The following is a 72,089-nucleotide window of genomic DNA, read 5'->3' as shown; positions in this document are numbered from 1 at the left end:
ACCAATTAGGTAATAGTCAGGATATCTTTAATGTAGGCCCATGTGTAAAATTTGTATTTCTGGCCAATAAAATTTGCCACTCTGGGATGGTTTCATAGCATATAATAATTTGTGTATTGGTATAAAAGGTGTATATATTGTCAGGTCTTATCCATGATAATTGTACTACTCCCTTAATGGCCTTTAATAAAATTTTAATCACAAGCACTGGGTAAGGAGTAAGGCTTTGTTCTGGGAGGTTCACTCACTCTATCACACTGTCTCCTTAATGAAGGACTGCTGTGGATATCTCTTTTGTAGCAAAAACTGATATTTCCAAGGGTTTTTGAGAACTTTTTCAACCACATTGAAAAAAGCCATTGCAACCTCTCTCTAAGCCTCTTGAACTTCTTTTGTCATTTGGCATGGTGAGTTTAAAGCATTGTTTCCCCTTAAAATCCATAAAAAGGTTATAATTGATAAGTAGTTAAGTCTAAAACTGGACACATCCATTGGATATCTCCTATCAATTTTTGAAAGTCATTTAAGGGTTCAACTTCTCTGTTCTTAAAGAAAGCTTTTATACTGTAAACACCTTAGAATATATTTCATATCCTAAATATTAAAATGGAGCATTTCTTTGAATTTTTTGTGGAGCTATATGCAATTTGTAGTTCTTTAGTGTTTCTTTCGTCTTTTTAAAACATGCTTCTAACATTTACTCCTCCGGTGCACACCCCAAGATATTATCCATGCAATGTAACAACATAACTTTTGGAAATGCTTTTCTTACTTGAGTAAGAAGTAGAGGCTAGAAATGTACACTTGAGTAAGAGCAGTAGCCACATATATTTGACAAATAGGGCTATGTTTCATTCACAGTGGCAAAATTGTCCATTAATATCTTCAGCTCAATTAAGGCTGGGTAATGAAAAGGCAAATAATTTCATATCCTCCTTATCTAGAAGAATAGAATAGAAATAATCTTTAATGCATATAACTCAAAGAGGACATTCTCTAGGCAATTGATTAGGAGATGGAATTCCAGACTGAAAAGTTCCCATAGTTTCCATCTGTTCATTTACCTTTCTTAAATCAGTCAGCATCCTCCATTTTCAGATTTCTTTCTTACAACAAATACTGGGGAAATCCAAGAAGTTAGAAAAAGTTGAAAGTGTCCTTGGTCAAGTTTCTTATGTACTATATCTAATAAGGCCTGAATTTTATCACTTGCTAAGGGCCACTGTTCTACCCACACTGGTCTATCAGTTTTCCTTTGAATGGGAACAGGTGAAAGTGCAGGCAGGCCTTCAACAGCAACCCTAACTAAAAGCCACAGTACTCAAAGTACTCAACAAATCCTTAGTGTTGTAAGATGTCTCTTCCCCACAGATTGATGGGAATTTTTTTTATTACAAAGGAGTAAAACTTTTTAACTTCAAATATCCAATATCCATCTCAAAGGGATACCACTAATTTCAGCTGCTATTGATCTTCCTATGCCAGATATATACACCAGTTGGCACCTCTAATGACTTTATGATTTGCACCTGTGTCTACCAACTCTTCCAATGGTATGACATTTATACAGATAGTGAGTATGAGATGCTCAGCTGTATCAGCTTTGCTTTAGAATATTCCTGGATTCTCTTGGTGGGAGTCAAAATCTGGACAAATATCACCAAATTGCCTATGAGGAGTGTATATCAGCAAATTTGATGGTACTATTTCTCCTGATTGATAAGTCACACGTTGTCCACCTATATTATATTATAAAATTAAAAAAAATTCCTCTTCATTGGTGGAAAGATCTCCCTTTTCATTTTTAAGACTAACAATTTGATTGTCTATTTACCCTTAACTTCTTGTTGAATGTAGTTTTTATTGCATTGTGATCTGAGAAGAGAGCATTTACTATTTCTGCCTTCCTGCATTTAATTTTAAGTTCTTTATGTCATAATATATGATCAATTTTTGTATGGGCTCCATGTACTGCTGAGAAGAAAGTATACTCCTTTCTATCACCATTCAGTTTTCTCCAAAGATCTATCATACCTAATTTTTCTAATGTTCTATTTACCTCCTTAATTTCTTTCTTATTTGTTTTGTGGTTTGATTTATATAGTTTTCAGAGTGCAAGGTTGAGATCTCCCACTATTATAGTTTTGCTGTCTATTTCTTCTTGCAACTCTCTTAACTTCTCCTTTACAAAGTTAGATGCTATACCACTTGGTGCATATATGTTTAATATTGATATGGCTTCATTGTCTATGCTACCCTTTAGCAAGATATAGTTTCCTTCCTTTCCTGCTTTTGCTTCATTTGAGATAAGGATGGCCACCCCTGCTTTTTTGACTTCTCTTGAAGCATAATAGATTCTGCTCCAGCCTTTTACCTTTACTCTCAGTATCACCCTGCTTTAAATGTGTTTCCTGTAAGCAACATATTGTAGGGTTCTGACTTTTGATCCAGTCTGCTATCTGCCTCCACTTAATAGGAGAGTTCATCCCATTCACATTTACAGTTAAAATCACTAATTCTGTATTTCCTGCCATCATATTATCCCCAGATTATGTGTTTTCCCCCCTTGTCTCCCCTGAACCCCTTCCCCAGTATTAAACTTATGGGCCCCACTTGTGTCACGCAGCCCTCCCTTTTTAGTATCCCTCCCCCTTCCTTTTAAATCCCTTCCCATTTCTTGTACCCTTCCCTTCTTACTCTTTTCCTTTTCCCTTTTCCTCTCCCCCATTTTAATGAGGTGAGAGAGGATTTTCTGAAAAACAAGTATGTCAATTATTAACTCTTTTAGCTTACTCTGATGAGAGTAAGATTTACACAATGTTCCTCCCTCTCTCTAAATTCCCTCAGATGTGGTAAATTTTTTTGCCTCTTCCTGGGATGTATTTTCCCTCTTTTTATCTCCCCTTTACCTGTTTTCTGATATTATCCCCTTTCCCTTTCTACTTCCCCTTTTTATGTTATATTATTAAAATCAAATTATACATGTGGACTTTCTGTATATCCACAACAGAAATACTGTTCTCCAGAGTTCCTTTTGCCTTTTTCTGCTTCTCTTGAGCCATGTGGATAGAGATCAAATTTTTTGTTTAAGTCTGGTTTTTTTCTTAGAAACAAATGAAATTCCTCTGTTTCATTAAATGTCCATCTTATTCCATGGAAGAAAATGCTAAACTTAGCTGGGTAGTTTTTTCTTGGCTGCATTCCAAATTCTTTTGCCTTTCGGAATATCTGATTCCAGACCCTTCGTTCCTTTAATGTGGATGCTTCCAGGTCTTGAGTGATCCTTATTGTGGCACCTCGATATTTGAATTGTTTTTTCCTAGCTGCTTGCAACATTTTTTCTTTAGTTTCATAGTTCTGCAGCTTAGCCAAAATATTCCATGGAGTTTTTGTTTTTAGGGTCTTTTTCAAAAGATGTTCGATGAATTCTTTCAATGCCTGTTTTCCATTCTGTTTCTATTATTTCTGGACAGTTGTCTTTGATGATTTCCTGTAAAATAGAATCTAGGCTCTCTTTTTCATCATAATTTTTGGAAAGTCCAGTGATCCTCAGATTATCTCTCCTAGATCTATTTTCCAGGTCTATAGATTTTCCCAATAAATATTTTATGTCATTCTCCAGCTTTTCATTTTTTTGATTTTGTTTGACTGATTCTTGGTGTCTCAATGAATCAATCTATTCATTTCTATTTGTTCAGTCCTGATTTTTTAATGAGTTATTTTATTCATTCACATTTTCTATTTTATGTTTTTTTTTTTGTATATGTCCAATTGAGTTTTTAAATGAATTATTTTTCTCTGTGGAATTTTTTTTTCCATTTCACTAATTATTTTTTTTAGTGAGTTATTTTCTTTTTCTAATTTTCAAATCCTACTTCTTGAGAATTCTTTATCTTTTCCAATTCAGAAATCCTACTTTCCTGTGATTTTTTTAACCTTTTCCAAATCACAAATTTTTTTTCCCTGCATTTCCTGTGAATTTTTTATCTTTTCCAATTCAAATTTTAGGACATTGTTACTCTCTAGCATAGCTTCTCTTTCCTTTTCCCATTTATCTTCTAACTCTCTTTTTAGGTCTTTAATAGTCTCTTCTAGGAGAGAGTTATGTGATGGGGGCCAGGTAACATTCCCCTTTAGAGCATTATCTGGAGACTGTCTGCTGTTAGCCTTCTCAGGGTTAGAGATCCACTCTTTTTTTATACAGAAGCTGTTACTCATTCTCTTCAATTTCTTACTCATTTTTTATAGCTTGTGGGGTCTGCTTTCTGATTAAGGGGTTCCCAGCTTCCACTACAGAACAGAGATATGAAAGGAAGCTATCTTGTGAACAGGGTGGAAAAGGTATGAAAGTGCTCTGGGAGAGAGTTTCCTTCTCAGGAAGTGGTTCAGAGCTGGGCTCCGGGTGTGCCCAGTGAAGGACCCCTGCTTTGTAGCCTAGCGACTGCCCTAAGTCAAGAAGCTGAACAGTGAAAGCATCACAACCCCAGGCCAAAGCCTCCCTGTGGGGCCATGGATATTAGGAGTTGACTGGCAAATAGCCCCAATGCACAGACTGGCAGTATCTCTTCCCCTGGGAAGCACAGTCACTATTGCAGGAGCTTCACTGCCTCAGGCTGAGCCCCCAACTGTGGGATTAGTGGCTGCCCTGGGCTGTGTCTCCCCCATTGCCTTGTAGGTTCTTAATTGCCCCAAAGTAAAGCCCCAGACAGCAGAAGGCGTGCCCTGATTTGTGCTCTCACTTCCGGTTTGGGATAGCTATTGGCAATTTCTAGCAGCTTTTTTTTTCTTTTTCTTTTTTTTTTTAAGTGACTTGACTTCTCTGCTGGTCTGCTCTTTTGCAAGCAGAGTAGAGCTATCAGCCTATGCCAGAATGCTCTGTCTCGGTAGGTTTTCCCCAGGTACCTCTGCACCCTGATTCGGCACAGTAAGCTAGCCTTTAGTCTCTCTCTCTCTCTCTCTCTCTCTCTCTCTCTCTCTCTCTAGTCTCTCTGCTGGTCCTTTCCCCCCTCCCTTCATTACAGACCTTTTTGGACGAAGGTCCAGATTCTCTTCAGATGGTAAATTGTGTTTCTAATCTTCATGATTTTTACCAGTCCAGCATTATTTTTGAGGCTGAATTATATAATTGGTATTGAAGGTAAGGGAGAACTTAGATAATTGTGTGCCTCTTCTCTGCCATCTAGTTTTCCCAGTTTCTTTAGCAAGTTGTCTTATAATTTCTGTTGCTACATTTTCATCAATAGTTCATGACAGCTGATGCAGACAGCTAAGAATTCATTTGGATCTTGTGCTATTTTTGTGAAGACTTTCCTTCTATCTTTTCTTCCTGGAGGATGTTCCATGCCTTGATAGCAGAAGCAGCAATTTGCTCATATGCTGCTATAAGTTAATTAATGTGTCCTGAAGTGTAAGAATAAATACCTAAACCTTCTAGTTGATCAAAGATGACTGGTATATTAACTACAGGTTGCCTATTTTGTTAAGCTTATAGTCTATAGAGTTCATTATACTCAGAAAGCCACAAGTTTTATCCAGGTTCTAATCATGTCCTTGCTGTAGATTTCCAATGATTAAGGGTTAAAACTTCAAAAGGAAATTCTCTAATATCATCTTTTTAAAAATTTTTATATTCATTTTATAATTATAACTTTTTTTGACAGTACATATGCATGGGTAATTTTTTACAATATTATCCTTTGCACTCACTTTTGTTCTGATTTTTCCCTTCCTTCCCTCTACCCCTTCCCCTTGATGGCAGACAATCTTATACATGTTAAATATGTTATAGTATATCTTAGATTCAATATATGTGTGCAGAACCAAATTTTTTGTTGCACAGGAAGAATTGGATTCAGAAGGTAAAAATAACCTGGGAAGAAAAACAAAAATGCAAACAGTTTACACTTATTTCCCAGTGTTCCTTCACTGGGTATAGCTGATTCTGTTCATCATTGGTAAATTGGAACTGAATTCGATCTACTCTTTGTCAAAGATATCCACTTCCATCAGAATACATCCTCATACAGTATTGTTATTGAAGTATATGATGATCTCCTGGTTCTGTTCATTTCACTCAGCATCTGTTCATGTAAGTCTCTCCAAAGCCTCTCTGTATTCATCCTGCTGGTCATTTAAGGCTGCATGATGCAAGTGGGGCTCATAAGTTTAATACAAAGGAAGGTGTTCAGGAGGGGCAAGGGTAAAAGCACAATCTGGGGATAATATGTAGGCAAGAAATGCAGAATTAGTAATTTTAAGTTTAAATGTGACTGGGATGAACTCTCCCATTAAAGTTAGCAGACAGGATCAAAAGTCACAACCCTACAATATGTTGTTTATAGAAAACACATTTAAAGCAGGGAGATATATACAGAATAAAGGTAAAAGGCTGGAGTAGAATCTATTATGCTTCAAGTGAAGTCAAAAAACAGGGGTAGCCATCATTATCTCAGATCAAGAAAAAGCAAAAATTGATCTAATCAAAAGAGATAAGGAAGGAAATTATATCATGCTAAAAGGTAGCATAGACGATGAAGCACTTTCAATACTAAACATATATGCACCAAGTGGTATAACATCTAACTTCCTAAAGGAGAAGTTAAGAGAGTTGCAAGAAGAAATAGACAGCAAAACTATAATAGTTGGAGATCTCAACCTTGCATTCTCAGAATTAGATGAATCAAACCATAAAACAAATGAGAAAGAAAATTACAGAGGTAAATAGAATATTAGGAAAATTAGGTATGATAGATCTTTGGAGAAAACTTAATGGTGACAGAAAGGAGTATATTTTCTTCTCAGCAGTTCATGGAACCTATACAAAAACTGACCATATATTAGGATGTAAAGACCTCAAAATTAAATGCAGGAAGGCAGAAATAGTAAATGCGTTCTTTTGAGATCATGATGCAATAAAACTACATTCAACAAAAAATTAGGGGTAAATAGAAGAAAAAAATAATTGGAAACTAAGTAATCTCATCTTAAAGAATGTTTGGGTGAAACAGCAAGTTATACACACAATTAATAATTTCATTCAAGATAATGACAATGATAAGACATCATACCAAAATTTGTGAGATGCACTCAAAGTGGTAATAAGGGGAAATTTTATATCTTTAGAGACTTACTTGAATAAAATATAAAAGAGAAGATCAATGAATTGGGCTCGCAACTTCAGAAACTACAAAAAGACCAAATTAAAAACCTCCAATCAAATACTAAACTTGAAGTTCTAAACTTAAAAGTTGAAATTAATGATATTGAAAGTAAAAATACTATTAAAAGGGGCAACTAAGTGGTGCAGTGGATAGAGCACCAGCCTTGAATTCAGGAGGACTTGAGTTCAAATCTGGTCTCAGACACTTAATACTTCCTAGCTGTGTGACCCTGGGCAAGTCACTTAATCCCAGTCTTAGAGGGGGGAAAATACTATTGAACTAATAAATAAAACTAAGAGTTCATTTTATGAGAAAACCAATAAAATAGAAAACCTTTTAGCAAATCTTATGAGAAAAAGGAGAGAGGAAAATCAAATTGTTAGTCTTAAAAAGGAAAAGGGGAAACTTTCCACCAATGACGATGGAATTAGAAAAATAATAAGGAGATATTTTGCCCAATTTTATGCCAATTTCCTAAGTGAAATGGAAAACTACCTTCAAAAATAAAGGCTTTCCAGATTAACAGAGGAGGAAGTAGATTGCTTAAATTATCCCATTTCAGAAAAAGAAATAGAACAAGCTATTAATCAACTGCCTAAGAAAAAATCTCCAGGACCAGGTGAATTTACGTTTGAATTCTATCAAACATTTAAAGAACAATTAGCTACAATGTTATATAAACTATTTGAAAAAAAAATAGGGAATGAAGGAGTCCTACCAAATTCCTTATATGACACAGACATGACACTGATACCAAAACCAGGTAGGTTGAAAATGGAGAAAGAAAACTATAGACCAATCTCCCTAATGAATATTGATGCTAAAATCTTAAATAAGATATTATCAAAAAGCCTACAGAAAATTATCTCTACGATAATACATCATGATCAAGTAGGATTTATACCAGGAATGCAGGGCTGGTTCAATATTAGGAAAACTGTCAGTATAATTGTCCATATTAATAATCAAATTAATAAAAATCATATGATCATCTCAATAGATGCAGAAAAAGCATTTGATAAAATCCAACATCCATTTCTATTAAAAATACTTGAGAGTATAGGAACAAATTGACTTTTCCTTAAAATAATCAGTAGCATCTATTTAAAACAATCAGTAAGCATCATATGTAATGAGGAAAGACTGCAACCATTCCCATTAAGATCAGGGGTGAAACAAAGTTGTCCACTATCACCATCACTATTCAACATTGTATTAGAAATGCTAGATTTGGCAATAAGAGTAGAGAAAGGGATTAAAGCAAGTAGAGTAGGTAATGAGGAAATCAAATTATGGTATACTTATAGATCCCCAAAGATTCTACTAAAAAGCTATTAGAAGTAATCCACACCTTTAGCAAAGTTGCAGGATACAAAATAAACCCACATAAATCATCAGCATTCTTATATGTCATTATCAAAATCCAGCAGTTAGAGTTTCAAAGAAAAATTTCACTTAAAGTAACTACTGATAAGATAAAATATTTAGGAATCTAAATTCTAAGGGAAAATATGAAATGATATGAGCAAAATTACAAAACACTTTAAATACAAATTAAGTCTAATCTAACTAATTGGAAAAATATTAAATGCTCCTAGATAGAGTGAGCAAATATAATAAAGATGACAATACTGCCTAAACTAATCTATTTATTTAGAGCTATACTAATGAGACTCACAAAAACTATTTTAATGACCTAGAAAAAATAACAACAAAGTTCATATGGAAAAACAAAAGGTCAAGAATTTTAAGGAAATTAATGAAAAAAAAATCAAATGAAGGTGCCCTAGCTGTACAAGATCTAACATTATAATATAAAGCAGCAGTTACCAAAACCATTTGGTATTGGCTAAAAAATAGACTAGTTGATCAGTGAAATAGATTAGGTCCAAATGACAAAATAATCAATTACTCTAATAACCTAGTGTTTGACAAACCCAAGTACTCTAGCCTTTGGGATATGAACTCAATTTTTGACAAAAATTGCTGGGAAAATTGGAAATTAATATGGCATAAACTAGGTATTGACCCCCACTTAACACCATACACCAAGATCAGGTTAAAAATGGGTTCTTGATCTAGGAATAAAGAATGAGATTATAAATAAATTAGAGGAACATAGGATAGTTTACTTCTCAGATTGTGGAAGAGGAATGAATTTATGTTCAAAGAACAATTAGAGATTATTATTAATCACAAAGTAGAAAACTTTGATTATATCAAATTGAAAAAAATTTTGTACGAACAAAGTTAATGCAGATTATATTAGAAGGGAAACAATAAACTGGGAAAACATTTTTACAGTCAAAGGTTCTGATAAAGGCCTCATTTCCGAAATATATAATTGACTCTACTTTATAAGAAATCAAGCCAATCTCCAATTGATAAATGGTCAAAGGATATGAACAGACAATTCTCAGATGAAGAAATTGAAACTATTTCTAGTCATATGAAAAGGTCTACAAGTCATTATTAATCAGAGAAATGCAAATTAAGAGAACTCTGAGATACCATTACATGCCTGTCAGATTGGCTAGTATAACAGGGAAAGAAAAGTTGAGAGGGGATTTGGGAAAACAGGGACACTGATATATTGTTGGTGGAATTGTGAATACATCCAGCCATTCTGGAGAATGATTTGGACGTATGCTCAAAAAGTTATCAAACTGTGCATATTCTTTGATCCATCAGTGTTACTACTGGGTTTATATCCCAAAGAGATCTTAAAGAAGGGAAAGGAACCTGTATGTGCAAGAATATTTGTGGTAGTGCTCTTTGTGTTGGCCAGAAACTGGAAACTACATGGATGCCCATCTGGAGAATGGCTGAATAAATTGTGGTATATGAATATTATGGAATATTATTGTTCTGTAAGAAATGACCAACAGGATGTTTTCAGAAAGCCCTGGAGAGACTTACATGAACTGATGCTGAGTGAAATGAACAGAACCAGGAAATCCTTGTATACTTCAACAATACTATATGATGATCAGTTTTGTGGATGTGGCCATTTTCAACAATGAGATGAACCAAATCAGTTCCCATCGAGCAGTAATAAACTGAATCAGCTATACCCAGCAAAAGAACTCTGGGAGATGACTATAAACAACTATATAGATTTCCCAATACCTCTAATTTTGTCAGCCTGCATTTTGGATTTCCTTCACAGGCTAATTGTACACTGTTTCAAAGTCCAATTCTTTTTTTTTACAGCAAAACAATTGTTTGGACATGTATGTTTATATATATATATATTAAATTATATATATATATATATAGTATATATATATAAAATTTAATTTGTACTTTAACATATTTTACATATATTGGTCAACCTACCATGGTGGGGGGGGAAGGAAGTAGGGGAAAAATTGGAACAAAAGGTTTGGCAGTTGTCAATGTTGTAAAATTACCTATGCATACATCTGGAAAATAAAAACTATTAACATAAAAAAGAATGAAAGAAATAAAATTTAATCTTTTTCAATATGTCATATATTTGATTTTAAGCCTCAGAAATGAAGGTAGCTGCAAACATTATTTTAGCCTCTTAGTCAAATTATAATTTGACTTTAGGTTGGAATAAAATGAATCATTTGGGGAAATATTTCTACTAAATACCACCAAGTAAATGAACTAGGACAGTAAATAATAGTTTTGTCATTGATACTTGAGAATCTTAGCATATGGACTCAGACCCTTAAGATTAAAATTTGCTTCAATTTAAGGAAGGACATATAATTTGAGAACTTGACTGTAAGATTTTTTTGAAAGACACTATAATTAATTCAGTTATATAAATTACACATAGAACCCGAACCCTATTCCAAATTGTTATCAAAGTCACAAATGGCTCATTGTGTAAGGAAGAGAGTTTCCCCCTCACCTTCAAATATTGGTTCAAAATAAAATATAACAGGAAGATTAGTACCATTTTCAAAGACCAAAGAAAGAAGGTAACACTTAAATGAATCTTACTTTGCTAGTTTTATATTATTATTCCTATGGGTAGTTTAAGTGCTAAAGAAAATTAAATTAATTAAGATAAAATAATGAATGAAGTGCATAGTGTTGAATTTGAAGTTGGAAAGACCTTAGTTTAAGGATAACCTCAGATGCTTGGAAATTCTTTTCCCTCTGGACAAGTTATTAAACTTGTTAGTTCATCAATCAACAAATATTTATTAATTAACTACTATGTGCCAGTTATTTTGATATATGTTGAGAAAATGTGTGCAAAGAATGAATACACTGCTTTTGCCTGATCATTATCAAGAGTGATGCAGATTTCTCAATGCTGAAGATATCATAGATTTTCTAGTACAAATGAATGATTTACTGTAGATTTCGCTTACTTTTTGAATTCCCTGACCTCAGTAAAAATATTTGTATGGTCACTTTATCATCTTGAGGTAAAATAGGTCATTAAAAAATCCTAACCTCTTCCTCATTCTTAGAAATTTTTTCTCTGCCTTTAGCTGGATCTGTACTAGTGATCCCCATAGAGCTGAGACATCACTTAAGGAAGAATATATTAGTTAAGAAAGATTTCTAGGTCATTGACATTTCTATATCACTTTCACACTTCTCAGAAACTTTCCCCACTATATTCTGCTCTCTAATTTCAAGGGCACTTTGCAGGATGGACACATCTCTATATTTACAGTTGTGTGAAAGCTTGAAATTAGAATTAAGTAGAGCAAGTGCAGCCCATTTTCCTTGTTACAATCCTTCAAATTTGAAGACAATTATGAACATTTCTTTATTCTTGGAGATTCTTTTACCTCCAATTATTATTTCTTCCTTATCTTATTCTCTACTACTCATTTTCTTACATGTGGGTTATGACCTCACATGGGGCCTTGTAACTGATTATGGGGCTGTGAAATTATGATTTATGTTCAATAAATGTTTTATTTGAGTACCAACTTTATAGATACTTGGGTCACTTAAAAATTTCTTGGGTGAAAAAGGGGTTTGAGTAGAAAAAAGTTTAAGAAGCCCTGCTCTATTATATAACCACTCAAAGTTTAAACCCCCCCTCTCTCTCTCTCTCTTTCTCTCTCTCTCTCTCTCACACACACACACACACAGATACACACACACACACACACACACACACACACATACATATATATATATATATATATATATATATGTAGAGAGAGAGACATAATGAAACTATAAATATATTTGTATCTATTTCTCTCTGTATATAATGAGGTAGAAAGAAAAATAATGTAAATAACACTCCCTTTCCAATCCAACCAATATTTAATATAATAAATCCCATGAGTATTTATTAAGCTGCTGCTATATGCAACACACTGTTCTTGGCATTTAGTATATAATGATAAAATGGTAAATGCTTTCTGTCCTTGAGAAACTTATTATTGGGGAAAATGAAATTGCCTATCCCTTTTTCATTTTTTTTTGTTTGTCCTCAAACTTCAGATTCATCTAATAGGTTTTTCTTTCAGCTACAGGTCATTTTGAGACAGAATATTTTTCCATTTTTAATGGTTGTGTTCACTTAAATGAAATAATACTCTAGCTTATTTCCTATTAAAAATAGGAATATTGTGACTATCATTGTCCTACCATGTGAGCTGAGTACAATCTCAGTAAGATAAAATGTTCAGCTGTTTCCAGGCATGAAGAATAAACTAGTAACACTCTTAGTATTCAGAGTACATTTAAAATGACACTGTATAAGCAAGTATCAATTTTTTTTGACTAAGGAAAAAAATTTGCATAATTAACAAAATTACATGTGTCATTGAAGCCAGTCAATAACAAAATCTTTTTTAGGACTCAGATACTGATTTCCTGACATCAGTTCTCTCTTGGAAAAAAACAAAACAAACAAAACAAACAAAAAAAAAACTTTTCATAAATAAGAAAATCTTTTAGATGGAAGTGTAGTTCAATCTCTGTTTTCTTTCATAAAGTCAATTGTAACTATTGAACAGCTTAACAGCATGTTTGCCATTTGGATCTTTAGCTGACTGTGTAAATTAAATTTCTATTAGAAGAATTTAATTTCACATGTAATTGATTTTTAACTATCTTTAGAGAAATATGCTGCTTTAAGGAGTAAACATGTTTTTCTCCCCTATTTACTTGACTTATTTGTATTATATTAAGCACTTAAAAAAAAGAATCTACTTTGTGTATGCTAGGTGTTAAGGATGCAAAAAGTAAGGGGATAGACGGAATTTATGATCTAGTAGAAGTGATCAAACAGGTACGTAACTGAGATATAAGATAGAGTAGAAAGAGTATAGTATTTGAATTCCCAAGGTCTGGTTTGGGGCTTGGTTATGTCATAACAAAATAACAAATTTACCCTCCTCCATTATATGCAAAAACAATTTTTAATATTGAGTTTTTTAAAATTTTTAATTCCAAATTCTCTTCTTTCCTTCTCCCCTTTCTTGATATGTAAGCAATTTAATGTGTTATAGATATTCAATATTATTTTCATATTTTTCATTTTATAGAAAAAAAACACAAATAAAAAATAAAGAATAAAAGGAAAAATAGTTTGCTTTGATCTTCATTTAGACTTCATCATTTCTGGAGGCGAATAGCATTTTTCATCATGAAACTTTGGGATTATCATTGTATCACTAATAAGCGTTAAATCATTCACAGTTGTTTACTGTACAATATTGCTGTTGCTATATTTAAAGTTCTACTGGTTCTGTTCACTTCACTCTGCATCAGTTCACGTACATTTTTACAGATTTTTCTGAAATTGTTCTCCTCTTCATTTCTTATAGCACTATAATATTCCATAATAATTATATGCTACTAATGTTCAGCCTTCCCCAACTGATGAACATTTCCTCAACTTCTAATTCTTTGCCACCACAAAAAGCTACTATAAATTATGTAAAAATAGTTTCTTTCTCCCTTTATCTCTTTGGAATATTATGTGGCATGTATTATGTTTGGATATTTGGGATATATTGTGGTATAGATGAAACAAATAGTAAACACAGGATTATAGCCATTTGAACATTGCTCCAAAATGCTCTCCAGAATAATTGAATGAGTTCACAGATCCATGCCCAGTAGATTAGTATTATAATTTCCCCACATTTCCTCAAATATTTATAATTTTCCTTTTCAGATATAATAGCCAATTTGACAGATATGAGGTAATGTCTTACAATTGTTTCAATTTCCATTTCTATAATTAGTAATGATTTAGATAATTTAATATATACCTATTTGTAGCTTTGATTTCTTCATTTGAAAATCATCTATTCATATCCTTTATCATTTATAATTTAGGGAATGACTCTTATTTTTAAAAATTTGATTCATTTCTCTATATATTTGATATAAGGTCTTTATCATACTGTAAATAAATTCCCTAGTTTTCTGCCAAGCAAATCTCTTGATTTCTGAGTCTCAGTTTCCATATTTGTAAAATGAGGGGATTGGAATAGACCTATGTCTTCTGAAATGCTGATATCTGAGGACAATATAACTTAGGACATTATAAGTGTACAGGACAAGTTACTTAGAGATGTTAGGAAGAAGAGACAGGGATTAGAAGTACATTTGTGTACAAGGATAGATAGCTGGACTTGGAATCATAACCTGGGAACAAGTCCTTCCTCAGAGACATACTAGCTATGCTAGGTAACACATGGAGAGTCTCTTAATTTCTTAGGTACTAAGTTTATTTCCTGAAACTATAATCTGCATGGTATAATGAACTCCTCACTCTAAATTCCCTTTTCCAGTGAATTCACAGGTCCAACTTTTTTCTTAGGGTTCCCCTAAGGGATACAATATAAGGTTTATATAACTCCTACTATAATTGTCCCACATTCTATCTAACAGAAATGTAACTCTTGTGTTAGAAATGGTTTTATGGAAGTTGTCTATAATATAGGGTATTTTTATAACTCTGTCTGTTCTCTTGTTCTCAGTCGACTATAGAAAAAATGGTATTTTTCCCTCACCATATACTGACCCCCCAATTTCAAGTAAATACTATATGAAACCAAGATAAAATTCACCTTAGAAATTTTTCAAAGGCAAATCCTTCATCGAATAGTTCTATATTGAAGAAATAGGGGCCAAAATCATAACTAAATATAGTCATACAAGCAATGTACTGTCATAATGAACTTTATATATCTTGAGAACCAGGTGGTCTCAGAAATCATTCCCCACAATATCTTCTCCCAAAGTTCATTTTCCTAGGAGGCAATGTTAGATTTTGTTGTTAGACATAATGACTTCCAACTGCAGTGTGGAATATTCCAAGGTCTTCCTATTCTGAAAAAAGACCCAGTTCTTCCTGCATTATATCTCTATTTTTGTAAAATCAGTGAAGGGAAATCTGCTCCAAGAGACTATTTATCCTTGCTATAAAATTGCTGATCCTGACCTCATAAAGTCTTCTCTGAAGAATAGGAACATTGCCACTTTTCACTCCAAGAAAATTCTTGGTTTCAATCTCTGGTTAACATATGACAAGTGCAGAATTCAATGTCCTTTTCCCTTCAGGCACATGGAGGTAATGCTATCCTTTGTCTAAGGGAGTACTTCCTACTTTTCAAAGGTGACAAAGCACTACAGTGTTTCTCTTAAATCTCTCTTAAATGCCAAATAATTTTTTTTAGGGAAATGGAGTGGGGTTATTCAAATCATCTTCATCTGTTATGCAGTGAACTTACAGAACAGGTAAGAAAAAAGTAACAGTCATTCTAGAAGATAGTCAAGTTGTATGCCTATTAACTTCCTGAATTTTAAAAAAGTCAAAATGCAAAATAGGATCTTTCCATTTAAGTGAATCTTGTGCTAAATCATATAGAAAATGGATAATCATCCTAATTCATCCTTTTTTTGGGTGTTTCAATATTCTTACAGCGGGTGTTCTTAAGTTTTTCTCATCTATGCATTTTTCAGGAGAAAATCCATATGAGTTGAGGGACTTAATGAATAATGAAACATAAAACAACTCTAAGGGAAAAAAAGTTGAAAAAAAAGGCAATTCTGTAATATAATTCAGAAGGCAATCAAAAGTCACATGGTGGATCTGAAGACTGAATCATATAGCAAATAAGGGACTATGCAGTAACACAGGAATAAAAGATGTCATCAAAGAAATGTACAATTCAAACAAAAAATGAACTGATCAAATGTTGAGAGTGAAGAGTAACTGATGAAAATCTCCAATGCTATTAAGTGATGAGAAAGTGAGGAAAGTTCATAGCATTTTGGATAGATCCCTTGTGGGCAATTTACAGAATGACAGAGATTAGAATTGCATAGCATGGCAGACATGGATGGGAGGTGATATGTACTGTGAGATGGAACAAATATGTTAGTGATATCAATTTCCTCCAATCCTACCATAATGCTTTCTTTTGAAAAAGAAACCTAACTCTTCACTTTTCTACTTAGAAGATGAGATGGAAGAAGTATTTCCCACTGTATATATCTGATTAGAAAGACTTTTACTGACTTTGTGACCTTGGACAAGTCACTTTTGTATCTTTTTTTTTCTTTTTCTTTCTTTTTCTTTTTCTTTTCTTTTTCTTTTTTTTTCTATTTTCTTTTTTTTATTATTATTATTATATATATATATTTTTTATAATATTATCCCTTGTATTCATTTTCCCAAATTATCCCCCCCTCCCTCTATTCCCTTCCCCCGATGACAGGCAATCCCATACATTTTACATGTGTTACAATATAGTCTAGGTACAATACATGTGTGTGAATATCATTTTCTTGTTGCACAATAAACATTAGATTCCGAAGGTACATGCAACCTGGGCAGATAGATATTAGTGCTAACAATTTACATTCACTTCCCAGTGTTTCTTCTCTGGGTGTAGCTACCTCTGTCCATCATTGATCAACTGGAAGTGAGTTGGTTTTTCTTTATGTTGAAGATTTCCACTTCCATCAGAATACATCCTCATACAGTATTGTTGTTGAAGTGTTCAGTGATCTTCTGGTTCTGCTCATTTCACTCAGCATCAGTTGATTTAAGTCTCTCCAGGCCTCTCTGTATTCCTCCTGCTGGTCATTTCTTACAGAGCAATAATATTCCATAACCTTCATATACCACAATTTACCCAACCATTCTCCAACTGATGGACATCCATTCATCTTCCAGTTTCTAGCTACTACAAAAAGAGCTGCCACAAACATTTTGGCACATATATGTCTCTTTCCACTCTTTAGTATTTCTTTGGGATATAAGCCCAGTAGTAGCGCTGCTGGGTCAAAGGGTATGCACAGTTTGATAACTTTTTGGGCATAATTCCAGATTGCTCTCCAGAATGGCTGGATTCTTTCACAACTCCACCAGCAATGTATTAGTGTCCCAGTTTCCCCACATCCCCTCCAACATTCATCATTATTTGTTCCTGTCATCTTAGCCAATCTGACAGGTGTGTAGTGGTATCTCAGAGTTGTCTTAATTTGCATTTCTCTGATCAATAGTGATTTGGAACACTCTTTCATGTGAGTGGATATAGTTTCAATTTCTTCCTCTGAGAATTGTCTGTTCATATCCTTTGACCATTTATCAATTGGAGAATGGTTTGGTTTCTTATAAATTAGGGTCAGTTCTCTATATATTTTGGAAATGAGACCTTTGTCAGAACCTTTGTTTTTAAAAATATTTTCCCAATTTGTTACTTCCCTTCTAATCTTGTTTGCATTAGTATTATTTGTACAGAAACTTTTTAGTTTGATGTACTCAAAATCTTCTATTTTGTGATCAATAATGATCTCTAGTTCTCCTCTGGTCATAAATTCCTTCCTCCTCCACAAGTCTGAGAGGTAGATTATCCTCTGTTCCTCTAATCTATTTATTATCTCCCTCTTTATGCCTAAATCATGGACCCATTTTGATCTTATCTTGGTATATGGTGTTAAGTGTGGATCCATATCTGATTTCTGCCATATTAATTTCCAGTTTTCCCAACAGTTTTTTCCGAATAATGAATTTTTATCCCTAATGTTGGTATCTTTGGGTTTGTCAAAGATTAGGTTGCTATATATGTACCCTTTTTTGTCCTTTGTATCTAATCTGTTCCACTGATCTACTGGTCTATTTCTTAGCCAATACCAAATGGTTTTGGTGACTTCTGCTATATAATATAGCTTTAGATCAGGTACACTTAGACCACCTTCCTCTGAGTTTTTTTTCATTAGTTCCCTTGCAATTCTCGACCTTTTATTCTTCCATATGAATTTTGTTGTTATTTTTTCTAGGTCATTGAAATAGTTTCTTGGGAGTCTGATTGGTATAGCACTAAATAAATAGATTAGTTTGGGGAGTATTGTCATCTTTATTATATTCGCTCAGCCTATCCAAGAGCACTGAATGTCTTTCCAATTATTTAAATCTGATTTTATTTTTGTGGCAAGTGTTTTGTAATTTTTCTCATATAATTCCTGACTTTTCTTTGGTAGATGGATTCCCAAATACTTTATACTCTCAACATTTGTTTGGAATGGAATTTCTCTTTGTATCTCTTGCTGTTGCATTTTGTTAGTGATATATAAAAATGCCGAGGATTTATGTGGATTTATTTTGTATCCTGCCACTTTGCTGAAATTTTGAATTATTTCTAGTAGCTTTTTAGCAGAGTCTTTGGGGTTCTCTAAGTATACCATCATGTCATCTGAAAAAGTGATAGTTTAATTTCCTCATTTCCTACTCTAATTCCTTGAATCTCTTTCACGGCTCTTATTGCCAAGGCTAGCGTTTCTAGTACTATATTGAATAGTAATGGTGATCTTACTGGGAAAGGTTGCAGTTTGTTTCTACTGCATATTATGTTTATTGACAGTCTTAAATATATGCTCCTGATTATTCTAAGGAATAATCCATTTATTCCTATACTCTCAAGAGATTTTAGTAGGAATGGATGTTGGATTTTGTCAAATGCTTTTTCTGCATCTATTGAGATGATCATATGGTTCTTATTAATTTGATTATGAATATGGTCAATTATACTAATAGTTTTCCTAATATTAAACCAGCCCTGCATTCCTGGTATGAATCCTACTTGATCATAATGTATGTATACATTATGATCCTGGGGATGATTTTCTGAAGTCTTTTTGCTAATATCCTATTTAAGATTTTAGCATCAATATTCATTAAAGAAATTGGTCTATAATTTTCTTTATCAGTTTTTGATCGACCTGGTTTAGGTATCAGTACCATGTCTGTGTCATAAAAGGAGTTTGGTAGGACTCCTTCATCCCCTATTTTTTCAAATAGTTTATATAGCATTGGGGCTAATTGTTCTTTAAATGTTTGGTAGAATTCACATGTAAATCCATCTGGTCCTGGGGATTTTTTCCTGGGGAGTTGATTAATACCTTGTTCTATTTCTTTTTCTGAAATGGGACTATTTAAGCAATTTATTTCCTCCTCTGTTAATCTAGGAAGCCTACATTTTTGGAGGAAGTCATCCATTTCACTTAAGTTATCAAATTTATTGGCATAAAGTTGGGCAAAGTAACTCCTTATTATTTCTCTAATTTCCTCTTCATTGGTGGAAAGATGCCCCTTTTCATTTGTAAGACTAACAATTTGATTTTCCTCTTTCTTTTTTCTGATCAGATTTACCAAATGTTTATCTATTTTATTGGCTTTTTCATAAAACCAACTCTTGGTTTTATTTATTAATTCAATAGTTTTTTTACTTTCAATATTATTGATTTCTCCTTTTAATTTTTGTATTTCAAGTTTAATTTTTGGTTGGGGGTTTATAATTTGGTCTTTTTCTAGCCTTTTAAGTTGTAAGCCCAATTCGTTAATCTTCTCTTTCTCTATTTTCTTCAAATAAGCCTCTAAAGATATAAAATTTCCCCTTATTACTGCTTTAGCTGCATCCCAAAGATTTTGGTATGATGTCTCATCATTGTCATTATCTTGGGTGAAATTGTTAATTGTTTCTATAATTTGCTCTTTCACCCAGTCATTCTTTAAGATGAGATTATTCAGTTTCCAATTACTTTTTGGTCTATTTACCCCTAACTTTTTACTGAATGTAGCTTTTATTGCATTGTGATCTGAGAAGAAGGCATTTATAATTTCTGCCTTCCTACATTTAATTTTGAGATCTTTATGTCCTAATATATGGTCTATTTTTGTATAGGATCCATGAACTGCTGAGAAGAAAGTATATTCCTTCCTATTGCCATTCAGTTTTCTCCAAAGGTCTATCATACCTAGTTTTTCTAATGTTCTATTTACTTTTTTAATTTCTTTCTTGTTTGTTTTGTGGTTTGATTTGTCTAAATCTGAGAGTGCAAGGTTGAGATCTCCCACTATTATAGTTTTACTGTCTATTTCTTCTTGCAGTTCTCTTAACTTTTCCTTTAGAAAGTTAGATGCTATACCACTTGGTGCATATATGTTTAGTATTGATATGGCTTCATTATTTATGCTACCTTTCAGCAGGATATAGTTTCCTTCCTTATCTTTTTTAACGAGATTTACTTCTGTTTTTGCTTGATCTGAGATAAGGATAGCTACCCCTGCTTTTTTGGCTTTACCTGAAGCATAATAGGCTGTGTTCCAACCTTTTACCTTTACTCTGTATGTATCTCCCTGCTTTAAGTGTGTTTCCTGTAGACAACATATTGTAGGGTTCTGCTTTTTGATCCAATCTGCTATCCATCTCCGTTTGATGGGATCGTTCATCCCATTTACATTTACAGTTAAAATTACTAATTCTGTATTTTCTGCCATCATATTATCCCCAGATTATGTTTTTTCCCTTGACCCCCCTGATCCCCCTCCCCGATATTTAATTTACAGACCCCCCTTGTGACGCGCAACCCTCCCTCTCTTTTTTTTTTTTTAGTATCCCTCCCCCCTCCCTCCAAGTCCCTTCACTTATTCTCCTTTTCCTTTTCCCTTTTCCTCTCCCCCCCTTTTAATGAGGTGACAGAAAATTCTCTGAAAAACAAATATGTTAATTAATTACTCTTTGAGACTCTCCTGATGAGAGTAAGATTCACACAATGATTCTCCCCCTCACTAAGTTCCCTCAGATATGGTGTATTTTCTATGCCTCTTCCTGGGATGTAGTTTCCCTCTTTTTATCATTCCTTCCCCTTTTTCTGAACCGACCTCCTTCCCTTTACTACACCCCCCTTTTTTTCTTTTATATCAGTAAAATCAAATTATCCTTGAGTACTTTTTATATACCCACAACAGAGTTACAGTTCTCAAGGGCTCTGTGTACCTTTTTCTGTTTCTCTTCAGTCTTGTGGATGTAGATCAAATTTTTTGTTTAAGTCTGGTTTTTTTCTTAGAAACATATAGAATTCCTCTGTTTCATTGAATGACCATCTTCTTCCATGGAAAAAGATGCTAAACTTAGCTGGGTAGTTCATTCTTGGTTGCAGTCCTTGATCTTTTGCCTTACGGAATATCAGGTTCCAGGCCCTTCTATCTTTTAATGTGGAGGCAGCCAGATCTTGGGTGACCCTTATTGTGGCACCTTGGTATTTAAATTGTTTTTTTCTAGCTGCTTGCAGGATTTTCTCCTTTGTGTGGTAATTCTGCAGCTTAGCCACAATATTCCGTGGTGTTCTTTTTTATGGTCTATTTCAGAAGGAGTTCAATGAATTCTTTCCACATCTACTTTCCCTTCTGTTTCTATTATCTCTGGACAGTTCTCTTTGATAATTTCCTGTAAAATAGAATCTAGGCTCTTTTTTTGGTCATAGTTTTCCCAGTAAGTATTTGACGTTGTTCTCCAGCTTCTCATTTTTTTTTTTTTTTGTTTTGTTTTGTTTGACTGATTCTTGGGTTCTCTGTGAATCATTCATTTCTATTTGTTCCATCCTGACTTTTAAGGAGTTATTTTCTTCTTTCACAGTTTTTAGTTCTTTTTGTAAATGCCCAATTTCGTTTTTAAATGAATTATTTTGCTCTATTGAATTTTTTTCCATTTCCCTAATTTTTTTTTGAGAATTATTTTCTTTTTCCAATTCAGAAATTCTATTTTCTTGAGACTTTTTTATCTTTTCCAATTCAGAAATCCTACTTTCCTGTGTTTTTTTTAACCTTTTCTAATTCATAAATTTTGTTTCCCTGCATCTCCTGTGAATTCTTTATTTTTTCCAACTCCAATTTCAGGACGTTGTTATTCTCTATCATAGTTTCCCTTTCCTTTCCCCATTTTTCTTCAAACTCCCTTAATTTTTTAAGAGTCTCTTCTAGGAGAGAGTTATGTGATGAGGGGCAGGAATCGTTCCCCTTTAGGTTGTTATCTGCTGTCTCTCTTCTGTTAACTTCCTCGGGGTTGGATACCCGCTCTTTCTCTGTGTAGTAGGAATCTATGGTTTTTTTGGCTTTTTTGCTCATATTTAAAAAATCTTTTGGGGTCTGTCCCTGGGGTAGGAAATTATTTATTTACTTCTTTACCAGCTTCCTCCCAGACCGGATGGATGCAGCGGCTCCTGCGCCTGAGCTAAGATAGAGCTCTGGGAGAGAGTTCCCCACCCCCTCCCTGGAAGTGCCTCAGAGGTGATTAGCGCTGCTGTGCCCCGAGGGCGCTGTGTTTTAGCGGCTTCCCTGAGGTTTGAGACTGAACAGTAAAGGCAGCACAAAGCCTAGCCTATGCGTCCCGGTGGGGCGTGGATGTCTGCAGCAGGTGACGTGAAAAGCCCCTGTGCTCAAACTGGAAGTGTCTGCCAGAAACCGTGGTCCCTAGTTCAAAGGTTCTGCTTCTCTGGGACTTCCTGGAGCTGAGTTCCACTCCTTCCAGCTAAACTAGGCAGTGTGTGTTGCCTTGGGCCGTATCCGCCCACTTGTCAATCTCTTAACTATTCTCAGGTGGTAGTTGAGGCCACACCCCCTGGTGCCGAGATCTGCTGAGTCACCTCCAGGATCCAGGGGAAAATCTAATCTGAGTTTTTAAAGTATTTTAGCTTTCTCTTCTGAACTGCTAAATAATTAGCAGAGAAGAGCTAATAGCCTGTGCCAGATTCCTTTATCTCAGTGGCTTCTCTGATCCCAGAGCCTTCCCCAGCGCGATGGGCAGAGTATGCTAGCACCCAGCCTTCTGTGCTGGCCTCTCTTCTTCCTCCCCTGGGGACTGACCTTTTCTGTTGAAACTCCAGATTTTCTTCAGCTGGTAAGTCGTGCTTCCAGTCCTTGTGGTATCTATCAGTCCTGGGCTTATTTTGAGGCTTAATTTATCTAATTGGTTGTGAGAGAGTGAGGACGTTCACAGAGTGGTGTGTTTCTTCTCCGCCATCTTGGCTCCGCCCACCACTTTTGTATCTTTGACTATAGTTTCCTCATGTGGAAAATGAGAATATTGTACTAGAAAGCTCTTGAGGTACTTTCTATATGTAGATCAATGATTTTCTAAAATTATTCTTTTGTATATTGAAAACCTAATTAGAGTTCCAACAATTTCTGTAAAATATGTGTATCACATTAAAATAGATATATAAGTATATGTGAGGAAGATATGTGTCTCTGGCCATATGAGTACACATACACATACATATTTAAATATACCTTTCACTGAAATTTTACTGAATGTACAGCAACACACTGAAGCAAAAATCTTCAATCAAATCTTCTATCTAAAAATTCCCATGCTTGTGACCACAAGTGAATAGAAGCAAGCACTTCTTCTGTACTTCAATGAATTACCACCAGGCTCAATGACTATTAAAATATGAAACAATCACAAGGCTTTACAATTCTAATAACCTGGGGACTCTCCTTACAAGGTACAAAATTATCTATATTGTCCCGGAAAGGCTTGCATGCATAGGCCTGCTGTAGGAACTGGTTACCCAAGATTTTTTTTCCCTTTATTTAAGCTTTTTATTTTTCAAAACTTTTGCATGGACAATTCTTCAACGTTAGCTCTTGCAAAATCTTGTGTTCCAACTCCCTCCTTTTCCCCATGCCCTCCCCTAGATGGCAAGTAGTCCAATATATGATAACATGATAGAAATATATGTTTAATTCAATATATGTATACATATTTATACAATTATTGTTCCACACAGGAAAATCAAATGAAACCAGTTAAAAAGAGAGAAACAAAATAAAATGCAAGCAAACAACAACAAAAAGAATGAAAATTATATGTTGTAAACTACATTCAATGCCCACAGTACTCTCTCTGGGTATAGATGGCTCTCATCATTACTAAACATTTGGGACTAGTTTGGAGCATCTCATTGTTGAAGAAAACTGTGTCCATCAGAAGTTATCATCATATAATCTTGTTGTTGCCAATGTAAGTCTCTTCAGACCTCTCTGCAATCATCCAGCTGGTCATTTCTTACAGAGCAATAATGTTCCATCATATTCATATATAATAATTTATTCAGTCATTCTCCAATCTACAGGCGTCCATTCAGTTTCCAGGTTCTTGACACCACAAAAAGGGCCGCCATAGGCAACTTTGCACATGTGGGTCCCTTTCCCTCCTTTAAGATATCTTTGGGATATAATTACAGTAGAAACACTGCTGGATCAAAGGATATGCACAATTTGATAAATTTTTGAACATAGCTTCAAAATGTTATTCAGAATAGTTAGATCTATTCACAGTTGCATCAACAATGCATTAAGTGTCCCAATTTTCCCACATCTCTTGCAACATTCGTTATTACATTTTCCTGTCATCTTAGCCAATTTGAGAGGTATGTAAGTGATATCTCAGAGTTGTTTTAATTTGCAGTTTTCTGATTAATAGTGATTTACAACATCTTTTCATATGACTAGTAATAGTTTCAATTTCTTCATCTGAAAATTGTCTGCTCATATCCTTTAACCATTTATCAATTGGAGAATGTCTTGAATTCTTATAAATTTGAGTCAGTTCTCTTTATATTTTAGAAATGAGGCCTTTATAAGAACCTTTGAATGTAAAAATGTTTTCCAAGTTTATTGCTTCGCTTCTAATAATGTTTTATTTCTACAAAAACTTTTTAACTTAATATAATCAACATTTTCTATTTTGTGTTCAATAATAATCACCATTTCTTCCTTGGTCATAAATTCTTTTCCTCTCCACGGATCTGAGAGGTAAATTATCCTATGTTTTCCTAATTTATTTATAATCCCATTCTTTATGTCTGGATCATGAACCCATTTAGACCCTATCTTGGTATGCAGTGTTAGGTATTGATCAATGCCTAGTTTCTGCCATACTAGTTTGCAATTTTTTCAGTACTTTTTGTCAAATAGGGAATTTTTACCCAAAAAGCTGGCATCTTTGTGTTTACCAAATACTAGATTACTATAGTTATTGACTATTTTGTCCTGTAAACCTAACCTATTCCACTGACTGAGTACTCTACTTCTTAGCCAGTACCAAATGGTTTTGATGAGTGCTGCTTCATAATATAGTTTTAATTTTGGTACAGCTAGGCCATGTTCATTTGCACTTTTGTGAATTCCCTTGAAATTACTGACCTTTTGTTCTTCCAGATGAATTTTGCTGTTATTTTTTCTTGTTCAGTAAAATGATTTTTGGGAGTTTTATATAGCACTAAATAAATAGATTAGTTTAGATAGTATTATTTATTATATTCGCTCAACCTATTCAAGAGCTTTGATAATTTTCCAATTGTTTGGATCTGACTTTATTTGTGTAGAAAGTGTTCTAGAGTTTTGCTCATACAGTTCCTGACTTTCCCTTGCCAGATAGATTCCCAAATATTTTATACTACTGACATTTATTTTACATGAGATTTCTCTTTGTATCTCTTGCTGTTGAATTTTGTTAGTAGTGTATAAAAATTCTGATGATTTATGTGTACTTTTTGTATCCTGCAACTTTGCTAAAGTTGTAGATTATTTGTAACAAGTTTTTAGTTGATTCTCTAGCGTTCTCTAAGTATACCATCATATCATCTGGAAAGAGAGACAAATTGGTTTCCTCATTACCTACTCCAATTCCTTTAATCACATTTTCTTTTATTATTGCCAAAGTTAGCATTTCTAATACAATATTGCATAGCAATGGTGATAGTAGGCAAACTTATTTCACCCCTGATCTTATTGGGAATGGTTCCATTGGGAATGGTTCCAGATTATCCTTATTACATATGATGGTCGCTTATGATTTTAAACAGATGCTACTGATTATTTTAAGGAAAAGAGCATTTATTCCTATACTTTCAAGTGTCTTTTAATAGGAATGGATGTTGGATTTTATAAAATGCTTTTTCTACATCTATTGAGATAATCATATGTTTTTAGTTTGGTTATTGGTATAGTCAATGATGCTAATAGTTCCCTAATATTGAAACAGCCCTTCATTCCTGGTATAACTCCTACTTAGTCATGGTATATTATCCTGGGGATGATCATCTGTAATCTCTTTGCTAATATTTTATTTAAGATTTTTGCATCAATGTTATTTAGGGAAATTGGTCTATAATTTTTCTCTGTTTTTATCCTACTGGTTTAGATATTATTATCATATTTTTGTCATAAAAGGAATTTAGAAGGAATCCTTCTTTCCCAAATTTTTCAAATAGTTCAAATAATATTGGAGTTAATTGTTCTTTAAATGTTTGGCAGAATTCACATGTATATTCATCTGGATTTTTCTTAGGGACTTGATTAATAACTTGCTCTGTTTCTTTTTCTAAATAGGGTTATTTAAGTAATTTATTTTCTCTTCTGTTAACCTGGGAATCTATATTTTATAGGTATTCCTGCATTTCACTCAGGTTATCAAATTTATTGGCATAAAGTTGGGCAAAATAATTGCTAATTATTGTCCTAATTTTCTTTTCATTGGTGGATAATTCTTCCTTTTCACTTTTGAGACTAACAATTTGATTTTCCTCTTTGCTTTTTTTAATCCAATTAACTAAATGTTTATATATTTTGCAGGCTTTTACATAAAACCAACTCTTAGTTTTATTTATTAATTCAATATGTGTTTACTTTCAATTTCATTAATCTCTCCTTTTATTTTTAGGATTTCAATTTTGGTATTTGATTGGAGGTTTTTAATTGTTCTTTTTCCAGCTTTTTAAATTGTAAGCCCAATTCATTGACCTTCTCTTTCTCTATTTCATGCAAGTATCTAGAGATATTAAATTTCTCCTTATTATTGCTTTGGCTGCATCCAACAAATTTTGATATATTGTCTCATTATTGCCATTCTCTTGTATGAAATTATTAATTGTGTTTATGATTTGCTGTTTTACCCATTCATTTTTAGGACGAGATTATTTAGTTTCTAATTGGTTTTTGGTCTATTTTTGCCATACCATTTATTTAATATAATTTTTAGTGAATTGTGATCTGAAAAAAAATGCATTTACTATTTCTGCCTTTCTGCATTTGATTTTGAGATCTTTATGTCTTATTATATGATCAGTTTTTTATAGGTTCCATGAACTGTCTCCATTCAATTTTCTCCAAAGTTCTATCATATCTAACTTTTCTAGTATTCTATTTACCTCCTTAACCTCTTCCTTCTTTTTTGTTGTGGTTTGATTTTATCTAGTTCTGAGAGAGCAAGGTTGTGATCTCCCACTATTATAGTTTTCCTGTCTATTTTTTCTTGCAACTCTCTTAACTTCTCCTTTAGGAATTCAGATGCTATATCACTTAGTGCATTATATTTAGTTAGTACTGGTATTCCTTCAATATATATGGTATACCTTTAGCAAGATATAAGTTCCTTCCTTATATCTTTTAATTAGATCAATTTTTGATTTTGCTTTATCTGTAATCAGGATGGCTACTTCCGCTTTTTTTTTTTTAACCTTACCTCAAGTATGATAGATTCTGATCTAGCCCTTTTACCTTTACTCTGTATGTATCTGCTTTAAATGTATTTCTTGCAAATAACATATTTTATAAGGTTCTGGCCTTTAATCCAGTATGCTATTCATTTCTGCTTTATGGGAAAGTTCATCCCATTCACATTTACAGTTAAACCTACTAATTCTGTATTTCCTGCCATCTTATTTACCCCAAATTATACTTTTCTCTTTACCTTTCCCCTTTCCTTCCTTCCCAGTATTTTACTTATGAGCATCATTTGTCTCAAACAACCCTTCCCTTTTAGAGCCCTTCCTGCTTTCTTATATCTTTCTCCTATTATTTCTGTTTTCCCTTCTATTAGCCTACCCCTTCCCTTTTTCCCTTTCCCTCCTGCTTTCCTATAAGGTGAGAGGTTTCTCTGTGAAACAAAATGAGTCTAATATTCTCTCTTTGATCCAAATCTGATGAGAGTAAGGTTCACACAATGCTCACCCCCTCCCTTTTCCCCCTAAATTATAATTGGTTTTCTTTGCCTCTTCCTGAGATGTAATTTTCCTCATTTTACTTCTACTTTCTCTTTTTTTCTGGTACAATCCCTTTTCCATCTCTAATTTCTTTTTTTATTTCATAAGAGTAAAATCAAATTATATATGCACTCTCTATGTATAACTATATGAAAGATACAGTTTTGAAGAGTTCTTTTCTTTTTACCTTTGTATGTCTCTCTTGATTTCTGTATTTGGAAGTCAGATTTTTTGTTCACTTCTGGTCTTTTCATCAGAAATAAATGGAATTCACTTGTTTTAATGAATATCCATCTTCTTCCCTGAAAGAAAATGTTCAGTTTAATGGGATAGGTTTTTCTTGGCTCCAGTGCAAGTTCCTTTGCTTTTAAAAATATCAGATCCCAAGGCCTTCAATCCTTTAACATGGAAACTGCAAGGTCCTGGGTTATACTTATTGTGGCTCATCAGTATTTGAATTTTTTTCCTGGCTGCTTTCAATACTTTTCCCTTGGTCCAATAGTTCTGAAAACTAGAGAATTTGATATTCCTTTGAGTTTTAATTTTGGGGTCTCTTCCAGGAGGTGTCTGGTGAATTCTTTCAATGACTATTTTACCTTTTGGTTCTAGGACATAAGGACAGTTCTCCTTGATGATTTTCTGAAAAATAATATCTAGGTTCTCCTTTTCATCATCATTTTCAGGAAGTTCAATAATCCTTAGATTGTTTCTCCTAGATCTATTTTCTAGGTCTTGGAACAAAAATGTGTGTCCTCTCTGCCATCTTGGCTCTGCTCTCCCCTCATTAACCAACATCTAAGATTCATTATGTTGAATTAGTTCTCTTACTTACAAACTCTCCTTGTGGTACAAGCTGTATGTGCAGGCATTTTGGGGACAACGCAGGCATTCTGGGGTCCTATGGGAGCAGTCCTTAAGTTAGTAGAATTGTTGAATCATATACTTCAAGTTTGGAAGGCTGAGCTTTGTGATTGTTCAGTGGGGTATAGAAACAGAGTTAGCAAGGTGAGAATAGGAGAGAAACACCTGATTTGATTCACTTAATGGTCATAAGCATGGATTCAATTTTGGGAGACTTGACTGATGACTTTCTTCTACAATGTGTTGACTATAGCTGCACTGTTGCAGGTCAGGATCCCTTGGGAAATAGGCTAAATTGTTAAAAAACAAATATACTAATTCTGGGGATTTGTTGTGATTGAGATCATCCAGAGAGTAAGTGCAAAGCACACACAGCCTGTTTACAGGACCTTAATTCTGGAAAACATGGTTTCTCCTAATATTCTAATAATACATTTAAAGATATGCACAGACTGACACAAAGTACCCTAAAGAATTAATTCATAAAATGAACCAGCCATTATGTTAATTTATTATCAATATTTTGTATAACAATTATATTACAGTCACTTTAAAAATAAACAAGAAATATTTAATTGATATAGATGTATATCATATTTTAAGATTGTGGATATGAAATATAAGCTTTGGAAAACACCTAAGCTTTATGATGCAGAGAATATGAGCCAAGAATTATTCATGAATTTTAATGTAGTTGAAGAATTAAAGAAGAGCATCAACCTTTCAAAAATATTTTATTCTTTTTGGCAAACCATCACTTTTTTCACTGTTTGGAAGATAAGTTCATGTGATGTGCAAGCAACTTTAATCAACCATTAGGATATTATATATTTTCTATGTGTTAGAACCTCTGATAGATGTTGCAGTTTCAAAAACAAAGAATGCAGGAACCCTTACTCACAAAGAGCTTAAAATCCATTTGGGAGACAGAAAACATATTTTAAATACAGTGAATAAATACAAAGTTATTAATTATAATGTGGGAAGAAATCCAGAAAATCCACAAAAACACAAAAATTCTGTAGAAAATGGTGCTTGAGCTTGGTCCTAAAAGAAAACACGACTCTTTAAGGGAGATATAAGGTAAAGTATTAAAATATGCAGGGTAGTTGCTGTAGAGTCATAGAACTGGGATCTGTAATGTGTGTCAGTCAACAGTCATGCTTATGCTAAGTGCTGGGAGGTTAAAAAAAAAAAAAAAAAAAAAAAAAAAAAAAAAAAAGGAAAAAATAGCCCCTGTACTGCAGCAGCTTATATTCCAATGGGAAGAATATGTGCAAGTAAATACTTAAATACAAGATACATATATACATACAGACAGACATGTATCAATGTGTTTGTTTATACTCACATAATTATATGTAATATCTGTCCCAAAGTGAATTGTTTTGGGATTCTCTCCTCACCCTTCTATGATAAAGATCTATGTTCACCCTTCACACAGCACTTGGAAAGTGAATGCTCTGCTTTGTTGGAGGGGAGAATATGCACAATATTATATAATATGTAATTATTTTGGCACACATATCTATCTCTCTCACATATATTTTTATATAGAAATTTTATGTAGCACAATTATATTATAGAACCTATTTGGAACTCTTATTAGTTATCCAACATGCAAAATAATAATTTCATTAGATAAGGTCTAGTGCTAGAAAATAATCAGGCGCTGTCTAGTGTAATATTGTTATTTTCACAAGGAAACTGACATTCAGGGAAGGTGAATGAGTTGTCCAAATTTATAGAGGTAATAAAAGTTCTTTTAATCAAATGTTTACTTTGGAAAATGCTTCTTTTATCATACCTGACAATATTGTATGTATACATATGTCTATATGCATATGCATGCATGTGTATAAATCTTGTCTTATAGTGCCCACGTGTGTGTGTCTGTCTGTGTGTGTGTGTGTGTGTGTGTGTGTGTGTGTGTGTGTGTGTGTGAAGGGGTGGTGTTGTCTGTAATCAGTGAAAAAGAATCAGCTTGATATGTGAGGAGCAGAGACAGTTCAGTTTGACTCAATCACAGAGAATAGGTAATAGTGTCATTTCCAGTGAAGCTGGAAAGATAAGTTGGGATCAGCTTGTGAAAATAACCTGAAGCTACAAGAAATACCCTGGATTTTATTAAGCAGAGGATCCAAATGGTCACCTCTGAATTTTAGGAAAATTATTTTGATAGTAATGTATAGAATGCTGGATTGGTGAGACTTGAGATAGGGAAAACAATAGGAAGAAATTGGAATAACTAATATCAGAAGTGATTAAGGTAGATATACAATTAGAGAAAAGGAGGTGGATGCAAGAATTGTGGAGGTAGAAATGGCAACATTTGAAAACTGATTGAATATATGAGGTACTGAAGAGAGAGGGATCCAGGATATTGCTTAGATTATTAATTTGGGTATTAGAAGAATGGTGGTATCTTTGATAGAAATAGACAAGTTTAGAAAAATGGGAGAGTTTTTAAGTTTTTAAGATGATTTTAGTTTAAGACTTTCTGAGTGTGAGATGTCTTTAGCCATTTAGAGAAGGGAAGAGGAAATGAGTTTAATGGTAGGAAAGCCTAAATCAAAAAGTGTGTCTCTTCTGTAACCAGAATGAAAAAGGTCAGTGAGAGAACTCTCACTGAGGGAATGTATATATGGCAGAGTTTAAAGCAGCTGTCCTGTATCTTATGAATGATTTAGAAGGCTAGCTTTGGTGACTTAAATGAGAATGAGTAGGTATGTTGCATGAGAAAATAAAGAAGAAAATGTTTGGAATCTTGCTGTTGACAAATTAGATAGGGAGTTGTTAAAGATTGAGGAAAATAATTCTGCAAATTTTATTTTCAGAAATCCCATCTACACAAAGCCCCAGGTTCTTCTGGCTCTGGGGATACAAAGTTTCATGGTGGAAAAAAAAAAGCAGCCGATCTTAAGAAAAAAATGGGAAAGACCAAAGATTTGCTTGGGGAAGGAGAAATTTAGTAGTAATCGAGAAATAACTGAGGGATTCTAGCTGAAAATGGGCTCCAAGAAGGGAGATTTAAGCAAATAGGTTTGAAAAAAAGGAAAAGGAAAGGAAAAATCAAGGAAGAAAAATAGTTGAAACAAAGAAGAAAGATTTGAGGAGGAATCTAGCAGAAATTCCTAAGGATAAGGAAGAGAACCAGAAGAAGAGTAGAAAAAAAAGGTTATCACCTCCCACATGGATCATTATAATAGTCTTTTAATTAGTCTCTTCACTTATATTTTTTCCTGTTTCAATCTACTCCTTATTCAGATGCCAAAATGATTTTCCTAAAGCAAAGGACTGGCCTACGGGCATTCTCTTCCATTCAGCAAAACTCATGTGATATCTTTTATCTCTAGGATCAAATGTAATGTCCTCTAGTTAATTATTCAAAACTCTTTTATAACTCAGATGATTCATACCTTTACAATCTTCTTACACTTTACTTTCTTATGATTCAAATAAGCTGGACTATTTGACTACCTTCTGTAAGTCTTTCCCAATACACCCCTTGGCCATGCTTGGGATTACCTTGCTGTACAGTATTTTGTCAGTATATAATAGTTTACACTTTGTCTAACTATTATAATGGAATATCAATAAGAGAATGGATTATTTTTACTTTTCTCTTTATTCCTTATCCCTAGTATAAGGTGATTTATAGTGAAAAAAATAATATTTTGAAAGATGTATTAGGTAAGTTTTCTTTTCCCCTCTCTACATTAAAAAAAAAAAAACAAACAAACAAAAAACAAAAACAAAAACAAAACAAAACTTAAATGTCATGGAGTCCATTACTATCTGGCCTCTTTAATCTGACATTCCACTTTTAATTTAATTATCATTCTAGAAATTATCAGAAGAATCTATTCTAAAAGAGGATTATCTTCTAAACCATATTAGTATTTAAATATCTCTTATACTATGAACATATTCATTCATACATATATGTATTTGTGGTAGGTACTTTTATGTATAATATATATGCATATATACACATGCTTATCTATCTTGTAGTATATACTTATACATATATTATATTGTGGTATGTACTTACATATATATTATATATGTATGTGTCTATCTATCTATCTATCTTACATGAAACTTTGGCCCAGTTTGCCCTTAAAATCTTTAATTTCCTAATTAATGACTTTAAGTCTTTTGTTAATAACATATGAAATAACATTTACATATATTTACAAGTATGTATATATACATACACACACATATATATATATAAATTCATTATATTATTACATTATAAATTCGTGCTAAACATTTCCTCTGTGTTGAGCTCTAGAAACTCTTTTGAGCCTAGTACCATTCATTGCTGCAAAGATGATTCTGTTCCAAGCTTTAATGGTCCCCAAAGAACCAGACAGGGACCTATTACCTTATGGAAAAATGAGAACAGTGACAATAAAGTTTTGTCATTGTGGAGGCCAGTACTCTAGTGCCCTATATAAAATCAGACTGTGTCTGGAGTTGTAATAACAGAGAGGGAGAGTTTTACTGTACTTATAGGAAATATTGTTTTTTCTCCTGGGATTCAGAATAGGCAATTGAGAAATTGTCAACAATAGCTATGGTTTGTATATTATCAATGAATCTTGTTGAGCAAGATTTAATCAAAATGGAACTGGACTTATAAAAGTAGGTTTTGGTTCTCTGTTTCTTGTTGATTTTGTTAGCCTGCATATTTTATACTTCTATATAGAGGCAGTAGTAGAAGCTTTCTTGAATATTTTCTATCTTGTGACCATGTAAAGATTACTTAATTTCTATATCCCTACACAAGTCTCCTTTACTTAGGACTGCAGATGGTTGGTTGATGTGTGAGGGAATAGTTCCATCCTTTAAGATCTTAACATTGATGAAACCATAAGTATACCTCCCACTATTATATAAATATAAACATTTATATGTATATACATATACATACATATAAAAATCCATTTCCTTTAAATATTTCTGAGAAGAGCTTATTTTGTGGTTCTTATTCAGGCATTCTACTCTTCATTTTTTTATTATTTTATTAACCTTTTTTGTTACCTTCTGAATAATTGCATGAATATTGTTTATAAAAATATAAATATTTTAAGAACTATAATCTCCCCACTTATAAATTATTTTAATTCTTCTGTTGACCTTCTTAAACTGAGAGTTCTTGTTGCTCCAATTATTTATTCCTTTTCCCTGTAATTCCATTTTCATCCAGGGGTTTCTGATTGTTAGTATGGAATTATAATTTCTTCTTCAGATATTTTTTCCTTGCTTTAAAAATAATTATATAATTTACTCATTTTATTGAGTCCTTTTTTTTGCTGACTTCTTTCTTTCATTCCTATATTTTTATAGAAACAATGACTTTCTGGGAAGTTGTACCATTAATTTATTTTTTATATTTGTCCTTTTTTTTTTTTTTTACATTATTATGTTTCTTGCTTTTTTTCTGATAAGAGATAAGAGATATTGGCCTCTTATTCACCCATCATGAAATGTTAAAAGTTCTAGAAGAGTTTCAACTTTTATTTTTGAATGGGGAGAGAGGTTATCTGTCAATTCATGGAACAATAATGTATTCAAGAAATGCAGAAAAAAAGATGTAGAAATGTGCCCCTATATATACTATTTATTATAGGAAGTAACTACAAAAATGAAATAACATCCATTAATTGTTAAGATATATAATTGTTACATTTGATTAAAAAGATACATAAGTTGTCATCTTTTTTGATTGCAAGTTCTCAAATCTATGATGAACAATAAATATATGGCATGTATTTTTGTGTGTTTGTGATAGCTTTCCTATAGTATATAGACATGTGCTAGGTTCTCAGTCTCACAAAAATGAAAGAACTAAAAACTATAATTGAATTGAGATTAGTATTTTAGAATTTCTAAACATGTAATTATTTTCTGAAAAAGATATAAATTTGAGGAAAACTTGAAATAACACAATACACAATTTTAGTATCTGTATAGGTTTTAAACTGTAAATTTATTAGCATTACTCTTACTAATAGCATAATATAACTTAAAATTAGATTTTAAAATATAATTTATTTACATGATAAATATAAATTTAAATTAGATTTATTTTACATATTTAATTATATATTTTCACATGAAATTACAAACTGATGAACTTTAGAGAATATAATTTTATATGCAAGTAAATTTTTGAAAAGAATAGAAATCATTTATATTAGAATTTAAAATTTTATTTTGCTTTCTGTATTCAAATCCTACCACAAGATCAGCTAAAATAAGAAAACACTTATTTTCAGAAAAGGAGCCAGTACATTAAAAGTATCCTTCCCACACCTAACTCATTCAATACAATTTGTCATTTAGAACTATTTAATCAGTCTAGATTTCTGAATTATTATCAAAATATTTTGCTGCTCATATTTTATTTCCATTCATTCAACAGATATTCATTTTACATATTCACATTTTACTGACTTTTGAAAACTGAGAATTTGCCTGAGTTTAAATAACCAAAAATTATTTGATAGTTTATTTCTTCATTTAATATATTTCCCAATGGAACAATTTATCTGGCATGGTACATCTTTTTTTTTTTTCTTTCATGCCATAGTAATACTCACTCACAAAAGTATTCTGAAGCAAATAAATAGTAAAAAAAAAAGTCAAATGTCATGTTGGGTACAGGCTTTGACTTCATGTTATAAGAAATATACATTTAATAATACACCATCCTGTGTGCCCAAGAACAAAAAAGCTGAAGATTAGTCTTTATTCTGTAACCTTTCAAATTCACTTTTTAACATAAAGGTGAGTATTCACCTTATGAAAAACTCAAGTGAAAGAATTAAAAAAGAGGAAAAGAGGGAGATTCAAAACTTAGTTTAAAAATCAGGAAACAAGAGAAAAATTTGAAAAATACGTGTTGAAATTATGTTTTAAAAAAAGCAATACATACCTGAACTCAGTGCACAGATGATGAATCATTTAAACATCTTTTGTGACCACTGATGAAAAGGGGTCAACAAATAAGGGACCTGTCCAGAAAGGCAAAGGAAGGGGATGCCCTTATCTCCTCATCTGTGTATATGTTAGGGTTCATTTCAGTTGCTATTTGTCAAATTTAGAATATTTTTAAAAATGCTCCTGAATTTTTCATTCTAGATAATTATAATATTATATCAGTAACCCTGTTCCTAATGTTCATCAATATGATGTTTCACCATTTTCAGTTCTTGTAAGTGGAAATGTGCATAGATTCTCCAAAACTGTTATTAGGAGGCATCATGACACAATGGCAAGAACATTAGCTTTATATTCAGAAGCCCTGGTACTAAATTTTACCTTTGATGTGAGTAAATTCTTGGGATTCCATTTCTTACTGTGCAACATGATATTCTCCTAAAGGCATTCCTATTTTTTAATTGGAGTGATTTGAATCTGGATGTATGATATAAATAAACTATATTACTTTAGATACAGGATTCCTAGTCAGAGTTATGTACAAAATTATTCCTATTGCCTAATGATTAAATTCAGGATTAAAAAAAAACACACACACACAATTTTACACTTGAATCTTTGTGTTTTTTAAAAGGGAAGGAGGTAGGATACATTAAAAATATACATCCTCAAATACATCTTTTAGCTTTGAACTTCTGGACAGGGTCAAAGTTGAAATCATATAAGAGGAACAATTTATTTTAGTTTAAATATCTAGTCTATTTTGCTTACATAGAATTTTTGAGAACACTTCTCTGTAAACTTGTTAGCTCATATCTTATCTCACAGAGAATAAAATCATGATACACATGTTTCTTTATCTGCTTTTAGCATTATAATATGTTTAAGAATTATACTTTAATACTTCAATGTTTCTACGCAGGATTTGCTTCCATAATTCTGTGGCTGTGTGTATTCGCCAATACACTCAAGAAGCTCTTCATTATCTCAGCGTTCTTTTGCTATATATTGGTTTCTTACTTAGATTTGACAATAAGTAGAGAGTTGGCCAGGAAGACTTGGCTTCAATTTTTGCTCTTTACACATACTGGCTGTGTGATCCTGGGTAAGTTATAGTCTGCATACCTTAGGGAACTCTCCAAGAACATAAATTACCTCGCTATAATGGTAGAGTTTTCCCACTCAGGAGTTTCATCATTGATAATCAAAATTGTAATTTTCTATTGCTGTGCAGAATAACTCTACATTAACTTTTCATACACTGCAAGATAATGAGATATTGTTTAGTTATTTCTCCAGGCTATATAACGCCTCTCTTTAACCTTTCTTTTAGCATTTATTTGTTTATTTCCTATTCATTTTTATTGTTCTTTGTTGGACTTCTCCAAGTTTTCTCATTCTTCTTACAATTTACATTCTAAAAGTGAATGTTAAATAAATTCATTTTTCTTGGAAATTCCCTGTTTATTTAATTGCTTTAAAAAGAGAATTTAAAAGAGTAATGATGGACAAAATTCAGCTCTTAGTTCCCTATTGAGAAAGACAGGATAGTTGAATTATAAAGCTGGCAAGACACCAGCTGCTGCTAATAGCCCTGATCAGTGTTCCAGCTGCCCTGCCATACTGGGCTGCTTTCATTCAGCACACAGAGGCTGGGAAAAGTAATATATCTTCACTGGTATTTAATTCCTGGTTTCATTATAACTCCATTGTAGTGCTGGTTGATTCATGAATGTATGATTGTTAGGTAAGATTTCTTAGAGTAATATATGTGGCTGAAGGGGTTTGGTATTTTTGGATGGCTTTCTTTTTGTCCTTTTGTATTCCTGGGATAATCTTGTGTACTAGGCCTGAAGTCCTTGACTTAGTACTTAAGATTGATGTAATCTTCCAAAGGTCTTAGACACAGAGGGCACTGAAGGATTTCTTATGATGAATATGTCACAAGGTCAGCAGCCGTGTCCTTATCAGCATTTTGGTTTCTATTCCTTTTCTCTGAAGATATTATCTTTCAGAGATCACAGAGCCCTTGCAGTCCAAAGTAAAGATAACACAACACCCCTTAGCAGGAAAGCTATTTTCTTGGATTCCTCTTCTAGGATTTAAGTCAAGTGAAATAGTATCTTCATGAAGTCACCCTGGCAAGGACTTGTCCATCTAAAAATATTTCATGATATTGGCAACCATAGTACAAACCTTTGGATTATCCCAAGGTCATTAATTTTTCTAGCCTAAAATATATATATAATGATAATTACTTATGGATCTTATTTTTTTGAATACCATCTCACATAAGAGCAATATAAAGCGGTTTTTAAATTTTTCACTGAGATCAAATTAACAAAAGACTGAAATCTTTTTTTGGCTATTTTATCAGTCTCTTCATTTAGTTCATCTGTGAATTCTCCCCACAGCTAGTTTTGTTTCTTTCACTTAGCCATAAGAAGAAAAAATGTTTATAAACAACCTACCAGATACAATGAAAAGACCAAATGCCACTGTTTTGTCTCTTCTGAATAATGCAGAACCCCAAAATAAAATGAAAGATGGGGAGTAAGGCAGGACTTGTACATGATAATTGGACTGTAAATATTACAATTACATAACCTTATACATAGTGAACAGCATTAATAGATTAAGTCCATAAGATAATAAGTTGAATGAATGTAGAATTCTTCTGTGTTTTGTAAATGTGAATTTCTCTTGCTGTAACTATGACAATGCCCATGCCATGCTTTCAGAGTTGCTTTTCTAGCAATTCTTTAGAGTCCTGATGAATTTGGGCAGCCTACTATTTGCATGCCTTCAAGCTCAACAAATCAAATTAATCAGCACACACAATATTCTGTTGTTATCCCAGTCCTCTTATTCTTTTCCATAAAGAGCCTTCCAACATTGACTTTATGCCATTAAGAGAGAGCCTGAAGACTAAGTTAACATTCAAGTCTTTTGAACAATGTCTTGGGGATAAGAGAGTAGATTTCAAAGTCATTTTGAAATTCACCACCACCTTTAATTAGGCTTATTTAACCTTGCAGGCTCAACAAATGAGCCAAGTTGGATCACTGAGTGAGTTTTTATTCCTGTTTTCAGAATGACCCTGTATATTAATTGAAAGGTTGTACACACACTGAGTACCAATGAAGCACAGGAAGTGGATGTGCTTGGAACTCTAGAGTGTCATTCTTCCTCCAGGAAAATGGAAATATGAATAAACATTATTGATGGAAAATTTTCAAGCTTCCTGTAGGAAAGTGTAGATTTGTTTGGACATTTACTTGGCTTAATAGGCAGTTCATGCTAGAGTGCTAAATTATTTGACGTAAGCAGAAGTGAAGACCTCATTACAGTAAACATACACTATGAGGTTATGCTACTTTGCATTTGATTACCATGCTTAGTTTTCTCTGATTAAAAGTGATTCATATGTTGAACTTGATGGAAAAGGGAATCTTATGGTAAGGACATAATATTCGGACAAATGGGAAAACTTCTGTTCCACAGAAAGAGATTATTGTTGCTATGCAACAACTGGAAACATGCTGATTTATTGCTAGTTTTGCAAAAGTATCGGAAATGTTTAAACCATGCAAACTTAATCACATAATGTTAAGTATCTTTGTGTAGATGTAGAAAGTACTGCAGTGTCACATTTAGCAGGAATATTAAGGCACATTAAATATTCCCCTCTAGCAGGAATCACTTTGTAATGACATAGATCTTATTTCAAGCATTTCATCAAAGTTTGAAAAGTACATTACTGACATGAAATTTTTAGCATCTCTGTGAAGAGAGTGGTTAGAAAACACAGAAAAAGTCTCATTAATTCAAACCCCAATGATTGAGAGGACCTAATAATTTTATCAAGGATTAAGATCAAGTTTACTTTTGTATTGCCTATAGAAAAATGTCTTGGTAAGTAGGTAAAGACTGTAAGAAAGCTTGAACTTCTTGGTGATATAGCAATAGGATCTGTGATTTGATTAATATAGAGGACTCCCAGATGAGGAAACTTCCTCTATTTATGCAGGAAGATACTATCTTTATAGTTTATATTCTTAGAGTACTGCATTGTGCACTGAGCAGTTATGACTTGGTTAAAGATACTCAGCTAATATGGGTCTGAAGTAGGACTTAAACCTAGGCCTCTTTGGATTTTGGTCTGACTCTCCATCTGATTCATCTTATTCTTATTTATTTATTTGTTGTTTGTTTGTTCATTTGTTTATTTTTATTATATCTTTTAATTGACAAAACATGCGTGAATAATTTTTCAACATTGACCCTTGCAAAAACTTTTGTTAGAACTTTTCCCTCCTTCCCTCCACCACCTTTTCTAGATGACAGGTAAATCCCATACATGATAAATATGTTAAAGTATATATTAAATACAATATATGTATACATATTTATATGTATATGTTGTCTTACTACACAAGAAAAATTGGGTTTAGAAAGAAGGTAAAAATGACCTGGGAAGACAAACAAAAATACGAGCAGACAATAATAGAAGGAGTGGAAATAATATGTTGTGATCCACAATCATTTCCTAATGTTCTTTCACTGGGCATAGCTGGTTCTATTCATTACTGATCAATTGGAACAGATTTGGATTCTCTCATTGTTGAAGAGAGCCACTTCCATCAGAATTGATACACATATAGTATTATTATTGAAGTGTATAATGATCTCCTAGTTATTCTCATTTCACTCAGCTTCAGTTCATATAAGTTTCTCCAAGCCTCTCTGTATTCATTCTGCTAGTCAATTCTTACTGAACAATAATATTCCATGACATTCATATACCACAGTTTACTCAGCCATTCTCCCATTGATGGGCATCCATTCAATTTCCAGTTTCTAGCCATTACAACAAGGGCTGTTACAAACATTTTTTCACATATGGGTTTCTTTCCCTTCTTAATATATTTGAGATATAAGCCCAGTGTTACTACACTGCTGGATCAACGAGTATTCACAGTTTGACAACTTTTTGAGTATAGTTTCAAATTGCTCTCCAGAATGGCTGGATGTATTCACAATTCTGCTAACAATGCTTCAGTGTCTCAGTTTCCTCACATCTTCTCCAACATTAATCATTATCTTTTTACCTCATATTAGCCAATCTGAGAGGTGTGTAGTTGTATCTCAGAGTTGTCTTTTTTGCATTTCTCTCTCTGATCAATAATGAATTGGAACACTTTTCATATGGGTAGAAATAGTTTAAATTTCATCATCTGAAAATTGTTCATATCCTTTGACCATTTATCAATTGGAAAATGGATTGATTTCTAAATTTGAGTCAATTCTCTATATTGGAAATGATGCCTTTATCAGAACCTTTAACTGTAAAGATGTTGTGCCAGTTTATTGCTTCCCTTACAATCTTTTCTAAATTAGTTTTATTTATTCAAAAGCTTTTTAACTTGATATAATCAACATTTTCTATTTTGGGATCAATAATGACCTCTAGTCCTTCTTTGGTCACAAATTCCTTCCTTCTTAACAAGTCTGAAAAGTAAATGATCCTATGTTCTTCGAATTTATTTATAATTTCATTCTTTATGCCTAGATCATGAACCCATTTTGATCTTCTTTTGGTGTATGGTATTAACTGTGGGTAAATGCTTAGTTTCTGCCATAATAATTTCCAATTTTCTCAATGGTTTTTATCAAATAGTGAATTCTTATCTCAAAAGTTTGGGTTTTGGGGTTTGTAAAACTCTAAATTGCTATAGTTATTGACTATTTTGTCCTGTCAACCTAATCTATTCCACTGATCAACTAGTCTATTTGTTAGCCAATAGCAAATGGTTTTGGTGATTGCTGTTTTATAATATAGTTTTAGATCAAGTATAGCTAAGCCACCTTCATTTGTTTTTTTTTTTTTTTTTCATTAGTTCCCTTGAAATTTTGAGCTTTTGTTTTTCCAGATGAATTTAGTTATTTTTTCTAGGTCATTAAAATAGATTTTTTGGGGATTCTGATAGGTATATCATGAAATAAATAGATTAGATAGTATTGTCATCTTTATTATATTTGCTTGATCTATCCAAGTGCTCTTAATGTTTTTCCAATTGTTTAGATCTTACTTTATTTGTGTGGAAAGTGTTTTGTTGTTTTGCTCATATAGTTCCTGACTTTCCTTTGGCAGATATATTCCCAAATATTTTATACTATCAACAGTTATTTTAAATGGAATTTCTTTTTGTATCTCTTACTGTTGGATTTTGTTAGTGATGTATAAAAATGCTGAGGATTTATGTGGCTTTATTTTGTATCTTGCAACTTTGCTAAAGTTGTGGATTATTTCTAATAATCTAATCTAATAGATTTTTAATAAGTATACCATCATATCATTGGCAAAGAGTGATAATTTGGTTTCCTCATTACCTACTCTAATTCTCTTAATCTCTTTTTCATTTCTTATTGCCTAAGCTAGCATTTCTAACATAATATTAAATAGTAATGGTGATAGTGGGCAACCTTATTTCACTCCTGATTTTATTGGGAATGGTTCCAGTTTTCCCCCATTAAATGTAATACTTCCTGATGGTTTTAAATAGATGCTACTGACTATTTTAAGGAAAAGTCCATTTATACCTATACTCTTCAGGGTTTTTAATAGGAATGGGTGTTAGATTTTATCAAAAGCCTTTTCGGTATCTATTGAGATGAATATATAGTTTTTGTTAATTTGGTTATTGATATAATCAGTTATGTTAATAGTTTTCCTACTATTCAACCAGCCCTGCATTCATGGTATAAATCCTATTTGGTCATAGTGTATTATCCCGTAGATGATTTTCTGTAACCTTTTTGCTAATATTTTATTTAAGATTTTGGCATCAATATGCATTAGGGAGATTGGTCTATAATTTTCTTTCTCTGTTTTCACCCTACCTGGCTTAGGTATCAGTACTATGTCTATGTCATAAAAGGAATTTGGTAGGACTCTTTCATCCCCTATTTTTTCAAATAGTTTATATAGCATTGGAGTTAATTGTTCTTTAAATGTTTGGTAGAATTCACATATAAATCCATCTGGTCCTGGGAAATTTTTCTTAGGGAGTTGATTAATAGCTTATTCTATTTCTTTTTCTAAAATGGGACTATTTAACTAATTTACTTCTTCCTCTGTTAATCTGGGCAACATATATTTTTGAAGATATTCATCCACTTCATTTAAGTTATCAAATTTATTGGCATAAAGTTGGGCAAAGTAAATTCTAATTATTGCTCTAATTGCTCTTCATTAGTGGAAATTTCTCCATTTTCATTTTTAAGACTTAACAATTTGATTTTCCTCTTTCCTTTTTCTAATCAAATTTACCAAGGGTTTATATATTTTGTTGGTTTTTTCATAAAATCAACTCTTAGATTTAATTATTAATTCAACAGTCTTTTTTAAACTTTCGATTTTATTAACCTCTCCATTTATTTTTAGAATTTCAAGTTCAGTGTTTGGGGATTTTAATTTGTTCTTTTTCTAGCTTTTTAAGTTGCAAGTCTGATTCATTATTTTCTCTTTTTATTTTATACAAGTAGGCCTCTAGAGATATACAATTTCCCCTTATTATCACTTTGGCTTCATCCCACACATTTTGGTATGTCATCTCATTATTGTCATTTTCTTGGGTGAAATTTTTAATTATGTATATGATTTGCTCTTTTACCCAATCATTCTTTAGGATGAGATTATTTAGTTTCCATTTATTTTTGGTGTATTTTCCCCTAGCTTTTTACTTAATATAATTTTCATTGCATTGTGATCTGAAAAGGATGCATTTACTATTTATGCCTTCCTGCATTTAATTTTGAGGTCTTTATGTCCTAATATATGGTCAATTTTTGTATACATTCCATGAACTGCAGAGAAGAAAATGTACAATGTACTCCTTTCTGTCTTCATTTAGTTTTCTTCAAAGAGCTATCATACTTACCATTTTTAGTGTTCTATTGACCTCTTTAACTTCTTTCTTATTAATTTTGTCGTTTTATTTATCTAATTCTGAGAGTATAAGGTTGAGATCTCCCACTATTATAGTTTTTCTGTCTATTTCTTCTTTCAGCTCTCTTAACTTCTCCTTTAGGAATTTAGATGTTATACCACTTAGAATATATATGTTTAGTCTATAGAGAATACTATATCTTACTAAAGGGCAGCATAGATAATGAAACAATATTAATACTAAACATATTGATATTGCTTCATTATTTATTTTGCCCTTTAGCAAGATATAGTAGTCTTCTTTATTTTATTTTATTTTTTGATTAGATCAGTTTTTGCTTTTGCTTGATCCAAGATCAGGATGGCTATCCCTATCCCTGCTTTTTTGACTTCACCTGAAGCATAGTAGATTTTGCTCCAGCCTTTTACCTTTACTCTGTATGTATCACCCTGTTTCAAATGTGTTTCCTGTAAACACCATATTGTTTGATTTTGGCTTTTAATCCAGTCTGCTATCTAGCTGTGCTTTATGAGGGAGTTTACCCTATTCACTTTTATGGTTAAAATTACTAATTCTGTATTTGTTGTCATCTTGTTAACCCCAGATTATGCTTTTCTCTTTCCTTTTCCCCTTATCTCTCCTCAGTATTAAACTTATGAACACCACTTGCCTCATACAGACTTCCCTCTTTAGGATCTCTCCCTCCCCCTTAGAATTGCTCCCCTTTTTTTAAACCTTTCCTTTTCAATTTCTGTATTCTCTTCTATTTATCCTATCCCTTCTCTTTTCACTTTCCCCCACTCTTTTCAATGAGGTGTAAGAAGTTTCACTGTAAGGCATATATGTCTAATATTTTCTCTGAGCCAATTATGATTAGAGTAAAATTCACACTATGATCACCCCTCTCCCTTCTTTCTTTCAACTAAATTAGGTTTCATTTGCCTTTTAGTGAGATGTAGTACCTCTTCTTTTCCCTTTTGCTGGTACAATTTCCTTTCCACCTCTAGATCCTTTTATTAGATTATAACAGTAAAAGAAATTATACATATACTCTTCATGTATACTCATGACAAAAATACAGTTCTCAAGAATTATTTTTACCTTTTTATGCTTTTCTTGAGTCCTATATTTGGAGGCCAAACTTTTTGCTTAGCTCTGTTTTTTTCATCATAGATAAATATAATTCACCTATTTCATTGAATGTCCATCTTCTTCCCTGGAAGAAAATGCTCATTTTGGCTGGGTAAATTATTCTTGGCTACATACTGAGTTCCTGCACACCAAGTTTCAGAATATCAGGTTCCAGGGCCCTTCAATTCTTTTAATGTGAAAGCTACTAGATCCTGAGTAATCCTTATTGTGGCACAGTATTTTTTTTTCTGACTGCTTGTAGATTTTTTCCTTGGTCTGATAGTTCTGGAATTTAGCCAAAATATTTCTTGGAGTTTTAATTTTGGGATCTCTTTTTGTAGATGATGGATGAATTCTTTCAATGTCTATTTTACCTTCTCATTCTATGACATATGGGCAGTTCTCTTTGATGATTTCCTGAAAAATAGTGTCTAGGTGCTTTTTTCATCATATATTTCAGGGAGCCCAATAATCCTTAGATTGTCTCTTCAAGATCTATTTTCCAGGTTGATTGTTTTTCCCACTAGATATTTAGATATTTTACATTTTTTTTTGTTTTGCTTGACTGATTCTTGTTGCCTTATTGAGTTATTAATTTACATTTGTTCAATTCTGAATTTTAGTGTTATTTTCTTCATTTACTTTTTTTAACTTCTTTTTGTATTTGTCCAATTGAATTTTTGAATGAGTTGTTTTCTTCTATGCATTTTTTTTTCCATTTCACAAATTCTGTTTTTAAGGAGTTAATTTTTTTCTGTTTCACAAATTCTGTTTTTCTGGGAGTTGCTTTCTTTTTTCAGTTTATCAAATCTATCTTTAAATGAGTTATATGCTTTTTTTTCCCATTTCACTATGTCTATTTTGTGTTGACTTTTCCAAATTTTCTTGCAAGGCTTTCATTTCCTTTACCTATTTTTCTTCTAGCTCTCTTTTAAAATTCTTTTAAAGTTCTTCTAGGATATCCTTGTGTGATGGGGACCAGGTTATTTCACCTTCTGGAGCTTCATCTGGAAATAATCTGCCTTTAGTCTCCTCAGGGTTTGAAATCTGTTCTTCTCTTTTGCCATTAAAGCTGTCAATTGTTATAGTACCCTTTACTTTTTTACTCATTTTTAAAAGTTAAGTTAAGGTCTGCCTTTAGAGTAGGAGAGGTTTTTCAAGTGACTAAAGCTGTTACATCAGTGCTGATTCACTCCTAGTGCTGGGTCTGCCATGTGAAGTTATCTGCAATGCCCCAGGACTCTGTGCTGTCTGCTCTGGTGTTTGTGGTCAGAATCTGCTCAGTCAATCTAAGACTGCACTGCTCCAGGACTCTGATCTGCCTGTGCTGGCATTTGTGGTCAGCTGCCCAGGCCTAGCTGTCTCTCTCCCACTTTCAAGAGAAGCAGATTTTCTCTGGTCTGCTTCCTTCTGCATACTCTTCCCCATGGAGGTCGCACCATCACACTATGACTGCTCTTCCCCATCACACTATGACTGTCAGCACTGGCCTTTGTGGTCAGCTGTTTGTGCTTCCCTGCCTCTCTTCTGTTTCCAATTGAAACAGATCTTTTCTGGTTTGTTTCTTCCCATACATTCTCTGCCCCAGGACTCTGAGCTTTCTGCACTGGCATATATACTGGTTGCCCTGGATGCCCCCTTCTGTTTCTAATTGAAACAGAACTTTTTTGGCAGTCTTTGAAATTATCTTCTGCTGATAATTTGTTGCATTCCCAATATTTGTGGGTTCTGTCCGAGCTAATTCAAAGATTGGATTTTGTAATTATTGTGAGGGTTGTAAAGAAGGTCAGAGAGAAACATGTGTCATGTCTGCTATCTTGGCTTCGTCCCCCTGATTCATCTTATTCTTAATAGAACCTTCAAGTAATAGTATTTTTTTAAAAGAATACTGCTAAAGGCATGAAAATGAAACTGGAGAAGAAGGAAAAAAAAGATTAATTGGGGTTGGCAGGTTGGCAAGAATAAAATTTGTTATAATTTTTCAAAGAAATGTTTTTGTTATTTTAAAACATTCTGTTATTCAGGTGTATTATATTCTATTCTCCATAACCTCATCTGTGGTTTGCTTGTTAAAGATATTGGAGTTATTTGCCATTGCCTTCTCCAGCTCATTTTAACAAATGAAGAACTAAACAAACAGTATTCTACTAATAATGAGTGTCTCTTAGACCAGATTTGAACTCAGGAAGATGAGTCTTCCTAACTCTAGTCCCAGCACAACATTCATTTTTCCTTCCTTCCTTCCTTCCTTCCTTCCTTCCTTCCTTCCTTCCTTCCTTCCTTCCTTCCTTCCTTCCTTCCTTCCTTCCTTCCTTCCTTCCTTCCTTCCTTCCTTCCTTCCTTCCTTCCTTCCTTCCTTCCTTCCTTCCTCCTTCCTTCCTTCCTTCCTTCCCTTTTCCATCTAATATAAATTCAATGCTTCACAAACAGAATTTTACTAACATACTAGAGACTCTATTATCTTGTACAAATATACTCTAGTGTGGAAATAATAATGATGAAGACACAAGAAAGACAAATATTAATCTTGTTTCCAACTTGTCCATTTACAAAAATACCCATCTCCCTAAGCTTCTGTTTTATTTTTCTTGAAGATGGAAGTAATTATATCCTATCTTATAGGGTCATTTTTGAGGACCAAATGCCACAATTAATGTTAAATGCTGTGTAAAACTTAAAGTTTCAAGATAAATACCAGTTATAATTATAAGGAATGTTTTTGAAAGGTAGGCTATCACTAATACATTTAGATAGTCTTCTTGTATATATCTCTGTGATGGTCCAGTCTAGCTCCTCTGAAGGGCTCAGAATAAGTCCTTGTCATGATAAGCAAAAGTCCTTGTCCCACATTGTGGACAGCAATATGTAATGTGCTGATCTCCAGAGACTGTCCAGTCTCCAAAGACTGTGGATCCCTCTCTGGGAGAAGATCTGCTGTCTCAACTGCTGCCAACTCTGACTTCATGTAGAGAGTCATTTCTCCCTCCAGAGAGCTGCCCCAGGTCTGGCCCAGACAAGACTCTCAATCTCTCAAGTGCCGCCCTCTTTTATCTTCCCAAAGAATGGTTGTGGGATAACGCAAGGGCTTCTGGGAAGAAATACTTCAACCAATGAACTTGCTCCTCCTAAACATGTAAGCTCCTCCCCAGGAGTTCACAGGGGTAAAACTCCCCTAAAGCCCGGAACTAGAGAATTGATAAGTACCGACTTAGCACTTAGTAAGAACCTAATATCTCATTATTTTATTAGCATTTAGTAAAAACCTAACATATCTCCAACAAGCAAATTTCCACTGTCTTTCCTTGTATTCCATTATAATAGTATTAAAATATGAAATTCATGAAAATAATTCAATTCAAACATTTATTAAGGGACTATTGATTAACCAGGGTGAGGGTCAATAGGGGTTAGTGGATAGAGTTAGAAATGAAGTCTTATCTCTGACACACTTGGATAAACAAATAACCTTTCCGTGTCCCAGACAACTTTCCAAGACTATAAATTAGAAATATGTTTTAGGTCTGCATTTGATCAGTAAATTTCACACTGAGCTCTCTGCATTGACAAAATTTTAGGTTTAAATTATTCTCTCACATTGTCTCTCTCAATTAGCAGTTACTGTGCTAGGTCCTGGGGATTCAAAAAATATCAAGCAAGGACAAATCTTTGTCCTTAACTTATATTCTACTTGACTAAAATAAATATAATAAACCTAAATTTGAGGAGAATGAAAACACTAATAAGTGGAAGTAGTGATCAGAAAAGGCTTCGTAGTAGAGGTGTCACTAACTGAAGATAAAGATTCTGAATGACATAGGGAAGAAATAAATTCTGGGAATGAAATATCTTATGAATGAATTGAAGCTAGATGTATAATGCCAGATTCAGAATACACATAGCAGCAGGTCATCATGGTTGGACTTAAAGTGTGTGTGGAAGAGCGAAGACAGGGGGAGTTATATATATTTTTAAAAGTTTTATATATATTATCTCATTTGAATCTCATAACAATCTTGTTAGATGCTTTTATTATCTTAATTTCACAAATGAGGAAACTGAGGTAGACAGAGGTTAAGTGACTTTCTCAGGAAAACAGAGGTACTACAAGTCTCAGGCAGGGTTTGAGCTCCATTCTTCTTGACTCCAAGTAAAGTACTCCATCAACTGAGTCAACTAGCTTTTTTTATAATTGTATTTCAATGTAATTAATTGGTCCCCTTTGTAGACAAAAGAAAGGGCATGATTACTAGAAGTTTTGCCATCACTATATAACTTTTTAATGTGAAATGTGCAAATGATGGTTCTTCTGTTATTTTTAGTTCTCTAGTATGCTCATGGGAAGAGTGAAGCTTTGACAAGATTTTGAAATAAGGAAGCTTCACCTGATAAGGATATAGCTAGAGTTGAGCAGTTAGAATTAGGATCTGGGAGATGACACCATAAATTGGACTTCTGTGACTCACCATCTGCTCCTTCAACCAGTATTTTGAGATTTGTCATAATGGACAGCTAGAACCATTTATTACAGGTGTTCCTCCTAGGAAAGCAGACTGGGGCTTGTGAATAATAGATAAAAAAGTGAATGTTGTACTTTTTAAAGCTTAAGCTATTTTGGGCCTGCATTTCATAATGTCTAATTATGTTGTTGATGTGTGTGGTGTCAGTGCCATAAGGAAACTGCATTTCATTTTAGTTAAGTTGAGCTGCTGCCCTCTAAATAATTGATTTTCTAAAAGGGGTAAAAAAAAACCAGCAAGGGATTCAGCTGATGTTCAAAGGTTTTATTCCTCTGGCAGTCGGCTCCCAGTGCCAGGTGTGTTGTTAGAAGCAGCCAGCCTGTCTTTCTCTATTGACGATTGCTGGAGGCACTGTTTGCACTTGAGTGGCTTGAGTCCAGTATAATCTGTGAAACAAAAAGGTTTGAGACTTTCAGTGCAGAAAATTACAAGCAAGTCCTCACCACCTGGTGGGCTTTATCTGGCCCCTCCATCATTGGGGCTTGAAGCCTGCTTAGATGGGCATCTGAGGGAAGGATGTATTATGGAGGGAAAAAAGACAAACCTACCATTCAAGCTTAGGTCTGTAAGCTGATCTCTCCAGGTTCCCTTGGCTAATAAGAAACAAATGATTCTTTATAATACAGCTAGCCTCCTTCTCTCAACTTGAATACTGATTCAGTAGCTGTACAGAAATATCTTTCTGATTATTAGAGCCAAGTACTGGGTTTAGATAGCTGATATAATCCCCTTTTATCTATTTGTGTTTTCCAAATGCAATATCATTTCCAGAAGTAATTGATGCTTTATTATACCATGATTTTGATTCTAATAGGAATATATTTTGTAAAATAAACAGAATGATTCAGCAACACTCATTGCAAGAATGTCACCTACATTATCATTTTTTCTTTTCTAAACTGAGATTAAGATAACAGTGCAAGTGTAAAACTATGCTGAAATGCTCTCTCTCTCTCTCTCTCTCTCTCTCTCTCTCTCTCTCTCTCTCTCTCTCTCTCTCTGTGTGTGTGTGTATGTAGTTGGTCTAAAAAATGAAGGTCTTATGTTCCCAGTTTGTCTTTTGCATCTAATATTCTATTTGGCAAGAGAGAAGTCCCTTAATCTTGTGAATTCTTAGTTTCTTCTGAAAAAACAGGGGGTATGTTTTTTTAATATTAATATTCTGTTTTTACTAAGGAAAGAGACAAATATTAAGAAAATATGTTCATATCATTTAAATTAATTCATTTATTAATTCATCATTCAATCTAAGTTCCTCAAGAGCAGAAATTAATTTGATTATTTTGTCTGTATTTCTTGCTTAGTACTTAGCACATAATAGGTAATAAATAAATGCTTATTTAATCGATATATTTTACTAGGAGCATAAAACACATATAAGTATGAATAAAGAATACATATAAACCAATGACAAAATAGTATCTAGGATACATCCTACCATCTTTAAGTGTCTTTCCTGTTGTTTTCTTTCTGACAGGTGGGAGAAGGCTATGAAGAAGGATAGGTCTGTAATTAGTTGCTGAAAGCAGAACATATTCCTCCCTTCAAAACAACTGAACCCACTGTTATTTCTTATAATACAACTTCCTTGAGTAATCTCAGCTTCATCTAGAGAATGATATTATCATCAGGCAATGTATCACATGGAAGACCAAAGGAAACCCTTGTGGCAGAAAGGTCAAGACTAAATGAGGTCCTTTCAAATCAAAAAGTTCTGAATGGGGTTGGAGCTTACCAAATGTTTTTCAGTCGCTTAAGAATAATAGTTTTTGGATCTGGTCTGAGCCTTATGTCACAACTCTCACACAACTATCTAGAGTTTGGGGTATACCTGAAGTATAAACTTTCTGATTTTGAATTACCCAATTTAGTCTTTTGTCTGGTTCCTTTTAACACATTCTAATGCTCTCAACCCAACTGATACTGTACTACTTAATTTCTGTCTTTTTGAGTGGCCTTTTTTATTTGATGATAACTCTGTTGATCTTGGACTATTTGAATGTTATATTATTTGAACTATTATATTCACTCTTACCACAGTTGCCCTATTCAATACAGAGCAATATTAATATATCCCCAGACAGTTTTCCTATAATGAGAAGTCTTTTAAGACTCAGAATTATCAAATGAAAATTAAATTACATTAAACAAACTAAGATAAAAGTATACTAATATTTTTTGCATGATTGAGGTTTATTAAAACATGTGTTCAACAAATCAGGTCTTTTCACTCCTAGACCATTATGTTTCATCAAATTTGGAGATAGGAGCAAAAAAAAAATTATATATGTGTGTGTGTGTGTGTGTGTGTGTGTGTGTGTGTGTGTGTGTGTGTTTGTGTGTGTGATAGCACAATCCTTTAATGTTTTTTTTTTATTTTTTATTTTATTTTATAATTATAACATTTTTGACAGTACATATGCATGGGTAATTTTTTACAACATTATCCCTTGCACTTACTTCTATTCAGATTTTTTCCCTTCCTCCCCCAACCCCCTCCCCCAGATGGCAAGCAGTCTTATATATATTAAATATATTACAGTATAATTTAGATACAATATATGTGTGTAGAACCGAATTTTTTGTTGCACAGGAAATCCTTTAATGTTTTGATTATTTCTTTTAATGTTTTCTATAGCACTGATTCAACAAATACTTATCAAAGAAGGTAGGTTAATCTGATAAAAATGACATGATTTGGAGTAAAAAGACCTAATTTCAAATACCAAATTTGCCACTTAGGAGCTATAAGACCTTTGGCTAAAATAATTTATCTTCTCAGTTTCCTCATATGTAAAATGAAGCTATTACCTGAGTTTCCTACTAGTTTTAAAACTATAATATTATTATTCTATTATATGAAAAATAGGGGAAAGATCTAGATATCACATGGCTCTAGTCTTATGGAAAGGACAGGGAAAATAAGAATAAAGCCCTTTTAGAGCATCTACTGATATAGTATCTACTTTGTATTAAGGCATTTTGCTAAACACTTTTACAAAAATTATTTCATTTATTCCTCATAACAACCCTCCAAAGAAGATGCTATAATAATTCACATTTTATAATAGAGAAAATTGAGGGAGGTTAAATGACTTTCTCAAAGTCACATAGCTAATAAATATTTGAGACTGATTTTAACTTAGGTCTTTTCAAGTTTATAATTTATTAAAAGAGTAATAATGGTATCAGTAATAATTAGCATTAATAATCATATAAATAAAAGAAAAGAACATTAATTTTAAGGTTTGAAAAATATTTTATATAACTTCTTATTTGATAATCCCAATAACACTATGATGTAGATAATACACCAATATTACTATTATTTTAAAGATAAGAATACAGAAATTAAGTGACTTATCATGGTCATGTAAGTAGCAAAGGTTGGACTGGATTCAGAATTTATCATTTGGAACTCTGCTGACTCCAAATTTATCTCTTTCCTCCCTACATAATGCTACTTTTCGCAAATAAGAATAAGATATGTTCATGAAAGAGATATAAAGGTGGAATGAGAATTGAGATATCATTTAGAGGTAGATGGATTAGGGTTTCTTGATATTGAAGAAAGTTTCAGGAAGGACAACACATTTAAGTTGGATCTTTAAAATTGAGTAGAAATTTAATAGGTGAAATTTGAATGGTAAGTGTTTTAAATGGTAGAAAGAAGGGCCACATGAATAAAAATGTGGAAAAAGAAAAAATGATCAATACACTTATATATATGATAAACAGTCTAGGTCTAATTCAAGTGTACAATATTTGAGAATAAATAGCTGTGTAAAATGAAGTTGGAAAGGAAGTTTGGAGTCAGATTTTAGAATTTAAAGTTTGGTTCATTATCCCCTAGAGGGATCATGTGTGGTTGCTAGAAAGCACCATATAGACTCAAAAGCTTAATTAATGTTTCATTTAGATAAGTTGTTCCTTAGTTATGCACTGAACACTCTGATGAGCCCATGGATTTATTATATATATTTATTATTTATGCATATATACATATATATATATATATATACCTACATATATGTATATATGTATGCCAAATATTGCTATTTTGACCCAACAAATATAACACAGTGAAAAATATTAAACATATATTTTGTTTTAATGGAGAAAACAAAATACACATATGTATGTGTTTCTATATCTACATCTATATCTATAGAGAGGTAAGACATGTATATGTCACATATTTGTATATATATATATATATACATATATATATGTGTAACCTTATATTTGAAAATATTATGTGATTATATTTTTCATAGCCTTATATTTGAAAAAATATGAACTGTGTATGACAGCTGTAGTGACATGGTATCACTTGTCTTTTCAAAGTTAATGCAAAAATTAGGTACAGATCAAAGCCTAAAACCATGGATTGAATTATTGCTTTGCCAGTTACTAGTATGGGTCCCTCAGACTCTCTAAACCTCAATTTCTTAGTCTATAAAATAGACCTATCTTTGTATCACCTTGATGAGGAAAATGCTTTGTAAACTATCATGCTTTTGTTATTTAAATGACAATGAAAACTTCATAAATGAATTAACTGTCATTGCTTAAATAGTCATTTTGGAATAATCAATATGAAGTAGCCACTAGAATTCTGTAAAAATTAGTTGAATGTCATATGTTCATTGTGAGATGTTAAGTGCAGAGATTTTTTTAATGTGTCTCTTGTGCTTTGTCCTTTGGAGAGTTTCCACTTTATCCTCCAAAGTACTTCTTATCAAAGGAACACTAGAAAGGCAGTAGCATAATGGCAAATCTACATTAAAAACTGAGATCTTACTGACTCATATCCATATTTTTAGCCATTTCAAACTGCCTGTGAAATGCATTTTTAATGCGCATACTAGATCTGGCTCTCCCATTCAAAGTTCCTAATTTTCATAAAATTATTTGCTTAAAGAAATACTATAGAGGATAAAGTTATTTCTAATATTATGCTTAGTCTTTTAACTAAATAAAAGAATAACATATTTTATTTGAGACTTGGATGCATGTCAAGACCTCACTTAAAAATATATGCCATCACCATTTGAAATTAACCTGATATTATTTAAAGACTATTATCTATAATCATGATATTTTGTATCTGACAGTTATTGAAGTGAGTTCATATATATTTTCATTTGATCTTTGAGACAGTAGATATTATTGTCTTCACTTCTCAGATGAGAATATTGAGCATCCAGTGCTTCTGTAACTTTCCAAAGTTAGCCAGTTTATAACTATTGGGGGAAAAATATAATCCACGCACCTAGCATTGAGTGATAATTTCTCCATAGTACAGAACTAAATATAAACAACTAAAGAAGCTTTCTATTTACTTAAGAAATCAAGTTTTTAAACATAAGAATCAGTTGCTGAGCAACCATAAAAACAATAAAAATAATGATAATTTAATGTAAAATACTGTGATGCAAACTATAAATATATTATGAACTAAGGAAATGGAGAAATCAGTATAGAGCAATGAAATCTGAGAAAGCCTCAAGGAAGAGTTGATTTTTAATTGAATTTTGAAGGAAAGTATTGGGATGAGGTGCACTGAATACCAAGGTATGAATGTACAAGGCATATGTGAGTCATAACTACATTGGTTTGGATGAAGGGTAAAATATGGGTAAGAAAGTGGTACAAGACAAGATTCAAGGTAAAATCTGTGTTTTAGGAAGATTAGAAATATGAGAAACAGCATGACCGTGGAGAAAGAGCTGTTCAAAAGGATCTGAGTTCAAATTATGACTCTGACAGGTATTTATTGTGTAACATTCGACAAATTAACTTTTTAATGTCTGAGAAAACTGTCAAAGATTTTAAGTTACAAAAAAGATGTTTAAATTCACCCATAAAAAGAAATTACTCAACAATTACATTTACCACTGAAATTACAAGTTCATTAAAAAGACTCTGGAAATTTAATTCAGAATAGATTGGGATTGAGTGAGGGGATGAAAAAAATGTGACAGCTTTTACAATGTACCAAAGGTCTGACTGAGGAAAGTTACTGTTTTCAAAGTATAAAAAGGATATGGAATATTTTGAAGAAAAACAATTTGAAGAAAACAAATGAACAGGTTAGTAAGATATTTCTCATTTATATTGGATGAAGTTGAAAGAATGAATCTAAAGGTAGATTCACTGATTAATTCAGCAATCATTTATTAAGTGCATAATAAGTATGTATGAACAGAGTCATTAGGAGAGTAAATCACTGTTTCTGCCTTCATGAAATTTATATTTCAGATGGGCATAGGGAGATATATGTCACATATGTTAATATATAATACCACATGCAATAAAAATACACTGTTATTTCACATAAAAATATCTTTTTAGAGGGGGCAAAAAACCATATTTTGTTCCTATCATTTTCTGTTGCTACATTCCCCTCAAAGTATTCCTTTAAAAATAAATAAGTATAGTGAAGCAAAAGATAAATATAGTTATATTGTTTAACTTTGAAGATTTATGTGTAATCCATACCAGGTGGCTGGAGGAGGGAGAAAATCAAGATAATCAAGCTGAAAATCATTCAGCCTCTGAGTAAGGATATAGATCTGAGTATACTCACACAACTCACTTCTTGTTCTTTTTGCAAGGGTAATGCTTCTCTAGAAGCTTGCTTCTCATTCCTTCAGAAGGGTCTGAACATTCTTTCAAATCTAGGATTACAAAGAGCAACTTTCAGGAAAAATAGGGGCAACATACCTTGTCATTTCTTCTTCACAGAATGGATTTATATAAATTTATACTTTCTTAATGATGAATATTTAGGATTTAGTTGATTTTGTCAGATTTGGAGCAGTACACTATTAGTCTCTCCAGTTTTTTCTGTTGGCTCCATTGTACTTAAGTACTAGCCAAATTTCTTCTGTAAAAACAAGAACTCACTCTCATATGTTTTCTTGTTCATAAACATATTCCCTAACTAAAATTACCAAAGATATTTTGAGTTTGAATCATTCAGCCATTTCATCACATTTAATGGCTTAAGAAATGAAGTAAACATAGGAAACAAAGGTTAATGGCTTTCTGAGATGAGCCCAAAGCTGATGACTCATAATATATTCATCTCCCTCTCTAGAGATGGACGAACAAAAAAGAGAGGACCTTCTCTATATCTGTTTGATTCTTCTACTCTAATCATAAGTATATTTTTAAGATATAAAATTTTGATCAGCTCTTAGAGTGATACTTCCTTAGCCAAGCATGTCATCATCTTATAATCATGCTTATGCCATCTAGCTTTGACTATGCATTTTCTATGGCTCAAGGCTCATCATGAGCCTTGCTTATAATGATCTCTATTTCCTGATTTTTCTTGTTTTCTCTCCTTTCAGCTTAGATATAAAATCTAAGATTCTTTGGAATGCTTGGAAAAAATTCTCAGTAGCAGTCATTTCCTTTCTATGTTTTTTCTTTGTGGCCTGATTTTTTAGGTGGAGCTCAAAAAGTAAGTTGCATTTTCCTCATTTCCAGCATTTGGCCTACCACCTCTTTGCTGGGAGATAGAAAAACTGGTGTGTTTTCTTAGACAAGGACCAAGACAGTGCCTTGAAAATAAACTAAGGGGGCGCAAACATAATTTAGCTGGAAACCATTCAAGCTCTTAGTAAGGAGAAAGATCTGAGTATACCCCCAACTCACTCCTTATTCCTTTTATAGGGAATTGCTTTTCCCATTTCACCAAATATATTTTAAGGAGTTTTCTTCAGGTAATTTTTGTTTTTCCTTTTTTATACCATCTTAAAAAGATCTCATTTCCTTCCCACACTTTTCTTCTTTTTTATTAATCTTATAATTATACATTTTTGACAGTATATATGCACGAGTACATTTTTTATAACATTATCTCTTGTATTCATTTTTCCTCCCTCCCTCTACTCCCTCCTTTAGATGACAGGCAATCTCATACATTTTACATGTGTTACAGTATAACCTAGATATAATATATGTGTGTAAATCCAATTTTCTTGTTGCACGTTAAGTATTTGATTCCGAAGGTATAAGTAACCTGGGTAGATAGACAGTAGTGCTAATATTTTACATTCAATTCCCAGTGTTCCTTCTCTGTGTGTAGTTGTTTCTGTCCATCATTGATCAGCTGGAAGTAAGTTGGATCTTCTTTGTGTTGAAGATATCCACTTCTATCAGAATGTATCTTCATACAGTATTGTTGTTGAAGTATATAGTGATCTTCTGGTTCTGCTCATTTCACTCAGCATCAGTTCATGCAAGTCTCTCCAAGCCTTTCTGAATTCATCCTGGTGGTTATTTCTTCCAAGAAAGTTTTATGAAATGGGGACCAGCTCATATGTCCCTTTGGGGCTTCATCTGTAACTGATTTGCCTTTAGGAAACTCAGGTTTTGTGTTCTGTTCTGTCTTTCCATAAAAGCTGTCTATAGTAAGAGTTCTTTTTGCTTTTTTATTCATTTTCAAGGGTTGAGATCAGCTCTTACTGCAAGGAGTGTCAGCTACTTTAGTTTGCTCTGGGCAGTTCTGCTAATGGACTTCCAGTACTGGGTAATCTTGGCCAGGTGCTGAGTGCTGAGTTCTTCCAGGGCTCAGCAGCTTACAATTTTCCTTTTTTATTTGCTTTTGGGTATCTTACAGCAAATCTGCTAAACCACCTGCTAGCAACCAGGACAGAACAGCCTAAGAGCCTTACAGAAGTTTTTCATTGTGCAGGTGCCACAATGTTCTGGCTCCCTGCCCCAGCTCCTTGCCCCAGGCTCCCTATGCTGTGCTCTGAGTTCTGCAAGCTGTCCTCCTGCCCAATTGAAACAGACTTGTTCTTCCAAAATATCTTCTTCTGGAAATAAGTTGTACTCCAAATATTTATGGGTTCTGTCACTCCAAAAACCAATTCAAAGGCTTAATCTACTGTTGCGTTGAGAGAGGGTCAGAGGAGGTCACAGAAAGTTGTATCTGCTCTCCACCATCTTGACTCCATCCCTTTCCTTATTCCTTTTGAAAGGGTGATGATTTTCTAGCAGCTTCTTCCCAGTTCCTTCACAAGAGCCTAAACTTCCTTTCTCTAGATTCTCTAGAGCTTTGGTTTCTCAAGATTCTCAGAGCTTTGGTTTCTCTAGATAAAGAAGTTTTATGTAATGAAAATTATTAGGCACTTAACATATTAGAGAAATGTTGAGCTCAATAATAAGTTGATTTACTAAATACATAGAACATCAGAGCAAATTCTTAATTAATATAAACATTGGATCATAGATTCAGCAGTCCAGCAGTACTTTAGAAGTCTTATAGTTCAACTCCCTAGTCTTATAAATGAAGAAAGTGAGGTACAGTGAAGTGAAATAACTTCTTAAAGATATTTTATGGCAGAGCCAGAATGAAACTCCATTTCCTCTTACTCCAAATCTAGCTCTCTTTCAACTGTACCATGCTATCAAAAATTACCTCAGTGTAAGAAAAACAAATCTTAATCAACAATCCTAAAACATCTAAGGCACACAATTTCTGAAAAGAGGAAATCTCTTTTGGGACTATCCAGAATCTATTTTGATGTGAGGCCAGGAAGACTTTCCAACTTTTATTAGAAAGAAAGGAGAAATAGAAAGTTCTCATGTAAAAGTTATAAAGAGGATTGGAGGATTAAATTGAACTTTTAAGAAGCATATTGAGAGCTTAGAGAGAACTAATAAATCTCAATGTTCATGTAAAAACAGTTATAAAATATTATGGTACAAATCTTTTTTTTTCAATTTAGAATGAGAATATTCCAAAATAGATTTGCAATGGTTATTTTTGGATACAAAAAATAATACATGAATTTGATCTCACATAGATGATTTGTTCATCAAATATGCTTTTTTCTGTAGATGTAAATTCACATATCAGTGGCATCTTGAATTTTTAGGTTGGTTATAACAATCACACAAAGGTACAGTCAAGAAACAGGCCACCTCTTCTATCCTTTTTAAGCGGACATCTACTCCTCTAATATATTTCTCAAGTTTTGTTAATTCTCTAGTCAGTCTCTTAATCCCTTGCCATTGCTATATGACTGAACTATAGATTTTTACTGATCACACTTTTCTTTGAAGATATTCTTTATACCATTTTTGTAGTCAAATTTTCATTGGTATATCCCTCCTTACACACATACATACACACACACCTACTATATGATTCTTTGTTGTCTTTTATCACAACTGCCTTTTTGGTTCTTCAGAGAGTATCATTTTATCTTAAATTTTGGCAAACAAAGGAGATATATGGGTTTGTTGAAGGTATTTACTTCTTTCATTGAGGATGTTTTGTTGAGAGTCAAAATGGAAGTAGATATCTTCTCAATTTTGAGATTCTCCATATTTTGGATAACATGTCGCTGACTGAATTAAATCCTAGAAAATTCACATCCTCTTGTTAAGCCACTTCTAGTTATTTTATGATGGACAGTTGGTTGGATAATCCCAATTCACTTTGGATAATGAAAGTGTTGATACATCAGGTCCTGAAAATGAATAGGTTATGGAGTCTAGATAAAATTAATAGAAGAGCATTCTAGATTTCTTTTAGAAAGTTGCATAATGTTCCCAGTGACTTCAGATTTTTCCCTGACATAAATCATTTTTTATCTCTTATTGCTCAAAGTCAGTGATATTCTGTTTAAAGTGAGAAAATAGGATGTCCTTTGTACATGTTAACCAAAGGGCCACTTCATTTTTTCTGAAAAAGAAGAGATTGGTAAATGAGAGTTTTAGTCAAGTTCTATCCATTGTTAAATGAAATATTTGGAACATTTTAGTTTGTATGGTCTGAATTCTAAGCCACCTAATAATAATGATATAATTACTGCATATCATGTTCTTTGATATTAGGTGTTAATGGATGCTGCTAAATTACAAACAATAATAGCAACAACTATCTAACCATCTTGGCATTCATTTGTAGTAGTATGAGAGAGCAAGATGGCTAATTGAAATGAAGTACTACTTCAGAATGGTACTTTGAGAGTACATTTATAACTAGTTCTTTAACCAAGAGTCATTGAATGATATTTTTCAGAAATATAGGAAAAATATATGAAACATTCCTTCATAGATAGATTTAATGGTTTCCCTTTTGATTGTTGCTGTTTGTTTGAGTTGTGATGGGATGATTTTAATGGGTGTTAAGGGCCACCAGATGTCAGTATGACCTTCTGTAATGTAATGTAATGTAATTAATGCACATTTAGTCAAGTACAACTGGGAGCAGTTTCAGTATACACAGTTGCCTAATATTTCAAGAAAAACCTTCGCTTCCAATATTGAAAGTATTACATGATATGCTAATTGTATTCTGTGATATAACAATATTTCTTTATTATTTCCAGTTACTAGAGAATTATTCCAAACATTAGGACATTTGTAGAATGATTCAAACAGATGAAATTTAGGAGTCAGGTTAATAAGAAAAGAGAAAATTCTTTTGATATTTAAGGCAGTGGGTATTTTAATATTTTGTATCTCTTTTTGAAGTTTCCTTCTTTATTGGAAATAAAAATCAATAAAATAAAATTGAAAAACACAAAATTAAAAATTTTGACTTGAAATAGGTTCCAATGGATATTACAATATTGTATTTATGCCTTATGGCTTTATTACACCCTTCTATATATTATCTTCTCTTATTGACCCATATAGCCATGACTTAATCAAGATGAAATAATCACAAAATGCTGAAATGAGGCTTCTGAGTTTTGACATACTTTTATATATGTGTGTGTGTGTGTGTGTGTGTGTGTGTGTGTGTGTGAGAGAGAGAGATGTATCTACATATCTACATAAATAGTTATATCTTTATGTATTCTACAAAAAAAGTTCCCTAATTAATAAGTACTAAAAGGATATGAAGATGTTTTCAAATGAAAACATTCAAGGTATCAACACTATAAAAATATGCCCCAAATAATCATTATAGAAATATCAATTAAACAACTTTAAGGCTCTTTTTCTCCACAAATCAGATTAGCAGGGGTAACAGGAGGGGAAATTAGCATTTGAAAGCTAGTGAGAAGATAGACATACAAACATGCTATTGATAGAACCATGAACTGGTCCAACAATACTGGAAGACAGTTTGAAACTATACTAAATGAACTCTTTAACCTAGCAATATCACAACCAGACATATATGCTTAAAAAGATAACATAGAGAGGGTAAAATTTCATATGTACAAAACTTTATAATGATAATTTTATTATGACACATAAATGGAAACAAAATTGGTGTTTTTCAATTAGGGAATGGCTAAACAAATTCTGTTTACAAACATAATATTATAACAAATGGCAATTGTGATTTCTGATAGACTTGGGTAAACTTATGTGACTTGATATAAAGGGAAATGAGATGAACCATGAGAACAATTTTTATGAACACTACAAAAATGTAAAGCAAAACAATCTTCCAAAACTTCAGAATAGGATCAAAGCTGTAACCAATTATGTCTCTCCACAACTGATGATGAAACTTGCTTTATTGACTTTTCTCATAAAGTGATGGACTATGGTATAGGAAAAAAATATACATTTTCATATATAATTAATATTTGTTTGATATGACTATACTTTTTGTCATAGAAAAAGGCTTCTAATGAAGGTGAGCAGAGAATTTTATTGCTGAATTAAATTCTAAAAGTATTTAAAACTATATATAAAGCATACTATTATATACACACATATATGTATGTATGTATGTGTGTATATATATGTATATATACATATATACAGAGAGAGAGAGAGAGAGAGAGAGAGAGAGAGTTTATACCATTTATAGAATCACAGAGTGTATAAAACAGGTCCATGAATATATGCAATTTTCTTTCCTCCATTTGCTACATGTTGAAATATTTTTGTTTGTTGATGTAAATTTATAATGTAGCAATTTTCTTGCCACTTACTTCCTTAGGGGGGACCCATTCTTTCTTTGTGACTCATTTCTTCTTTACCTGCTAATATAATGATAGGTTGGGGTTTCCCCAGAGAAATGGAAATTGCTAAAAGTCACTGCTTTCAAGTATCCTAGGGATAAGTATTGAAGTGATTATTTTTTTAACCCCTCAGATCATGACATTCTACCACTTTACATTGGCAAATCAGCAACTAACAAACAACCTGAAATAAAACATTTATTAAAATGTCAAACAAATATATATGTTTACATAATATAATCTTATGATTAAAAAACTAAATTGTTTTTACTTATAAACTTGGATCATTAATTCCCACCAATGCACATAGTGTTAATGGACAAAGTGTATACACACTTAAAATTTCAGGGTCATAAGTTACTTAAGATCATAGTACTTGTGGAGGCAGAAACTCTTAATTTGGAACCATAGTTTTCACTATCCTCTTTCTGTCTTAGAAACTATATATACAAATTCCTATTTAGAAGAATGTGTGTATGAACATATATTTATAGAACTGTCTCATGTTGTGTTGAAGTAACACTGCAATAAACATAGCTTCTTATCTAGAAAATATGATTGCCTGGATCTTTTCTGATGCTTTAGTTCTAGGTGCTTTCTGTGTTAAAATATTTAATATTGAGCTCAATTGAGCTTACTCTCTGGCAGTCAATATCATAGATATCATATTAATTTCAAGCTTAGGAGATATCCTCATCTGAAGTTATGTTACATTTTTTTTCTGAGGCAATTGGGGTTAAGTGACTTGTTGGGGGTCACACAGCTAGGAAGTGTTAAGTGTCTGAACTCAGGTCCTCCTGACTTCAGGGATGGTACTCTATCCACTGCACCACCTAGCTGCCCCCATGTTACATATTTTTTAAAGAAAAATCAAATTTTTCTTTGAAAAAAGTCAATTGTCTTTATATTGTTTGAAAAAGAAATCCTCTACTAGCTTCTGCTCCTATGTTTCCAATTTATTTTAGCAATATGTATATATATATATATATATATATTTATATAATGAGGATTATCTATTATTCCTAATGGAATGTTTAAACACAATAGTGACCTCAGATTTTAATTTGTAATAAAATATATTATAATTATATGTATTTTAAAAGTCAGCATGTAGTTATTAAGCTCTTACTATGTTTCAGGCACTATGTGCAGAGAACACAAATACAATCTGAAAGAAAAATAATTCTTGCACTCAAGTAACTTAGAAGACAACATAAAAAGAAGTTAAAAAGGAGGAGAACAGGTGTCATTAATAAAATTTATTGCAAAAAGTCTGCATCATCAGAATAGAGTATTAGAGAACAACAAAGACATGGCCCAGGACACTTATTTTAAAATAAGGGTTCTAAGGTAAAACTGACCTATTAGAAGATATAATTATAGATGTGCAATGTACTTCCAGTTTGAAGAGACTATGTAATGTGGGAGAAATTCTAGAGATTTGTAGCTTCTCACTAACTCACATTTAGACTGAGATAATTCTTATTTTACTTACTGCTTATTTGATTCAATACTTTTTAAGGAAAATTGAGAAAAAGTAATATTAGATTACTCATTAGCATATTAAAACATGTTCCTACTGATCCACAAAATGAACAAAAATGAAAAAAAAAGAATATTCTCTAGCACAGTATAAGTTTCAAATAGTTTCTTTTTCTTTTTACTCTATTTCTACTCTCTCTACTCAATACGTTTTAGTTCTTGCCTGATTTCCCCAGGATATCCTGACCTCATACAAAATTTATGAATAAAAGATGTATATCAAGAAATCAAGTGCACTTCATGATCACTGACTCCTAGTAGTATACATTTCCCCAGCTACTATCAACCTTGAAGCAGTTGCTACTTTTTAGTCATATCAATATTTTGGCTTTGCTGATTCTATCTGCCCTGATTCTATCTGCCCCACTTATGCAAATTTTATGCTCCAATGGTATAGATGAAACTATAATTTAACTAAGAGACCCTTGTTCTCAGTTTTAGTAAATATACATAATTTTATCACTTTGTTTAATGATTCAATAATCATTAATAATCAATAATCACCATCACACATTTTTTCTTTGTATATTTGTCATACTTTGATTAAATTTTAAATTGATATGATTTTGTATTTTCTGAATCAAAATTTTCTTTTACAACTTTTAATCTTTGTTATATACTAAAATAAAAATAAAGCTACATTGATTATTTTGATATTTTAATATTAAATATTAATTAAAATATAAAAACTTGGTAAATAAAATAAGCTTATTTTTTTCCAAAAAATATAATACATTTTTTTAAACAATGTTGCAATCTATAAAGAAAAAAGCTTGAAGTCCTGACTCAAACGAACTCTAGGTGGTTGTAATTCTTTTCCTCCTCCTCCTCCTCCTCCTCCTCATCCTCCTCCTCCTCCTCCTCCTCCTCCTCCTCCTCCTTCCTCTTCTTCTTCTTCTTCTTCTTCTTCCTTCTTCTTCCTTCTTCTTCTTCCTTCTTTTCTTTTTTCTTTTTTTTTTTTGCATGGTATAACATTTTCATTATATCTTAATCCTTAGGGAAAATACATTCCTAAAATATAAAGTAATATTTTTCTCATAGTTGTTAACAATAAACTTTTGGAATTATCAGGCTAATGTTAAAAAATTTTGGAAAATGTGATTGGACCTGTGTCAATCCTATTCAAATACTATCAAAATAGACTTTCCTCTAAGTAATGCCTAAGCTTATTTGTTGCATGACTTAGTTTGGATCCATATAAACTTTTTTTGTATCCTGTTTTAATCTAGCTTGGGGGTATATTATATAAATACCCTATAAAAGGTTTTAATTTTATTTCCCCTCCAAACTTGGGTCATAATGAGATTTGAATATAAATGATTCTTGCTGTTTTAAGCGCTGCTTATGTAAATTCTTTGAAATAAAAAGAAATAAATACTTTTATTTAAATATTTAAAAGTTCTGAACATCAAGTTCTAGTGATCAGGGCAAGAGTTACTAAGATATAAACAATGAATGAGCACATTAATATGAGGACTCAGAATGATGCCATATTTGAGGATTTTCTTCTCCTTTATTCCTTTGAATCAAATTATCTTAGCCTCTAGTCTTTAAAGTTTATTTATTGTTGTTGTTATTATTTCTTAAGTAGAGTGACTTAAGTAAAATACTATATGCTCATGTTTCATATATACTGTCATAGATTATGAATAAGTTTGACTGTATTCAGAGGAAGAAAGTTAGGATGATGAGATGACTACAATTCATTAAATAATAGGTCCGGTCAAAGAAACTGGAGACATTTAGCCTGTGGAAGATTTAGGGGAGATATGATAGTTGTCTTCAAATAGCTGAAGGATTATGATGTAAAATAGAGGTCAGACATTTTCCTGGACCCCAGAGAACAGAACTATGAGTAATGAGCAGAACTTGTAGAGAGGCAGTATAAAATAAATCAATCTTTCCTAATAACTAGTGATCTCAAAATGAAATTTTTTTTGTTTTTGTTTTTTTTTAATTTGAAATATTGAAGCAGTTGGAAGGCACAGTGATTGGGGTATTGGATCTGCATTTCAGCAAGACTCGATTTCAGGTCTGGCCTCATATACTGTTTGACCCTAAGCAAACTACTTAACCTCTATTTGCTTCTATTTCCTCATCTGTAAAATGAGTATAATAAATACCTATGTTCCAGGATTATTGTGAGGATCAAGCGAAAGAATATTTGTAAAGTACTTTGCAAAGCATAAAGCACTATAGAGATATTATCTTATTATTATTATTTAGAAGATGCTTGATGACCATTTCTCAGGATATTTTAAAGAACATTTCTATTCAAGCAAATGATGGAGTACATGCATTCTAAAGCTCCAGCATTCTGCTTTTGTGAGTAGAGAAAGCCTTAAATGGATTCTATTCATCAGAGGATCCTCTTCCATATCTTTGACACTGGAAAATTATCAAAGTTCCATTCCTCTGGATCTCCTTTGAGAGAAGGAGTTCAAGGCTTTTTTGGATACTTATTAACATCTTATCTTATAAATTTCCACATTAGAGGCATAAATGCTTTCTTTGGCTGTCTAGGCCTTAAGCTTTGGCTTGCTGCCTTCAGTACTCATAATAATTTGAAATGGCCGAAACATGTCTTAATACATTAAATTATATATAATATCTATATCTATATCTATATACATATATATGTGTATGTATGTATATATGTATATATACATATATATATTTATATATGATGTGCTAGTTTCACATACTACAAAGACACAAAAGAGATACAAAGAAAAAAATGAAACCTTCCTCACTCCCAAGGAATTTATGATTTATTGGGGAAAACAAAATGTACATATGCAAGTCTCAGTGAATACATAATAATTTTGGAGGGAGGATGAATGGCACTAACAGTTTTACTAATAGTAAAAGCCTCTTATAAGAAAGAGCTGGCAAGTCAGTGCTGATACTCCAATGATTATTCTTAGATTTAGATATCCCAGGGCCATAGTGTTTTCTGTTGATACCTATGGCTTCCCTAAGTAATTCCTGTCTCTCTCTTGTATAACTCAAAAGGAATAATCTTCACACAGTACACTGAGTTCTATATCTTCAATCAACAATGAAATGCACAATAAAAGAATCTTTCATAAAATAGTTGGCATTAGCATTCATTGTCATGTACAGAAGGACTCTGAATATTTAATCTTTGCAGTCACTGTTGCACATAATCCAATGTGTTCAGGTTGAAAGGGTCCAGGAAACATCTGGATTTGGACTTTGGAGCCTGGTATGTCTTCTGACTCTATTGATTCTTGTCCATTGACTTTCTGCTTCTAATCAATGAGTGCTGATTTATTTTCTTGGGAGCACTCAGCATAGATATACCTATCTTGATCAATGTTAAAAGAGAATAAAACTCCTAATCTTTTCCTTTTTGGGAAGATGTGATTATGCATTCTACATTATTGTCCAACAGGTTTGCCCCCCAAATTATCTATAGTATCTGTTTTACTTGAGTTGGCCTTAATGGCTCTTAACTGAATAACAGTTTGAAGGAATACTACTACCAGTTTCTAATTTCTCTGTCCTTGTCTCTCTGTGTCTCCATGCCTGACTGTCACTATGTCTTCCTTTCTGTCTGTCCCTCCCCTCCTAGTCTCATTCAACATCTTTGATTCTATTTTCTTCACTGATAAGCAAGAACCTGCATTCAGTGTTCCCCTCCCCCGCCACTGCAGACAAATATATCCGGAAGGATTTGTCACTTACAACCCCTAACCTCCTTTTCTCACTCTGACATTATCCATTACTCCCAAATGCATTCTTTCTAATGTAACACAAAGTCAAAAGACTTTACTCTTTCATATTGAACTAAATGCATATGCCTTTTGTTCTCTATGAGCTACTAAATTATCTATCCACTCTTGGAAGCATTCAAACATCATAATCTGAGACACTGATTTTTCAGGGAAGATATAAAGCCAGCAACTTTGCAGTAGTTACTACAACTTCCTACACCAGTCTTGCATTATTTCTGAAGTATTTCCTAGCCAGTACTTGAAAGAAATTCCTCCTTGGCAGGCAGATAAACCTTCCTTCCCCTTTATCTTTTTGTATTGAATTTCATATGCTGGTAGGTTGAAAACTTAGCCTTCATGATCAACTACTACTATAGGTTGTTGCTTTTGGAGGAAGAAGATGTGCACAGTTCAGTGGCTTCTGAAGAGAGAGAGGGAGATGGAAAGGGAGAGAAAGATCTCTTTATAATTGTCTCCAACTACACAAATAACAGACATCTTATGTAGTCCTCAGTCTCAGAAAAAACTTTAAATATTCTCACTATTACCAGGTCAGAAGAAATGAAGTGGGAAATGAGTTAAAATTATTGTCAAACAATTTTATTAATAATTGTTCCTTGGGATAGTTGTTATATATTGCTTCAGTTTACATGATGTAGAATTATTTCTTTATCCCTGTTTTCTTTAGCCCATGCTGTATTTGTTCAAACTGTTCACAGCAAGAAGTAGAATCTGTAAATGATCATTATCATAGTAAAGAGTTAAGCCCCAAACCATCAATCCTCAATGATTTTAAGACTATTCCTGAGTGCCAGTATTCTAATTGACTAACCATGGGAACAATTTGGCTATGTACTCTCAAATATGTAATTCATGATAAAAATTTCATAATCTCACCTCAGAAGTAACAAAGTTACAGTAAAATTTGTTCATGTAGTCTTCATTGAAACTTTTTTTTCAAATTGCAGTAAAAAAACAAAGACAAAACTTTGATAAATTCTAGAAATGCTAAAGCAGATGTTCCTGTAGCCTTGATTTAACTTAATATCTAAAGCAGTCCTAGCAAATTAAACCAAACAAAAACATTAATAAGCCTCCACAGGTATTTCAACTAGTATAATTGATAAGCCTCCACAAGTATTTCAAGTAGTGTAAATGAGAAAGCATTTCCTGTCTGTATGAATACTCTTGGAACATGTTTGCTACATTTAAATAGCAACATATAAGGGTTACAATAATTTTAAAATATAAAAAACATTTTTGGCTCATTGCCAATAGAAAGATAGGTTTGGCCCTTATACTATAGTTTGCTGACCCCTGGATTAAATGATCTCTTTACTCTCTTCCAATAGTAAGATTCTTTGATTTGATGAGTTGCTTGTTGGGGATATATATCTTACATATTTCTTCTAAAGCTCTACATTTTTAGAGTATGTCTGTATATGTATGTGTGAAAAAGAACAAAAGAAACTTCCAGTTTTCTTATTCCACATTTTTGAAAATTGATAGTAAATTTAAGTTTGTAAATATAATTCTGTATTTAATAGCCTATTTACTCCAGAGTTTTATTATACATTTTGTGGAATTTTTGCAAGGTCATGGGGTAGCCAGGAAAGTATAAAAAATATCTTAATGATAAAAGAGTTAAGTGATACCAGGAAATTTAAAAATTTTTATAGGCCATTATGAATTTGATATTCGGTTAAAAAAATCAATGTTCTTTTTTGCTATCACTATTTTCTTTACATTCAAACAAATTTATTTCATCTGAGATAAAATATGACCAGTCTACAATAGTGTATCTTGTTATGAATTAAAACTTTTAAATGGAGAAAAACCCAATAGGGAGTGAGAAACAGTCAAATGCATTCTATATTGGGTGAGCATTTGGATTTTAATCCATATCTATTAATGAATTGTCATGTTTCTCTCCAGGACAGTGGCTCTTTAGTGGTGGATGAGGTAATTCCTTGTGCTCTTCTCACAGTCTGTTCCAATTTAAATCTCTCCAGGATCCTTGAGAATGAAAAGTAATCTTGAAATTCAATACCACGAAGCCATCACTATATAAACTCAGTTATCTTTGCTCTAACAGTCTTGAACTTCACACACACACATATATGCATCTATGTATATATATAGTCCAAATAATTTTCAGACCATGGACATGTCCTGTTTAACAATTATTTTAAATAATTGATAAATGAGAGCTTGCTTTTCCTCAAATTTAATGTAATAAAATATTTTCCATATTTACTGAAGTTTACCATGTCATTCACATGCAATTAATATATCATATAATGTGATAATTTTCTGAACCTTAAAATTAAGATATTTTTTCTTATCATTGGAAGGAATTTCAGTGTGTGAACTCCCTCAACTATTGTAGGCAGGCAATTAATTTGTAATTTCTAGTTTCAGAGAATTGCTTGGATTCCTGAGAAATTATGTAATCTGTACACTCTCATATTGCTAGACTAAGTATTAGGGAGTCCTTTAGACACCAAGGCCTTCTCTCTATTGGCTAAGCAGTGCTGTCTCTCTTTAAAATGCATATAATCATAAATTATTTGTACTCCTCATCTCACTTGGAAACTATGTATAAGTAATCATCCCAATATGTTCAGCTGATAGCATCTTGAACACCTTCTAGAAAGAACATGTATTGAAGTTTCACAGACCTGGGTTCTAGATTTTTGATCTCTATTGGTCATGTAACCTTGGCAGGGGAAATGATTAATTCTTTTAATGGCCTAGGCAATTCTTTAAATTGTAAAGTTGCAGTATAATTATCTTGGTAAACAGTTAGTCTTTATCATCTCTATCATGTGGAAGGGAAGAGATTAAAATGAAATCTTCCACACTAATTAAATCATAGATTCATCTCCTTAAAAAATAGAATGTTCTGCCTAATGATGTGAAGACTTCAGACTGCTTGGGGGAGTGTTTCTATTAGTTTTGTTAGAATTTGGTAGTCATTCAGTTCTGACCAACCCTTCATAAATCTGTAGGATTTTCCTTTGCAAAGATACTGGAGTGATTTGCCATTTTTTTCTGTAGCAAATTAAGTTAAATGGAGATTAAGTGACTTGTTCATACAGCTATTGAATGGCTAAGGATGAACTTGAACTTCTCTTCCTGACCCCAGGTTCAGTACTGTATCCACTGAACCATCTACTAACTTCTTGAGCCATCTAGCTGCCTCAAAGATTATAGGTGCTAGCATTAATAGTTATCTAGTTAGTATTTTAAAATACATTGGTAATTATCCCCAAGCCCATCCCTTTGGTTAAGCTCATAGGCTATATCCAAGTTTTGAATGGCTATGTTTGTAGCCTTTTCCATTTGGAACAGCATAACTAAAGCCTAGTTATTATGAGTTTTTGCAGATAAAATCCAGAATTTTCCTGTGGAATAAACTAAGATTGGTAACAGCATATGAAAACTTGTGAAAAAGAATGTTTGGAATAGAAGTGGTATCAAAACTAGAATAACACCTTTTCAAATAGCTAGTCAGAAGTCAGGTTTTTATTTGGTCATATCATGAAGGTTAAATTTTGAAGTAATCTATAAGGCCTTGATCTTGTTGGAAAGCTTCCTAAATTTGCTACATTCAATATTCTGAAAGATTATATGTGTTTTTCTTCTTGACTTTGTCCTTCAGATATCTCTAAATGTGTATTAGTTTAGCTAATAGAGCACCCATTATGGTAGCCCTTATTGCTCTCCATGGCAACAGTCTTTTTTAAGTGGTGGTAGACTGTGGATTAATGTCCTCAGCAGAATATATTTCTGATTTCAGGGAGAAGAGATTAACTAAACCTAGAGATAGGAAGTGGTGAAATTCCTTTTTCAAAATTTGAGAATAAGATTATCTAGTTAACTGACTGAGAATTACAAATTAAGAAGTCATTCTGAGTAAAAGACAGTAAGGAGCAAACAAAGACACCATTTGTATTTTCTTTAC

At 32.8% G+C, this 72,089-nt stretch overlaps 1 long non-coding RNA gene across 1 annotated transcript; it reads left to right on the top strand.

The window, feature by feature from the left end:
• The first annotated feature begins 22,898 nt into the window (after positions 1–22,898).
• Positions 22,899–52,045, top strand: LOC141542427 (uncharacterized). The gene is made up of 2 exons (XR_012482151.1): positions 22,899–23,314; positions 51,359–52,045. It is a non-coding gene; the product is annotated as an uncharacterized LOC141542427 (long non-coding RNA).
• The last annotated feature ends 20,044 nt before the right edge of the window (positions 52,046–72,089 follow it).

This window comes from Sminthopsis crassicaudata, chromosome 5 (genome assembly GCF_048593235.1).
Source record: "Sminthopsis crassicaudata isolate SCR6 chromosome 5, ASM4859323v1, whole genome shotgun sequence".
In the NCBI taxonomy this organism is placed as follows: Eukaryota; Metazoa; Chordata; class Mammalia; order Dasyuromorphia; family Dasyuridae; genus Sminthopsis; species Sminthopsis crassicaudata.
Note: the sequence above shows the minus strand (reverse complement) of the source record. Positions and strands in the feature narration are given on the sequence as shown.